General features: G+C 44.0%; 1 protein-coding gene across 2 annotated transcripts; it reads right to left on the reverse strand.

The window, feature by feature from the left end:
- Positions 1–2,247: 2,247 nt before the first annotated feature.
- LOC147466192 (ubiquitin carboxyl-terminal hydrolase 7-like) lies at positions 2,248–60,055 on the reverse strand. Of its 2 annotated transcripts, XM_086524575.1 has the most exons (19): positions 59,908–60,055; positions 59,688–59,833; positions 43,287–43,322; positions 43,099–43,209; positions 41,453–41,553; positions 24,373–24,496; positions 24,225–24,287; positions 24,086–24,156; positions 5,074–5,124; positions 4,737–4,845; positions 4,553–4,641; positions 3,801–3,870; positions 3,644–3,724; positions 3,512–3,559; positions 3,355–3,406; positions 3,119–3,241; positions 2,945–3,019; positions 2,828–2,862; positions 2,248–2,696 (listed from the first exon to the last, which is right to left on the reverse strand). In XM_086524575.1, the coding sequence occupies exons 1-19, from the start codon at positions 60,044–60,046 to the stop codon at positions 2,634–2,636; spliced, it is 1,587 nt and encodes a 528-aa protein (XP_086380701.1). In that variant the 5' UTR covers positions 60,047–60,055; the 3' UTR covers positions 2,248–2,633. The 2 variants fall into 2 exon arrangements, 1 of the variants encoding a protein (XP_086380701.1); XR_015189755.1 differs by lacking the exons at positions 2,248–2,696; positions 2,828–2,862 and having other exon boundaries at positions 3,119–3,261.
- Between the last annotated feature and the right edge of the window lie 12,034 nt (positions 60,056–72,089).

Below are 72,089 nucleotides of genomic sequence, written 5' to 3' on the forward strand. Positions count from 1 at the left end.
TGGATTAGGCAATACAATGATACAATTGGATGACAAGAGTCTCTCTTAAGAGCTCCTAAGTGTGTAATGCTCAAACTAAGAGTCTAAGAGACCAAGTGTCATAAGATGTGTAAGTGTTCCAAAATGAGATTAAAGGGTCCTATTTATATGTGACGTGAAGGTTAAGCAAAGAACACATTTTCATGAGGTAAAATAGGATTTAAAGGTGTATAAAATAGGCCTCAAGAAAAATGGTTACAATGGAGTTAAAAGAGGGAAGAGGGGGGGGGGGGGGGGGGGGGGGGGGGCTTGTATCAAGTGTAAGGGAACCATTATGAGAGAGAGAGAGAGAGAGAGAGAGAGAGAGAGAGAGAGAGAGAGAGTTCATTATCATCCTCAAACGTTAAATATGACCTCTGGAACCAAAAGAAATGTATAGTGTACAGTGTGTGGGAAGTTTGGGACAAGTGGTATCCATAAAGGGCATGAGAGGGCTATCATCCTTGAAGAAGACTTTAATATGAAGATCTCTAGCTAGCTTAGCATGTGCTTTAAATATTCTAGAGGGGGAGGGGTTGTCAGGCAAGGGAACAAAGGCCGGGCCTTAGGCATTTCCATTCAAGGGAGGAGAGGCGTCAAGATGAAAGGTTTAAAGGTTCTAAATTAAAGAGTTTTGAAACTTTATTGTCAGAGCAGAGGGCTAGTTGCTTACCAAAACCATAAAGTTTGTATTCATGTGAAGGGAAGTGAGGGTCAAGCCAGCACAAGGAAGAGATTTCTTCAAAAGCAAAGAGAAGAGGTGATAAGTATCTATGAGGAGGTGGTTTTCCAACGATTAGGGAGAAAGGGGGCCTTTGTGAGAAGGTTATGTATTCAAGTGTAGGGGTGAAATAGCCCTAATCCCGAATAGGTCTAGAGTAGTGACATCCTTGGGGGTGGCAAAGGTTGCGACGGAGATGCTTGCATTCTTGGTGAACTTGGCTTTCTTCAAGATCGAGAGTGTGTTTGGGGGTCAGGAAGTGTTTCATGGTTGAGGGTTCTATATGATGGTTAGATTCCAACGAAGGTGGTTGGCTGAAGAAGGCCTACACATCTCAAAGAGTATAAAAACCTTTTAGAGCCGGAGCCCAAATTATGTTATATTTAATTTAAATGAAGCGAGGCAATGGTTGGTGTCATAGGTGGATCCAAGTGGAAGAAACATTTCCTACATGAAGAACTAGAGTAGGGAGTGGACTTGAAGAAAGAGAAATTCAGCCCTCAATGATAGAGGAACTCAAAGTCATCAAAGAACAAGTACGGAAGATCAAAGAATAAGAGAAGCAACACGAGGAGAAGACATCCTCATGGGTAAACACAAAAGAAGGTAGATGAGGCCGAGAAATGGATAGAAGTCGCCTAGAAAGGGAAAGGGAAAGAACCAACGACCATCACCATTCCCACAATCATCAACATGACCTTAGAGGAAGAGCAAAGAGGGAAGGCTAGAGCTTTACATGTAAGAGTGACCAGTCTTAAAGACCTTGATCATGTGGAGGGGGAAGTCAAAGAACTTCTACTTATGATGGGTAGTGAGGCCACTCACAAAAAGGCATGGAGAGTGGAGAAGAAGAGAGAAGGAAATGGGGAGGAGAGAGCATTGATCCTTCGCTACCTAGATTATCACAAGATGTGGAGCATAGTGAGTATGGATGGCACTTGATAAACACGGGGACTGCACATGGATTGGCCACTTTGAATGGCCTACAAAGATTTCTCGTTGCGAGAGGTTTTACATGCTTTCCACACAGTTATGGAGCCAACACAATGGATTATGTCATGGCACAACCAAGCTTTATCTCTAGCATTCAGGACCTCACAACTGGACCCGAACCTATTGGTGTGGCAGCTTGGTTTTGGAGTTTTGACAGCTTCAAAAAACCTACTTTAGCCATTTCTCCCCCCTTTTGCCTGGCACGCAATACTTTAGCAAGACTTGAATCAAAAAGAAAAATTACATGGTTCACCATATGCAGTAAAGTTGTTAATGAAAATAATTTTTAGATGGGGCATTCAGCATGATGGAAAACTGTAAAAGGCTCAGAGCTTGGACCTATATTTCATAAGCCTGAAAAGGCTGGAAGTATAGTCAAATTCGAATGGGCACTAGGCACGTTGACGGATATGGAAGGTGAAATTGTGGAGCCATTTCATGTTTACACTACGAACGTATAAAAGCCTCAGCATTAATCATATTCCAATGGCCTTCCATCACTGCATTCACATCGCTCCATTATAACCTTGCATTTTATTCATGATTGTTGAATGTCACGGACAGGACATGAACCGGGATCGGCAGTATGAAGCATGAGAACCACATTTTGCTGATAAATACTTACTTGTCCTTAATCTCTCTAGTACCTAAATTTCTTCATATCCAAGCACCTGGTTGCCAAGTTGCAAGAGGAATAGCTGTCCAGTATCAGAGTCATATCATCAACATAGAAAACAACATTGGGGAAGCTCTAATAGAGCCATGTAAACCCTAACTACAACTATACCATCGGTTCTCCAGCTCATCTGTTTATGAACTCAGACCTTTGGAAAGTAATTGGCTCCTAACAGCAATGAAATTTATCCAAACGTTTTGAATAAAAGACCGTTCACAATCTGCCTTATCGATTACCGCAGCTGATCCAGATCAATGATCCAGTTTGCTGCAGTTCAAATATATAATCCTGAAAATTACACTTGAGAATAGGGAAGATCGAGAGCCGTTACAATGACACAAACTTCTCATATTTCTAGGTCCGTTGCATTCAGAATTGCTTCTTAGAGATAAATTATATTAGCATGATACGACTCTTGCCTTGTATAGCAATATGTATGCCATATGCCAATCACCTGCAAGGTTCAAGCAAACACACACAACTCTGAGCTCAGGCAGGAGTAGCCTATAGGAAGCAGGAGAATATGCAAAACTTGCCTCCACCAGAAAGTCTGGTAATGTCCTCTTCTTTCTGTGGAATAGGCTGATGGTCATCAAATTGAATCCATTTACCTGCTAGACACGTTTCATGCAGCTTAAAGGCAGGCCGTACCTTTACAGCAAATGGTAGCTACAGATAGACAACAAAGTAACCTTAACAATAAATCATACCACTCTCTTGTTTCACCCACGCAACATAATGCCCAGAGTCTGCACTTCGGCCTTTGTGAGTCAGCACGGCAACTAGGTCGTAATATCCTGTGACCTTCTGATGAGCAGGGGTCTGACCGCTTCCTGAATGCCAAACCAATCATCTCCAATGTCCAAACTCCATTTTTAACACTCCAATCTGAAAGAAATTAGGATGCAGACAATAAAAAGGTGAAGACAATAAAGAGGTGTTGCACCTGTAGAGTCTCCTGCAGCAGAAGAGGCTCCTGGCCCATCAACGTCCATTTCCTGACAAATGCATTATGAAAATTGACAGTCATAGATCTACAGTCAGAAAAGCCGAAAATCACTAAATTTCTCATAACAGCCACAAATATGTGTGGCCCATTTTACCTTCGATTTACGAAGGCAAGCTTTTGCATCATCCTCTGCTCTTAGAATCTGAGATGCAGGTTTCGATTCACCAAAATCATATGAAGCAGTTGTAAGATATGTTTCAAAACATCCAAAACCAAGGAACTTTACCTGTCGTGGCACTTTAAGCGTTTCCTTCAATTCCTCGGTGCACAAATCAAAAACATCCAACAGCAACGGATATTCTACTTTCTGTATAGCAATTATTTCCTTATTTAGCTCACGAAGCAGCTGACTGAACCCAGTTGCAAACCACGATCAGCATTACCCTCAGAATCTTTGCTTTTTGATTAGACTCCCTTTTCCAAAAAAACCTCACAAACTGAACTGTCATATACCTGCATGAGACCTGTTAGGACTCCATAGAACCAAATAATCTATTCTACATAACATAGCTTTTGACACGGCCAGCTCTCCTTATCAAATTCAAAGCTCAAAGGCACCTATTCATTTGTCGAATTTATTACACGGTTCGGCAAACTAAGTTGTAATAACCTTGCCACTCAAACAAACTGTCAAGCACGTGCTTCATGACTTGGAAAAATACTGGACGCTAAAGTGTAAAGATAGGTCTTAAAGCGACATTGATGCCAAAGCCAAGGGCCATTTTCTTCAACCAAACCTTTCTGTAGCCAAAGAAGAGAAGTAGAAACACTAGCCAAAGAAGCTCATACTTACATCCAGCAGGCAATCTCCCCCCCACCCCCAAGATCTCCATTAAGACAGTTAAGAAGGAGCCATCCCAACAATCTACTCATTGTCAGAAATCAGCAAGTCTATGTCAAACAAAGACATTGAATTACGTGTGACCCTGGTTTTCAGGCACTTCTAGTCCCAACGATATGCGAGAAGGCAGACTCTTAGATTATTACTTATGAAATGGATAGTAATCATAGTCAAAAGAAACAACCATGTGACTTTACCTTGGTATAGCACAGAATTATCAATGCCTTATCACACAGCCGTCATCAATCTAGTTTCAGACATCCACAAACAACCAGATGAGATAAAATGGCTCACAATGGTAGATCACTAATCTGTGTCTGCTTTATGTAAACACAACTCCTTTGAAGTGCAGGAGATACTTTTTCAAGTTCGGATTTCATTGCCTGTGATGTGCAACAATATGATAGATATTAGTCGAGCGCACCATTTCCTGATGTTTTCGTTCGTGATGTAATACTGCCACTGAAATTAATCTTACCAGCTTCAATCCATCAAGCAAATGATTGACATCATGTGAGATGTGACATTTGAGAGAATATACTCGCTCTTTCTCTGTTGCCTCTTCTCCACTTTCAGAACATGAAATCCTGAAACACCATCATTTGACCCCTACATAAGGATTTCAACTTGGCAAATTCTATTGATTTACTTTCAGCATGAACGTTTTAAGTAACAATATTTTGAGGTAACAAGAATCAGAATAAAGATGGAACAGAAACCCAATATTTCAAACTGAACTTTGAATCTTTGCTTCTGTTCGAAAGACATAACTAGATCTAAACCACAAAACAAATACAGGGTCCATTATTTTATACCTGCTTGCCAACTCCAGGCTGAATAACTCCTTCAGAGTTGGAGCAGATGTCCTGCATTACATTTTACACTCATGAAATCTAAATCATAAATAAGCAGCAAAGAAAGTCTAAATGTTGATAATGACATGAATTCAAGTAACATTTGTAGAAAAGATACATGTAATGGATAGTAAATACATTATTGAATGTCATTCACTGTTGAAAGAACAAAGTGAGGAAGTAATGGCATCATTGAGCCCAACACCCACTCTTTACATATAAGGCAAGTGGGGGAGTTTAACTAAGGCTTGTACTTCTATTGGGAGCTGTATGAAACCCATTTCTTATCATGCTTACCAAAAGTTTGTGAAATTAACATTTGTTTTAAACATCGAAAATCATTCACTAGAGGTTTGTACGATCCTATTGCAACAAACTCCATGTGCATTTGGCATATATACTATAGCTATGCATTGTCTTTGCGTCGAGCATTTGATGGCTCATTGGATGAGAGTTCGGTGGATCCGACTCTTACTTCTATATGGAGGTTTATGTAGGCAATGGCCTGGTCTATCAATATGTCGGTGTTATGAACGTTGAAAGTGTGGTCACATTCATCATACTCATTGAACTTATTCATGTGCATAATTGTTGGTTTTGAAGCCTTTTGAGAAGAATTTCAAAGTGGTATAATAAATATCCTCGCATATATGATTCTTCTTACCGTGCGAGAGGTACATCAGGCTAAAAAGCCAAAAACTTGCACCTCACCTTCTTCTCCCAATATCATAAATGATAAATTGGAGGAAGAGAAGATTAGGAAAATGCGAGCTTTAAATGTACAAGTTGTGGGATGGAAAGAGGACAAGAGTCCAAAGAGGATGCATTGGCTTTATGCATAGAAATGGGGGACAAAAGAGAAAACTTGCCCATAGATGCATGGAGAGAAGGGAAGGACGCCTCAAAGGCAAGACCACTTGTAATGAGGTTTTCTGACTTGGAGAAGAAGAAAAATTCCATCCCGTATAAATGTGCATAGAAGGGCAAGTATTTTTGGAAGAAGATGTCCCTCATGCTCAGATCCTCATGGAGAAACAGAGTGCATGGCGGTGCCCAACCTCTAGGAACAAGCTAAGGCTTGCAATATGGAATAGTAACGGACCACTTTGATTAGACGTAGGTATTTTTTAAGGAGACTTTTGAAGGACGAAAGATTGTTCTATATCCTATTATACAGGTAGTACAGAGGCATGAGCATGCCCACTATTTGTGGATCACACTTCAGACCGAGGACTGTCCTCCTCTATACATTGCCAACTTCACGCCTTCTACCCATAGTCGCAGGGAATGGCCATTTTTAGGGGTTACCTTTTACCGTTTGTTGGGCAGAGAGAGGGTGAGTCCAAGCATGGGGACTGGCTGTATTCAAGAAATGATTCCCTGCGCTTGATCATATATATACACTTCGAGCTTCGAGCTATCATTTAGGAGGTCGTATTTATTGCTGCTTTGTGCATTATCCCAAGCTTTTGATACAGTACCTAGAGTGAGATGTAACAGACTTGGACACTCCAAGTCAAGAATCAATCACGATAGCACCAAATAACCACTTCAAAACAATTCACAAATCACAATAGATTTGCACTGGCCCGGTGGAGTTCCGTGCCTAGAGATATTGGCCCCAAAGATTGGCGCCCCTTTCGGTATTTCTTTATGTATTAATCAATGTCAAAGTATAAGAGAGCGGTTAGGGTTTCACTCTCAAACTCTGCGTCCAGATGCTCTACAAAGTGAGAACCCTCTCCGCTTATTTAAAGTTTACAAAGGGATGCCAAAAGCAGACCCCAAAAGCTTCCAAATCAAAAGCAAAGTCTTCTTTCTCTATCTCACACAAGCTCTCTCTTGAATAAAGCAATCCAATTCTCTATATCTCTCATGCTCATTTGCGTAGCTAAAATAAAGCAAAACTGCTACCAAAAGCTTCACAAAAAGCTGCCGCAATTTCAGCCTAAAATTCCGCTTTTTTACGTACGGTGCCACGTCAGCATGCCAGCACATTATCTAGAAATCATATGCTGCTTTTAGGGTCAGGGTTAGGGTTAGGGTTTAGGACAAGTTTTAGGCAGATTTTAGGGTATGCAGGTTTTAGGGTTGGGGTTTGCAGAATTAGGGTTTTCAACACCAATCAGGGCTAGGATTTCTCGCATCCTCTCGGACAGACACGTCATCACTTTGTGACATACCCTCCTCTTGAAAACATTGTAATCGCCCTCAATTACACCTGCAAAACAGATAGAAGCCACAAACCGTGAAACCAGCCCGTGGGGCGGTAGGCGTTGGCTTTCACCTGAAATTCTTTACTTTAGACACACACACAAAGCACTTTGCAAAGGTAACTTGCAACGGGGATTAATGTCACAAGGCGGGCACCACGTGCCAATAGAAAAGAGCAGACTGAACAGACTTTTAGCACTTCAATAACAACTGAACTAAAAGAGAGACAACACGCGACACAGAGCGGCGATATTCCACCCCAGAGAGTATTGGCCCCAAACCTTGGCGCCCCTTTCGGTATTTCTTTATATTGCATCATCAAAGTACAAGCCGGTACTCCTTACTCTGCACCTTCTCGAGGAAGCATGCCAGAGAATGAGCCCTAACCTCATATATAAAGGCCCTTGGGATAAACAACAGTTACAGTAAAAAGCTTTTAAAACTCAAAAGCTTCTGGTCCAAAAGCTACCAGCTTTTTGTAACTCGCACTGGTGTCCATACAGTAGGCCACGTGTCAGTCCGCCACGTGAGCAAATCAGGGTTAGGGTTAGGGTTTCGGGCAAAAATTAGGGTTTGCAAGTTTTGGGGTTAGGGTTGCCAGAATTAGGGTTTCAGCAGTTAGGGTTTTTGGCAAAAATTAGGGTTAACGTTTCTGCTCTCGGGTAACCACGCCATCACTTTGTGACACTTCTTCTGTTACTTGCTCTTCTTAGGTTTTAAACCCCTCGGCCGGTAGCTCCGTTCTTCAGTAGGTCGACACGTCAACAGTTTGTTACAATTAACACTTGAAAACACACACAGCTCAATAGCTAGAATGCCCCGAACAGACGCCAACAACCTATAGGTCCCAAAATTGGCGCCCCTTTCGGTATTTCTTTATTTTTTGAGAGGGTAAATTACAAAGTAAGGTCATGGGAGTCCTTTAACTGTATCACACTAGATACTACCTCATTTGGCCAAATTTCGGTAGCATAACAGCCCCAAAACTTGCGCGAAAGCAATTCCCTTGCTAAAACTCACTTCCACTGGCATATATCCTCTGATTCTAGCCCAAAAACAGTAAATTCAGATAGCTGTATTTACAGGTTTTTGCCATATTTTCAGCCCTAAACAGTCCCCAAACTGTTCTCTGCCAGTGGGGCACGATTCCCAAAGGTTCTGGCGTCCGTATGGCTGGAAAACAATCAATTTTCTGCGCATACACAGCGCTGAATTTGCACGTGTACGGTGAGGTTGTGACCCTCACCGATGCCTGCTTTGGATTAGCAGCTAGCTACCCCTGTTTCTGCTCAAGGAGGCTCTTGCCTCGGCACAACAGCATGAACCCACACAGCTATACATCAGTCAAATGAAGAGCCCTCTTGTGGGGCATCACATAACTGCACGTAGGGGAGAGAGAGCAGTGTGTAGCGTGCAGGGCATCACTCCTAGCACCACACTGTACATGGGAGGGAAAGAAAACACTCCATAGCTCTTAACCTGTGACAAGCTCTCAATGAAGTATCCCCCCAGCATAAATCGAGCGCCCCCTCTATTGCCCTTGACCTGTAATGCATCTGTGAACAAAAAGATGCAAAAAGGGGAAGATTTCCATGGCTGCCAAAACCTGTGTATCGCTGAAAACGCAGCAAAACAGCCCTGTAAACACGCATCTGATGCCTTCCAATGTTGAAAATGAGCTTCTTCGTCCAAGGTAAAGTCATGGGAAGCTCAAAAATGGATAGAAATGACTGAAAATCAGAGATATCAACCTCCAAAACTGCTCCAAAAAGTTAGTTACGAGTTCTGTTCTCCCATACTTGGTAAATTGACCAAAAAGTGCCACTTGGCACTCATACATGCAATTTCCTCACATTGGGCTTCTTGCTTAAAAATCTCTTAACTGGTGCATCGGTTGACTTTGCAACAGAGTAATAAAATGTTCCCTTGGTCATACCGAAGGTAATGACGCGAACACATTTCACGGCCCAAAATAGCAGTTCCCTAATTTTTAGGAAATGATTCCGTTGGGCTCTCACTAGTGTTCTGACCATCTATCCTCATTGGGACCGCATCCAAAAGTGCAATGTGGCCCAACTGTTGGATACTTTCTGTTGGTGATCCCACCTTGACTTTATGCCTTTATTGAGTTCACTTCCTAGTATCCACCAACTTGCTAAGTGCAATGGGGATACCTACATGATCTTGAACTGAGCCTAGACATCTTTTACTTTACGAGTTCCAATGCCGACCAACTTTCCGTCTGCGGGTGAAACTACCGTTCACATTGGCCATACAATGTCCGACCATTTGCAACTTCAAAAAGAGAGTCTCAAAAATTAAACAAAAATCATTGGAAAGAAACAAACAACTAAGGTTAGCAGTTGCCACGTCCTCGTGACATACCCCCCTCGTGAAATCGCAAACGTCCTCGATTGCATACCATAAATACATGCCACTGATGATCTTGTGTTGTTAGCACTCCTTTATCATCGCATGTATCCGCAAGAAAGACTGTCAAAACATGTGTACAAATGACTTAATGAGACCTTCATACTTTTCTCAAACTGTACACTGCTATTGCACTGAATCTATGAGTACATTTGATGTGCTAGCTCTATCATTACCCCTCCTTTGCAGACATTGGGTTGGGGCATACGTAGGCTGTAACCCAAAGGCCTCAAGGTGAAGCTGCAATACATTTGGTGACTCTGACAGTTCATGCTCTTCCATCCACTTTGCATCCATAGGTGGATAGTTCTTGAACTTCACCACATAGCATCTTGCAACCTGTCCCTTAACTTTTACATGTGCAAAAGGCTCTTGCCTCTGCAAACCAGCATAATTCCACAATACTGTGACGTACCACCCACGACCAAGTAACCTCAAATTTCAAGATGATTACCGATGCATCAAAGAATCCAAGCAATCGCCTCAGAAAATCGACAAGCAGCGTGTCACCTGGCAGACCCACATCACTCCCGCAGAAGATCAAGTGGCCAATCTACCACCGTGAGACCTCTCCCTATCTCATCTTGGTTCATACTTGCAAACCCTAAAAACGCAGCAGAAAATCAGCCCTAATTTGATCACTTTTTGGCAGGGCAAATATGCGGAATTTCCTGCCTGTCCTGTGAACAGGAACCCTCTTCCATAATATCCTTCCCTTTGTCGGCCATAGTATAATCCCGCGTTCTTGTACTTTGTGTCTTTACCCAAAACAACGGAGGCTCACTCTTTGAGGAAAAAGTGATTGATATATCCCGACAATGGAACCTTGAAACCAGCTCGTGGGGCGCTAGGCGTTGGCTTTCACCCGAAATTCTTTACTTTAGACACACACACAAAGCACTTTGCAAAGGTAAACTGCAACGGGAATTAACACTTGAATACACACACGGCTCGGAAGCTAGAATGCCCCGAGCAGACGCCGACAAACCCTAAAAACGCAACAGAAAATCAGCCCTAATTTGATCACTTTTTGGCAGGGCAAATATGCAAAATTTCTTGCGTGTCCTGTGAAGAGGAACCCTCTTCCATAATATCCTTCCCTTTGTCGGCCATAGTATAATCCCGCGTTCTTGTACTCTGTGTCTTTACCCAAAACAACGGAGGCTCACTCTTTGAGGAAAAAGTGATTGATATATTCCGGCAATGGAACCTTGAAACTGGCTCGTGGGGGCGGTAGGCGTTGGCTTTCACCCGAAATTCTTTACTTTAGACACACACACACAGCACTTTGCAAAGGTAACCTGCAACGGGGATTAACACTTCAATACACACACGGCTCGGAAGCTAGAATGCCCCGAGTAGACACCGACAACCTATAGGTCCCACAATTGGTACCCCTCTCGATATTTCTTTCTTTTTTGAGAGGGTAAATTACAAAGTAAGGTCGTGGGAATCCTTTACCTGTATCACACTAAATACTACCTGATTTGGCCAAATTTCGGTAGCATAACAGCCCCAAAACTTGCACGAAATCAATTCCCCTGCTAAAACTCACTTCCACTGGTGTATACCCTTTGATTCCAGCCCAAAAACAATAAATTCGGCTCGCTGTATTTACTGGTTTTTGCCCTGTTTTCAGCTAAACAGTCCCCGAACTCTTCTCTGCCAATGAGGCACGATTCCCAAAGGTTCTCGTCCGTATGGCTGAAAAACAGTCAATTTTCTACACATACACAGCGCTGAATTTGCACCTGTACGGTGACGTTATGACCCTCATTGGTGCCTGCTTTGGAGTAGTAGCTAGCTACCCCTGTTTCTGCTCAAGGAGGCTCTTGCGTCATCACAAAAGCATGAACCTACACAACTATACATCAGTCAACTAAAGAGCCCTCTTGTGGGGAGAGAGAGAGAGAGAGCAGTGTGTAGCGTGCACGGCATCACTCCTAGCACCACACAGTACATGGGAGGGAAAGAAAGCACTCCATAGCTCTTAACCTCAGGCTCTCAATGAAGCATCCCCCCCGCATAAATCGAGCACCCCCTCTGCTGCCCTTCACCTATAATGCATCTGTGAACAAATAGATGTAAAAAGGGAAAGATTTCCATGGCTGCCAAAACCTACGTATCGCTAAAAACGCAGCAAAATAGCCCTGTAAGCACGCATTTGATGCCTTCCAATGCTGAAAATTAGCTTCTTGGTCCAAGGTAAAGTCATTGGAAGCTCAAAAATGGAGAGAAATGATTGAAAATCAGAGTTATCAACCTCCAAAACTGCTCCTAAAAGTCATTTCCGAGTTCTGTTCTCCCAGACTTGGTAAATTGACCAAAAAGTGCCACGTGGCACTCATACAAGCAATTTCCTCGCATTGGGCTTCTTGCTTAAAAATCTCTTAACTCGTCCATCAGTTGACTTTGCAGCAGAGTAAGAAAATGTTCCCTTGGTCATACCGAAGGTAATGACGCGAACACATTTCACGGCCCAAAATAGCAGTTCCCTAATTTTTAGGAAATGATTCCGTTGGGCTCTCACTAGTCTTCTGACCATCTATCCTCATTGGGACCGCATCCAAAAGTGCAATGTGGCCCAACTGTTGGATACTTTCTGTTGGTGATCCCACCTTGACTTTATGCCTTTATTGAGTTCACTTCCTAGTATCCACCAACTTGCTAAATGCAATGGGGATACCTACATGATCTTGAACTGAGCCTAGACATCTTTTACTTTACGAGTTCCAATGCCGACCAACTTTCCGTCTGCGGGTGAAACTACCGTTCACATTGGCCATACAATGTCCGACCATTTGCAACTTCAAAAAGAGAGTCTCAAAAATTAAACAAAAATCATTGGAAAGAAACAAACAACTAAGGTTAGCAGTTGCCACGTCCTCGTGACATACCCCCCTCGTGAAATCGCAAACGTCCTCGATTGCATACCATAAATACATGCCACTGATGATCTTGTGTTGTTAGCACTCCTTTATCATCGCATGTATCCGCAAGAAAGACTGTCAAAACATGTGTACAAATGACTTAATGAGACCTTCATACTTTTCTCAAACTGTACACTGCTATTGCACTGAATCTATGAGTACATTTGATGTGCTAGCTCTATCATTACCCCTCCTTTGCAGACATTGGGTTGGGGCATACGTAGGCTGTAACCCAAAGGCCTCAAGGTGAAGCTGCAATACATTTGGTGACTCTGACAGTTCATGCTCTTCCATCCACTTTGCATCCATAGGTGGATAGTTCTTGAACTTCACCACATAGCATCTTGCAACCTGTCCCTTAACTTTTACATGTGCAAAAGGCTCTTGCCTCTGCAAACCAGCATAATTCCACAATACTGTGACGTACCACCCACGACCAAGTAACCTCAAATTTCAAGATGATTACCGATGCATCAAAGAATCCAAGCAATCGCCTCAGAAAATCGACAAGCAGCGTGTCACCTGGCAGACCCACATCACTCCCGCAGAAGATCAAGTGGCCAATCTACCACCGTGAGACCTCTCCCTATCTCATCTTGGTTCATACTTGCAAACCCTAAAAACGCAGCAGAAAATCAGCCCTAATTTGATCACTTTTTGGCAGGGCAAATATGCGGAATTTCCTGCCTGTCCTGTGAACAGGAACCCTCTTCCATAATATCCTTCCCTTTGTCGGCCATAGTATAATCCCGCGTTCTTGTACTTTGTGTCTTTACCCAAAACAACGGAGGCTCACTCTTTGAGGAAAAAGTGATTGATATATCCCGGCAATGGAACCTTGAAACCAGCTCGTGGGGCGCTAGGCGTTGGCTTTCACCCGAAATTCTTTACTTTAGACACACACACAAAGCACTTTGCAAAGGTAAACTGCAACGGGGATTAACACTTGAATACACACACGGCTCGGAAGCTAGAATGCCCCGAGCAGACGCCGACAAACCCTAAAAACGCAACAGAAAATCAGCCCTAATTTGATCACTTTTTGGCAGGGCAAATATGCAAAATTTCTTGCGTGTCCTGTGAAGAGGAACCCTCTTCCATAATATCCTTCCCTTTGTCGGCCATAGTATAATCCCGCGTTCTTGTACTCTGTGTCTTTACCCAAAACAACGGAGGCTCACTCTTTGAGAAAAAAGTGATTGATATATTCCGGCAATGGAACCTTGAAACTGGCTCGTGGGGGCGGTAGGCGTTGGCTTTCACCCGAAATTCTTTACTTTAGACACACACACACAGCACTTTGCAAAGGTAACCTGCAACGGGGATTAACACTTCAATACACACACGGCTCGGAAGCTAGAATGCCCCGAGTAGACACCGACAACCTATAGGTCCCACAATTGGTACCCCTCTCGATATTTCTTTCTTTTTTGAGAGGGTAAATTACAAAGTAAGGTCGTGGGAATCCTTTACCTGTATCACACTAAATACTACCTGATTTGGCCAAATTTCGGTAGCATAACAGCCCCAAAACTTGCACGAAATCAATTCCCCTGCTAAAACTCACTTCCACTGGTGTATACCCTTTGATTCCAGCCCAAAAACAATAAATTCGGCTCGCTGTATTTACTGGTTTTTGCCCTGTTTTCAGCTAAACAGTCCCCGAACTCTTCTCTGCCAATGAGGCACGATTCCAAACGTTCTCGTCCGTATGGCTGAAAAACAGTCAATTTTCTACACATACACAGCGCTGAATTTGCACCTGTACGGTGACGTTATGACCCTCATTGGTGCCTGCTTTGGAGTAGTAGCTAGCTACCCCTGTTTCTGCTCAAGGAGGCTCTTGCGTCATCACAAAAGCATGAACCTACACAACTATACATCAGTCAACTAAAGAGCCCTCTTGTGGGGAGAGAGAGAGAGAGAGCAGTGTGTAGCGTGCACGGCATCACTCCTAGCACCACACAGTACATGGGAGGGAAAGAAAGCACTCCATAGCTCTTAACCTCAGGCTCTCAATGAAGCATCCCCCCCGCATAAATCGAGCACCCCCTCTGCTGCCCTTCACCTGGAATGCATCTGTGAACAAATAGATGTAAAAAGGGAAAGATTTCCATGGTTGCCAAAACCTACGTATCGCTAAAAACGCAGCAAAATAGCCCTGTAAGCACGCATTTGATGCCTTCCAATGCTGAAAATTAGCTTCTTGGTCCAAGGTAAAGTCATTGGAAGCTCAAAAATGGAGAGAAATGATTGAAAATCAGAGTTATCAACCTCCAAAACTGCTCCTAAAAGTCATTTCCGAGTTCTGTTCTCCCAGACTTGGTAAATTGACCAAAAAGTGCCACGTGGCACTCATACAAGCAATTTCCTCGCATTGGGCTTCTTGCTTAAAAATCTCTTAACTCGTCCATCAGTTGACTTTGCAGCAGAGTAAGAAAATGTTCCCTTGGTCATACCGAAGGTAATGACGCGAACACATTTCACGGCCCAAAATAGCAATTCCCTAATTTTTAGGAAATGATTCCGTTGGGCTCTCACTAGTCTTCTGACCATCTATCCTCATTGGGACCGCATCCAAAAGTGCAATGTGGCCCAACTGTTGGATACTTTCTGTTGGTGATCCCACCTTGACTTTATGCCTTTATTGAGTTCACTTCCTAGTATCCACCAACTTGCTAAGTGCAATGGGGATACCTACATGATCTTGAACTGAGCCTAGACATCTTTTACTTTACGAGTTCCAATGCCGACCAACTTTCCGTCTGCGGGTGAAACTACCGTTCACATTGGCCATACAATGTCCGACCATTTGCAACTTCAAAAAGAGAGTCTCGAAAATTAAACAAAAATCATTGGAAAGAAACAAACAACTAAGGTTAGCAGTTGCCACGTCCTCGTGACATACCCCCCTCGTGAAATCGCAAACGTCCTCGATTGCATACCATAAATACATGCCACTGATGATCTTGTGTTGTTAGCACTCCTTTATCATCGCATGTATCCGCAAGAAAGACTGTCAAAACATGTGTACAAATGACTTAATGAGACCTTCATACTTTTCTCAAACTGTACACTGCTATTGCACTGAATCTATGAGTACATTTGATGTGCTAGCTCTATCATTACCCCTCCTTTGCAGACATTGGGTTGGGGCATACGTAGGCTGTAACCCAAAGGCCTCAAGGTGAAGCTACAATACATTTGGTGACTCTGACAGTTCATGCTCTTCCATCCACTTTGCATCCATAGGTGGATAGTTCTTGAACTTCACCACATAGCATCTTGCAACCTGTCCCTTAACTTTTACATGTGCAAAAGGCTCTTGCCTCTGCAAACCAGCATAATTCCACAATACTGTGACGTACCACCCACGACCAAGTAACCTCAAATTTCAAGATGATTACCGATGCATCAAAGAATCCAAGCAATCGCCTCAGAAAATCGACAAGCAGCGTGTCACCTGGCAGACCCACATCACTCCCGCAGAAGATCAAGTGGCCAATCTACCACCGTGAGACCTCTCCCTATCTCATCTTGGTTCATAGTTGCAAACCCTAAAAACGCAGCAGAAAATCAGCCCTACTTTGATCACTTTTTGGCAGGGCAAATATGCGGAATTTCCTGCCTGTCCTGTGAACAGGAACCCTCTTCCATAATATCCTTCCCTTTGTCGGCCATAGTATAATTCCGCGTTATTGTACTCGGTGTCTTTACCCAAAACAACCGAGGCTCACTCTTTTGAGGAAAAAGTGATTGATATCCCGGCAATGGAACGTTGAAACCGGCCCGTGGGGCGGTAGGCGTTGGCTTTCACCCGAAATTCTTTACTTTAGACACACACATAGAGCACTTTGCAAAGGTAACCTACGACGGGGATTAACACTTGAATACACAAACGGCTCGGAAGCCAGAATGCCCGGAGCAGGCGCCGAGAACCTGTATTTTGGCACCCCTTTCGGAATTTCTTTATTTTTTGAGAGGATAAATTACAAAGTAAGGTCCTGGGAATCCTTTACCTGTATCACGCTAGATACTACCTGATTTGGCCAAATTTCGGCAGCATTACAACCCCAAAACTTGCGCTAAATCAATCCCCTAGTACAACTCACTTCCACTGGCGTATACCCTCTGATTCCAACGCAAAAAGAGTAAATTCAGCTCGCTGTATTTACTGGTTTTTTCCCTGTTTTCAGCCCTAAACAGTCCCCGAACTGTTCTCTGCCAGTGGGGCACGATTCCCAAAGGTTCTGGAGTAGCAGCTAGCTACCCTTGTTCCTGCTCAAGGAGGCTCTTGCCTCAGCACAAAAGCATGAACCCACACAGCTATACATCAATCAAATGAAGAGCCCTCTTGTGGGGCATCACATAACTGCACGTAGGGGAGAGAGAGCAGTGTGTAGCGTGCAGGGCATCACTCCTAGCACCACACAGTACATGGGAGGGAAAGAAAGCACTCCATAGCTCTTAATCTTGACAAGCTCTCAATGAAGCATCCCCCCAGCATAAATCGAGCGCCCCCTCTGTTGCCCTTGACCTGTAATGCATCTGTGAACAGATAGATGCAAAAAGGGGAAGATTTCCATGGCTGCCAAAACCTACGTATCGCTGAAAACGCAGCAAAACAACCCTGTAAACACGCATCTGATGCCTTCCAATGCTGAAAATGAGCTTCTTGGTCCAAGGTAAAGTCATGGGAAGCTCAAAAATGGAGAGAAATGGCTGAAAATCAGAGTTGTCAACCTCCAAAACTGCTCCAAAAAGTCAGTTACGAGTTCTGTTCTCCCAAACTTGGTAAATTGACCAAAAAGTGCCACTTGGCACTCATACATGCAATTTCCCCGCATTGGGCTTCTTGCTTAAAATTCTCTTAACTGGTGTATCGGTTGACTTTGCAGCAGAGTAATAAAATGTTCCGCTGATCAAACCGAAGGTAATGACACGAACACCTTTCACGGCCCAAAATAGCAGTTCCCTAATTTTTAGGAAATGATTCCGTTGGGCTCTCACTAGCCTTTTTCAGTCGTTCTTGAGACTTCTGAAAAGTCTCGTGAACCTTGACAAAAGCCGTATCTAAGTCTCGTGTATATTCATCCGCTTCAAAAATCTTATCTTTCGTGCTTAGGAAGGGTGGAACCTTCGCAGCACCTTCAACAATCTCAAATGGCGCCTTCCCCGTCGAAGAGTGCATCGTGTTATTGTAGGCAAATTCAACCAAAGGTAAGTACTTTTCCCATTGAGTCTTCTAATCTGAGACATAAGACATCAATAAATCCAGAACCACTGAATTTGCAATCTCAGATTGCCGATCAGTCTGCGGGTGGAACGATGACGAGAACTGCAACCGCGTGCCAATGTTCTCCTAAATTGCCTTCCAAAACAAACTCATAAATTGCCTTCCAAAACAAACTCAGGCATGCCATGTAATCTGAAGATCTGGGCCACAAACAGTCTCGCTAAATGATCCCGCTTGACTGTTTTCTTCACTGGAATGAAATGAGTCTGTTTGCTAAATCTGTCAATAACAGTCCAGATACCATCGTGACCACTCTGTGTTCTCAAGAGATCAAAAATGAAATCCATTGCAATACTTTCCCAGGGGCGGGTAGGTATGGGTAAAGGCTCTAACAATCCCTGTGCTTTATGCCTGTCAAAATTGACCTTCTAGCATACTAAGCAACTGCGCACAAACTCTTCCACATCCTTTTTGAGTCTCGGCCAAAAGAAGTATCTCTCTATCCCTTTCATGGTGGTAGCAATGCCGCGGTGACCCGTAAAAGGTGGACAGTGGCATTCAGTCATAACCTTTTCCCTCAACGGCTGTGTAACGCACAACATGGTTTTTCTTATCAAGTAGCCATCCCGAATGGAATATCCCACTATTGTCTCCCCATCCCGTATCCGTGTGAAAACGTATGTAAAATCCGTATCTGTGGCATACTGGTCGACCATATCCTCGAAGCTCCTATGATGTAGCGCGGCAATAGCCAGAACCAACAGCTTCCGAGATAAAGCATCTGCCACCACATTCTTCTGTCCCTGCACATGGACAATCTGGAAGTGAAACTGTGACAAGATGTTCGCCCACCGCATGTGCTTTTCCAAAAGCTGCTTCTGTGACGAGAAGTAGCGCAAACTCTGATGGTCTGTAAAGACAGTAAAATCCGCTTCGAGTAGGTAATGCCGCCACTAAGTAAGAGCATGGATAACGGCCAAAAGCTCTTTCTTATAAATCTGTGTTGTCATCTCTGGCCTTGAGAACAATCGGCTCTCATAAGCAATGACATGGCCTTCTTGCATTAAGAGCGCACCCAGACTACGACCACAAGCATCACAATATACTTCAAATGGCTTCTGCAAGTCCGACAAAGTCAAAACTGGTCCCATAGTCAATTTCTCTTCCAATGTCTGAAAGGCGGTCACCTCTGTGGGTCCGCACAAGAAAGGGACTCCTTTCTGTGTCAAGATATGCAAAGGGGAAGCAACCTCTACAAACTTTTGAATGAACCGCCTGTAGTACGAACACAGTCCCAAGAAGCTTCTAACTTCATGGATATTCTTCAAATCGGGCCAATCACGAATAGTCTCTATCTTGGCCAGACCCATTTGCACTCCTGCTGTTGAGACAATGTGTCCCAAAAAGTGTATCTCTGGTAGGAAAAATACACTTTTCTTTGCATTAATCACTAACTTGTGATCTCGTAATGCCTGAAAGACCTGAAGCAGATGATCTCTATGTTCTGCCTCATTCTTGGAGAAAACAATGATATCGTCAAAGAAAGTGCCAACAAATAGCCTGTACTCTCGAAAATCTTGTCCATCATCCGATTAAATGTCGCAGGAGCATTGGTTAAGCCAAAAGCCATCACCAAAACTCAAATAACCCAAAAGTCGTCCGAAAAGCTGTCTTGTAGACGTCTCCCGACGCGATCTTGATCTGATGATATCCACTATTCAAATCAATCCTGCTAAAGCACGAGGATCCCTGTACTCTGTCGAGTATATCATCGATCCTAGGAATCGGAAATCTGTTCTTGATGGTGATTTTGTTGAGAACTCTATAATCGATGCACATTCTCCAAGATCTGTCTTTCTTCAAAACCAACAACACTGGAGAGCAACACGGTGAAGTACTAGGCTGGACAAGTCCCTTCTCCAAGAGGTCTTTCACTTGGTTCATAATCTCTTCATTCTCTGCTCGGCTCACACGGTAAGGTGGCCGGTTCGGTGGTGTGCTCCCAGGTATCAGATCAATTGTATGATCTTCAGGACGAGCAGGTGGTAACTCACCTGGTAGGCCTTCTGAGAAGCAATCGACGTGAGAGTGGAGAAAATTTTGGCGTTCTTTATCAAGTTTAGACATATTTGTCCTATCCTTATCGCTCAATTCTTTCATAAAGATCGAGTAAACAAACAGACTGGATTTAATTAATTTAGAAATGGCCGAAGCCGATATAATAGGGACAGACTCGCCCTTCAGTTTAATATCAAGTACAATGGTTCTGCCCTTCTCTGTAGTCAATGTCGCTTTCCTTGCCCGATAATCGACCACGGCGTTGTTCTTGTGGTACCAAGGAATCCCTAAGAGAACATCACAACCCTCCAAAGGCATTATGAAAAAGTCCTCATGTCCCAAATACCCCTAACAATGCAACCGAAGTTTACCAATGATAGGTGTAATGGCTACGTCCCTGCCGGGTGCCGCTAGAACTGCCTCTGCAAGTGGTCCCATCCCATTGGGAGTGATCTCGAGCCGCGCCGCCAATTCGGGTGAAATGAAGTTGGCCTTGGCTCCTCCATCAAAGAAGATCAGGGCCTCTTGGTCTTTCACTTTGCCCCAAGCTCGGCAAAGTTCTGTACTCTCGTCCATGGTGTTGGGATCGGTACCCACACAATCTAGAACCAGTCCTGTTTTCATCTTGCCTTTTCGTCCACGTTCCTCAGCTGCTCTCGAACTCCCAAGCCTGTCGTCATCCTTATCATTTTGTTCTTTCTGTGCCTTTTTAGGGCACTTCACGGAGATAAGTCCATGTTCCCCGCATCCAACGCACTTCCCCTCCTTGATGAAGCGAGCTCGCTCCTAAGGAGTAAGCTTGGGTCGTGCATCCTTCTTCTCTAGGTTGCTCTTTCTCTTTCTACTTTCATTCCCAGAAGTCTGTTCGGCTCATTGTGTCATGGCCTCATCTGTGGGGTGGGTCAGACTGCCAGAGTGAATGGCAAAGCCCCGCTTCGCATGACTCATCAACTCCTAATAGAAGCTGACTTCTGTTCCAAGCAGTGATCTCGGATCTCTGTAGGTAGACCCAAGGTGAACCACTCAATCTGTTCTCTGAACGAGATCTTCTTGAATGAAGAGGCGGGTAGAAAAGAGCTCCAAAATCTCACGGTAAGCATTTATTGTATCTCTCTTGGTCATCCGAAGATGGTTCCAAGCAGCTCGTATATCGCGTTCATATTCTTGCGTCAACCAAGAAGAAATAAAAAGCTTCTTAAATTTCAGCCATTTAACTGGCACAGTCTTGTTTAAAAGAAGCGTGGACCACCAAGTCTTCATCTCTCTTTGCTCCGCCTGAGTAGACTGAGACGGGCCATACTCTTTGCCAGAATCTTCGTTGTGATCTCTGCCCGCATCTCCAGATGCAGAGGGAGTTGACTGATCCTTGCATGAAGCCATAGGTGCAGCGGGAAAAAAAAATTGGAGATCGGATTTCCTGTAGAAGAGAAATCGGTCGTGCTCTGATACCACTGTAACAGACTTGGACACTCCAAATCAAGAATCAATCACGACAGCACCAAATAACTACTTCAAAACAATTCACAGATCACAATAGAGTTGCACTGGCTCGGCGGAGTTCCGTGCCTAGAGATATGGGCCCAAAGACTGGCGCCCCTTTCGGTATTTCTTTATGTATTAATCAATGTCAAAGTACAAGAGAGCGGTTAGGGTTTCACTCTCAGACTCTGCGTCCAGATGCTCTGCAGAGTGAGAACCCTCTCTGCTTATTTAAAGTTTACAAGGGATGCCAAAAGCAGAGCCCCAAAAGCTGCCAAATCAAAGTCTTCTTTCTCTATCTCACACAAGCTCTCTCTTGAATAAAGCAATCCAATTCTCTATATCTCTCATGCTCAATTGCGTAGCTAAAATAAAGCAAAACTGCCGCCAAAAGCTTCAGAAAAAGCTGCCGCAATTTCAGCCTAAAATTCCACTTTTTTTCGTGCGGTGCCACGTCAGCATGCCAGTGCATTATCCGGAAGTCATCTGCTGACTTTTAGGGTTAGGGTTAGGGTTTAGGACAGGTTTTAGGGTTAGGGTTGTGGTTTAGGACAGGTTTTAGGGTTAGGGTTAGGGTTACGATTTCTGGCAGATTTTAGGGTTTGCAGGTTTTAGGGTTAGGGTTTGCAGAATTAGGGTTTTCAGCAGCAGTCAGCGCTAGGGTTTCCCGCATGCTCTCGGGCAGACACATCATCGCTTTGTGACACGAGATTGATCGATAGATTGTTTGATTTCTGTGTTCTGAATAAGATTACATAGGGTATCTTGATACTTCATTAAGAAGGGTTGTATATATTGCTGCTTTGTGGATTATCCCAAGTTTTTGAAGTACCTAGAGCGAGATTGATGCATATATTGTTTTGATTTAGGTGTTCTAAGTGAGATTACATACGGTATCTTGGCACTTTATAAGACAGTGACCGGTAGAGTGCATGCAACATAGAGCCTATCAGAGTTAGTTCACTACACCCTTGGAGAGAAGCAAGGATGGCCATTCTCTCCTACACTTTCTGATATTTGTATTGATGAGCCATCAGAGGAGACACAGCACTTCAATCCCTTGTTGCTTCACGCCTACCATCTTGTTCCCATTGCAGAATCGCTAGAGGGGCTACAGAGACACTTGGATGCACTACGAGCTATGCACAAGATAGAGATTTCTATGTGAACCTGGCAAGAACAAAGTGATGATATTGAACACCACAGTGCAGTGGGTTGAGGCATCAGCACCAGTATTTACATATGCTCAAAAAGTGATTGAGTACATAGATTCCTACACATATCTAGGCGTCTTTTTTAAAGGACCCTCGGGTCTCCTTTCCTGTGAGATAGGCAACAGCTTCGAGACCGACATGAGGATATGCTGCCCTTGCGCAACTGGAGTAAATGTGCTCATTGGTTCAGCTTCAGAGGCTCTTTTTTGAGTCCTCCATTGTTGCCAACTTGGTCCACTTTATCAGCTGCTGTCCAAGGGCTCAGAGGAAACTTGGCACCTTTTCTGGCTCAAGGGTTGAGCTTCTCCACAAGCTCAAAGGTTCATTTTCTGGCTCACGGGTTGAACTTGTCCACCTTTTTACTGGCTCAGAGCTTCAACTTCGCTCTTCTTAGTGACTCAGAGGTTGGGAACCTGTTATCAACACAAACTCGAGGACAGAAGGCTGCAAACACTGCTGTATAGAGAATTCCAGCAAGGACCCGTCATTGGACACGACCGGAACTTTGCTCTTTAACTTGCAGTGGGTGTCCGCCCTGAATACCAGGCGAAAACAGGATACCATGTGTGCCACCCACTGTCATATCAAGGGGAAAGGGTGAAGGCATGAAGGAGCACGCCCAACTGCACAACTGGCTGCTCCAAATCAGAACTGAGATGGATGCTAGGGCAAGGAGATCAGGGCAACGATACCATGAGAGACCGGTACAATGTGGAAACAGAGTGTGGGTGAGGCAAGAGAGAAAGGACAATCTCAACCAAGTGATTACAGATTAGGGGCTATCTGGAAGAACGGAGGTAAACGCAAAAGGGAATTGCCAATGCCCACTACAACCAAGACAAGTGATAGGGGCAGCCCGCATGTGGGGTTTCCACATCAGAAAGCATCATATCACCTCAAAGGTTTAGTACCAATCAGACTTCCAAAGGGCTGCTCATAAAAAGACATCCATAGTCAAGCGTAAAAACTCGCACCCCCTACAATTGGCATGACCAACAAACCCATACCAAATGCCTGAGGTGGGAGGGAGCCAGGAATAAGGTGGGAAGAGGTGTTAAACCTCCTAAAGACCATCCAAACCCTAAATTTCATGCAAATAGGTAGCCAGCCCAGACCATCACTAGCCACGCAAGACTGCCAAAATGTGAATTGTCGAGAGGTCATCTGTAGCACGAGGACCCTAGCCATTAGGCTCATAAGCTCAGTACTTCACATGCAGGCAGCAGAGGAGGTCGGGGCAGCAGCAAGAAACTAATTTTCTGAACTCAAACCAAGGGAGAATCAGTCCTAATGTATCAACTTCTCTTTCACAAATGATAAGGCACTGTATTCAGTACCATGAAGCTCCCCCCCTGTAGGCATATATCCTGTAGATCACCATGGCTGTATGACACAAACAAACGCTGCTTTACCTATCATCATCAGTAACCCCTAGCCGTTGCGACAAAGTGTACAATAACTGAGTCCAACATTCTTCAGCATCCTGCATTCAAATTACCCACAATAAGCACAAGCTTTTCTCTCTTTTTCAAACTTCACAAGCCCACTGACCTGTTGCATGTACATCCCTGTATTGGTTTGCTGTGCAAACTGAGGATACTTGCCTCTTAGCACCTGCAAAGTTGGAAGCCCAAAACACCCAGTAAATATGAAAATTTTGAGATTGCCACATAAAAGATACCCTAAAAGATATAACAACCGTCCAAAATCGAACTGGAGCAACAGCTCGATGGCTTGTATCCAGCTCGCTGAACAATTCGCGTGTAGCCAAAGTCAAAAGATGTGATGACGTGTCTAATTCATTTGCTCCTCCTCCAGAATACCTGTTGACCAAATAACAATGTTAATAAAAAGAGCTGAGCCACTGAACCTTGGTACACAGCATGGAGATGTCTTCTAAAACAGTTCCTCTGACGTTAGTTCATTATAGCTCTAGAGTGTTTCAAAAAATGCAAAGGTAGTACTGAGATCTGAGACACCGGAGTCTTGTAGAGCCAAGGCACTTTAAAATTATATGGGGACTCGGGAGATGTACAAACAACAATTCAGAAAAGCCTTTGACAAGTAGTGCCACGTGTCACCCCCAGCACAAATCGCGGAAATCGGCCCCAGACTTCAAGCTTTGATAATTTAGGGTTCAAGCCCCTCTGTCGGTGCTCCATAAGTTCTTTAAGTTGGTGGGTTAGGTTTTTAACTCAAACCCTTGTCCTCTCGGCTAGTCCTTTGGATTGGTCATGCCACATCATCACTTTGTGAGATGCTCACCACCATTTGGCTTGACATTACCCCCACTCTTTGGAGTCAGTGGTGTATGTCCAAAGGTTCTTCCAGGGCATCCGGGGAGCGGCAGCATGCTTTTCTTCGACGTTGGTGTCAACAAGCTCTGGTTTTACTTTTTACAATGGACAGATACACTAGCCTATGCTCCGCCTCAGTGGTTCCCTTTACATTCATCACATGAGCCCCATTTGACATATAACTTGATTGTGGCCTAGGCCTTATACTATTTTCTATGTCAATGTTTATAGTTTCGTGCACCCCACGAGACAGCTTCTTTTGGCATCTCTGGGATTCCTGTACACATTAATATAGAGATGGCTTTTTCTCACAATGAGAGAGAAATGAAATGAAATGAAATGTTATATTAAACGTCTTCAAAAGGCCAAAATGACCTATGAGACCAAACTGATACAATCCTGGTGGATCTAATACAATGTATGGGTACAAAATAAAAATGATATACCTAGATGAATCCAGGATATACCCAGATTCACCCTTGAAGGAAAGTGCAAGGTATAGACTCATGGTAGTCACCCACGAGACAATATAACCATCAGCTACATCATGCATAGTATTGACTAAATACCACGACATCCCCACTAACGTCGTCATTGCCCAATAGTGGGTGTAGAACTAGGTACAAACATATGCTCCCAAACACAACACACACCACACGCACACACACATGAGCATACATCAACACAAAGTTCAACGTGCTGAGTTTCTGTCATGACTCCGGAGATCAAGGGCAGACTCAGCCATAATGAAGCCTAGCACTAAGAGAAGCGTTAAATTGGAAAAATTAGCACAAAAGAAAAGGTAGTTGATAGGGCATATGCACCACAAAAGATAGAAAGAATTAGCATATGCACCACAAAATAAAAATGAAGTGAAGTAAAACTAAAAAACTAAAATCTTCATTATCAATGTCCGAGGACGCCCGGCATTGAGCGCTCTCCGAGAATGTATTGCATCGGTCGCTGAAGAACCTCGTCAATGTCCGCCTCTATAAATAGTTGTATTGGACGTCTCCCATGTCGTGCTAGAATAGTCCTGATCCTCTAATGGAGCCTCATTGATGTCGCGGCCGCCCTCGTAGACGTGGGCGTCTAGCTCTCCCAAGCTCAATGGCTCTGTCAACTTATATACCTCTGGTATAGGTGGGCTCTGAAGTCTATTGTGAAGCTTGCTCATCCGACGGTCAAGTCTCTGCTCTAAAGAAGTCAGTGATCTCCCTCTGTGAATGTCTCCCATTGCCTGATATCCTCAAGAGGCTCTCTCTATGTCTGAGCAACTCTAGTCAAAACAACCCGAGGCATCTCTGATCCTGATATCTCATGACTCTAGCCAGACACACAGGGACAGGAAATGAAATGAAATGAAATGTTATATTAACGTCTTCAAGAGGCCAAAGTGACCTATGAGACCAAAAGTTACAATTGGTTATATATATATATATAGAGAGAGAGAGAGCGAGAGAGAGAGAGAGAGAGAAATGAAATGAAATGTTATATTAAACGTCTTCAAAAGGCCAAAATGACCTATGAGACCAAACCAGTACAATCCTATGAATCTGATACAATGTCAGGGTACAAAATATAGTGAATCTGATACTATGGAATCCTAAAGCTGCTAGAGGTGAAACCAAGCAACTAGCCGGGCTAGCTAAATCACAGCAGATCGAACATCGGCCGTTGGCGGATCTCATCAATCTCCTCCATGGTCAGTATTCTGAACGGGAGTCGTGCATGTCGGGCCAAAGTGATCCGAACCCTCTCATGTAACCTCCGTCGATATTGTGTAGTCCTCCGTAGTCGTGGGCGTCTGGATCTCCCCAGCTCAGTCGCTCGATCGATCGGCGTGCCTATGGTGCGAGGTAAGTGTGGGCTCTGTTGCGGTGGTGGCTCCTTCGGGTGTCCAGTGTTTGCTCTAAAGAAGTCTGTGATCTGTCTCTGAGACTGGCTAGCCTCTCCTCTCATCAGGCTCTCTCTATGTCTGTGCAGCTCGAGCAAAAACAAACCTAGGCATCTTTGGTCCTCCTACCCAATGATTCTAGAGAGTGGTCCAAAACCCTCTTTGAACAAGCAATAAAAGCGGCCTCGTATCTCATAGTAGATTGGGCATTGGCATGTGTAGTGCAACTCTGTCTCACGCTCTATGTGACAAGGGGCATATCCTGGCCTTTGCTGGTACTCCGCTGTATCTCCCAATCTCGACCCGCAGCTGGTGTGAAGATGTGTGTATCTGGCCAATAGTACATCGTATCCCATGAGACAAGTGGGTATCCATGTATATGGGTCTCGTCACAAAACCATCCTCCGTAAGCTGGAGAAGATGTTCTCTGTAGAAGACCATCTTCGTGCCCATCTCTTGTGTTGGTTGTATCTATGTCCTCATGATGTCTAGCTGAGTCAAGTCCTGGTGGATGAGCTTGGTGATCTCGGACTGTGTAAGTCAGTGAGGGTGCATCCAGTGAGTACTGGAAGGGGAACAAAATGTCTATGTTGAACCCATGCGCCTGAAACCATGATGTCATCTCCCCATACCGGCATGTTGTGTTTCCCTGCATGGCTATGTCACAAGACGAGCACCACATGCCAATAGAAGAGAACAAACTGAACAGACTTTAAGCACTTCAATAACAACTGAACTGAAAGAGAGAGACCACACGGGACACAGAGTGGCGGAATTCCACCCCAGAGAGTTTGGCCCCAAACCTTGGCGCCCCTTTCGGTATTTATTTATATTGCATCAACACGGTACAAGCCGGTACTCCAGACTCTGCACCTTCTCCAGGAAGCATGCCAAAGAATGAGCCCATGGCCTCATATTTAAAGACCCTAGGCCCAAAAGCAACTTACATGAAAAGCCTTCAAACTCAAAAGCATCTGGTCCAAAAGCGATGCCCAAAAGCTCCCAGCGTAAATCACGGAAATCTGTACAGCCACGTCAGCAATCGACGCAAAACGCGAAAATCCGTACAGTCTACCATGTCATCATGTCAACGCAAATTGCGGAGATCCGTACAGTTCTGCCACGTCAGCAGTCAGCGGAAAATCCGGGTTGTGTGTGTGCGGGTCCTGCTTTATTTATATGCCTTTATGTCACTTGAGCCCCATCGAACGGGGTCCCATAAGTTGGTAGGACTTCTTCTTCTTCTGTTGCTTGTTCTTCTTAGGGTTTGGGCCCATCGGCCGTGATCTGAAGGTTGGCTCTGTTCTTCAGTGACTTGACACGTCAGCAGTTTGTGACAGCCGAATTGTCGCGAGGACTCAAGTGCAAGGTGAGCATATCTGTCCCTGGGAAGTTCCCATATGCGGTGTATGAAGGAGACTGATCTGATGAGCGCCTCAGCCACTAGTGGGGGGCAGCTGGCTCTACTCATATAATGTCATGTGGTACTAAATCCTGTCATGTGGTACTAAATCCTTGGCTCTAATGAGCCGCGAGATCATAGATATCAGAGGCTTCTCCATGTCCCCCCCCATCCATCAGTGCGACCCGACCTCCCGTGATGATCCAATGAAGGCCCCCCTATCTCAGCTTCATAGAGCAATGCAGAAGCCACCGGAGTGTCAAAGAGCCAAAGCTTCGTCTGAGGCTCCTGAAATTGAACCTGTGAACACATCCTCTCCAATCTACCCAATGTTGCATGGGCTCTAGTCAGTCTAGTCTCTGCTGCTCTCCAAAGGAAAATGCTGGTCCACGAAAGACCACTCCAAGGTAAGTGTAAGCATATGTATATTCGATTGTCTCCTCGTCGTATGTGAATGCGGGTGCTGACCTCCTGATCCACTATGGGGTGGTATTAAACATCATGACCTTGGTTTTACCAAGGTAACAGACAAACCACTTTCATGGGCAAACCTATGCAAAGCATCCAAGTGATGTTGCATCCCCTCCGGAGAGTCGGAGATCAACACAATATCATCAGCATATAACAATAGTGGAATCCATGTCCCTGCCAGTTGTGCACCTCTATCACCATCTCTCTCAACATAGTCAGAAACCTCATCCACATACATACCAAATAGAGTAGGAGAGAGCGGACATCCCTACTTCACTTCAATAGTCGAGTGAACCGGTGTGGATAGACCCTCTAAGGTGCGTACATGCCCCACTTCTAACCTGTATAATGCCATGATCCCCCAAATAAGCTTTGTGGGTACTCCCATCTCCTGTAGTCTGCCCATCAATCTAGCTCTGCGTATTGTGTCAAATGCTTTGCGAAAGTCCACAAAGCTACAATAGATCCATCTCCCGTGTGATCTGCCCTCCTCAATAATGGCTCTGAGTGTCAGGATATGGTCAAGAGTAGAAAAAACTGTCCTGAACCCTGCCTGCCCGGCTGCGCGTATCCTCTCCCTTTATGCCCATCTACTCAATTGCTGCCCAAGAATGGATGCGTAAAGTCGTGCCAATGTGTGTCCAATCATGATAGTGCAATAATTCCCAGGCTCCATAGGGTCTCCCGACTTGAAGATAGGTACAATAGTAGATAGGCCCCAAGTATCAAGCAGGCCCTCACACATGGCCCAATTGAACATAATTGCTAGAAGCTCTGCTAGTAGATCTCTGGCATGCAAAAAATGCTCAGCCACTAGGCCATCATGATTATATGCTCTCCCAGTCCTCATCCTGTCAATGGCCTTCTTCACCATCTCAACGGTGAACAAAGCACAATTGTGTGGACATGGATCGAGGGGGTCAGTAAGGGGCAGCTGTCCATGAACTGTGTACAAAGATGATGCGTACTAGCCCCAGGCCTCCGTGGAGGTAATGGCAGGGGGGAGAGTGCTCATGCAAGAGCTGCCATGCCTCGCGTAAGTCCTGACTCAAGAATAGCTCGTATAGATCTTGCTCTAGTCGAGCCAAAAAAACCCTCTTCTTCCGCCACACTCGGCGTCGGAAGTCAATCTGTGACTGACTATGGGTTATGTCCCCTAAAAGCACCTCCCTTAGAAGTCTATGGCTCTAGTCTCGCAGCATTCCTCATCATACCAACTGTTCTGGGGGATGCTCCCAGAACGGCGTATCTGCTCAGGCTGGGTGTACGGATATGCATCTACTGCTGCATCATGTAATGTCCGTGCCAGTATAGCAGTAAGCTCCTAGCTTCTCAATGCACAAGCGCCTATAAATCCTATCTATGTATACACAGTCCGTCTCCCTCGTGAAGGTGTAGCGAGTAGGGGCTACTCATTGACACAAGGGCATGGTCCACTGCCACACAAACAAGTCTGGGCCCAACCGTGAGATCCTGGATTCTAGAGATGAAGCTCGGTTGTGCCATGACATTGTCCATTGTGCTAGCTCCACGTCTGTGTGGAAAGCATGTCAAACCTCTCGCATCGGGAAATCTCTGTAGGCCATTCAAGATGGCCAATTCGTGTACAGTTCCCATGTCTATAAAGTGTCGTCCATATTCAATATGTTCCACATCCTGCGATAGTCTGGACAAGCCCATCTCTACAACATCCATCTCTCTCGGCATCTCCTCTGAATGTCACGTGACACATACAACCCTATCCGTGGACAAGCTACAGCATGATCAGGGTTCAGTCAGTCCAGTCAAGTCTAGATTAGAAGTGATCTGGCACTTCTGTGAGTCTATTCGTAGACCGTGCATGACCAATCACTTAGTGTAGATGCATATCCTCTCGTTGCACACAGCATGATCATCAATATTCCCATCAGAATCCATTAGATTCCATCAAGGGAATTTTCCAGTGCATTTAGCCTATTTTCACTTATTATTTTTAAGTGACTTCCCAACAAAAGTAGGTAGGGCAATTTTGTGAAGTTTGTATATAAGCAAACCCAAGTTAGCACTAAATGGCAGAAGAGGCAGCAGGAGCACATGCTCAACAGGAACCTTCTCAGCAGAACCCCGCAAGAACCCCTTGGCGTTTTGATCTCCCCATCCTCGCCACACCCACAAGCACCTAGCGTTTTCTGTCCTAGCAGTTTCCCGCATCAGCAGTACTCGAGTCCCCTTGGCGTTTCCAGTCCCTGCATCATCGCCATATTCAGCACCCTGGCGTTTTTCTCCCATGATCGCCAGCCCCCCAGATAGTCATCAGATTTTACTAACGCTAGCAAGGGCCAATAGCGTTTTTGGTTTTCAGCCAACCCTCAGCGGAAGCAGATCAGCGTTTTGGTTTTCAGCCAATGCCGCATCAGAACAACAGCATTTCAGCCCTATGGAACAGCAGTAGAATCAGCCCAAGTTGGTTGCAGAAGACTCCCATTTTCAGCCCATAAAAACGCAGCCAAAACAGTCATTTTCAGCCACCGAAACAGTCTCGAAATTCAGCAATTAGAAGACCACAGATTTCAGCCCTACCGTTGTCGTCGTCGTCACCGTCACCGTCACAGGTTGCATCAGTCCATTGCATCGTCATTGTACCACTTTGTGCAATCAAAAGTAGACCACTCTCGCCAACGAGAGTGGGGCCTTTGGAGGAGGGTTTTACAACGTCTCTGGTGTCGTATCTCTCTTCTCTCTCTATCTCTCAGTCTCATACACTTGCACGCACATTGTCCATTCACTTTGTTCGTGATTATAGCACTTTCCATGAAGAACGGAAGGCTCTCCCTTCCATAAGAACTAAAAGGAACCCTTGAGCACAGTTCGGAGCACTCATCTTGAGCAAAGCGCAAACAATCATTCCGCTGCACCTAACATTGGTATCAAAGCTTTGGCAGTGTTCTGTATCACTCAAGGAAAGAACCACAAGAATTTTTTTTGCTTGTTGCGATCGCACGAACCCAAGTTTGCTTGAGCGTGTCGTGTTTTGTTGAAGAGTGACAGGAATCCCAAAAAAGAAGGGCTTGTCCAGCCTCCCCTTGTGTCTCTTTTCACTCATTGAGAGCGGACCGTGCACTTAGCGGCCGGCCAATCGACGTGAGGTGGGAAAAAGCAACCTTGGTGTGAGCGCAAGGCCGCCAAGGGGTGCGCCTGCAGAAAGGAGTAGAACTCGGGTGAAGAGAAGATCCTTCTCAAACACAGATTGCAAGCGAAAGAAAACCTCAAGAACCAAGACCCGCAAGAACCCAAGTTCCTCGTTAACTTAAGAACCAAGACCCCCAAGAACCCAAGTTCCTCGTGAACTTAAGAACCCAAGACCACAAGAACCCACGATTTCAGAATGGTCATCACTCGAAGCGGAATGGATATTTCGCTTGGAAGTGATAAGCATGAGAGAGGCGAAGAAGAATTTTCCCCACCAGGAGGTTTTTCCGACCCTTCCCCATCTACAACAAGGATTGCACTAACTCCTATGGAGGCTTTCGAAAAGAGGATGATGGACAAGATGTTAGAAGACAAAGCAAGAGATGCCGAACGAGAAGCAGAAAGAAAAGCCTACGAAGAAGACATGGCAGCCATCGAGCGCCAGTACCAAGAAAGAATGGCAGCCATAGCGCGTGAGAGCGAGCAAGCACGCTTGGAAGCCAAAGCAAGAGAAGCAGAATTTGATCGAGAGAACAAAGCAAGACAAGCAGAATTTGATCGTGAGAACAAAGCCCTCAAAGAAGAGAGCGACCAACATAACAAAGAGTTTTGGCCACTCTATTCTCAAGTTCAAGCACAGATGCAAGAAATTTGGGGAAAGGAGACTCACTCAGTCTCTTCTTCTCCAAAGCATGATACACAGGATTTGCATGATTGTGTGAAGCATGATCATTTGGATGGCAATGATAAGCCTGATGATTTGAATGCCAATGAAAAGCATGATGATTTGAAAAGCATGATGATTTGGATGCCAATGATTTGCATAATGATTTGGATGCCAATGATTTGCATAATGATTTGGATGACATTGACAAGCATGATGATTTGCATGATCAAGATATGATTTCTCACAAGCATGATGAGTTGCATGAAGATGATGTGATTGTTCACCAAGATGATGTGTTAGTGGAGGCTTTTTCTAGCGAAGCTAACCTCGTTGTAGATTCAATCAATCACGAAGAACCAATCTTGGCTTTCGAGTTGAGGTCCAAAGAACCCCCACAGGACAATTCGATCATTCAGGAAGAAGCGATCTTGGCTCTCGAGCCTAGGTCCAAAGAACCCTCACAGGAAGTATTTTGTGTTCGCATGATTAATACGCACGCATTGTTCGAATGTTTGATTCGTGATCATTTCCTATATTTTAGTCAACATCGTTATGTATCCCTTTTCCTAGGCATGACATATTGTACGTTGAGCACGTTTCACTCATGAATGAGCACGAATGTATGCGGATTTTTCATGAAAAGCTGAAAAGTATGTATGTCAGGAAGTCACATTCCATGTCTCTTGAAACCGGCCTGTTCGATCCAAAAAGGGCGGTAGACTTTACTTTAAACCTTGATTTAGCTTTCACCCATTATTAGTCGTCTATTTTACCTGTACTTTCAAGACACAACAAAGGGGAGAGGGATACAGGCTGCTAGATTGCACCTGTATGAGTAGACCGACACCAGATTGGCCCCTAACTTAGGCGCCCCTTTTGGTATTTCTTTATTGTTCAGAAGAGGGAATAAACGCTGTGGTTCCCTACAAGCTGCCCCGCACAAACTCGACTGAATTTCCACTGTTCCGGCTCGATTTCGGCAACATAACTATACTAGAACCCTTCACAGTCAGTATTCCCACGCATTGACTGACTTTCCCGACGCATACGGGCACTTTGCAAAACCTGGCGAGAATCTGCAGCACGCTGAATTCTCTGTTTTCAGCCCTGAAAATGCGCCAGATCACCTGTACAGCGGTCCCCTTGCGTCCCCGAACCTCTTGGGGGTATTAGGGTCCGTTTAGGGCCAAAACCCTAAACCTGCAAAAATACACAGCAGGCTGTAATTTGCTGTTTCGGGCTCCGTTTCGCGTGCCGGTCGCATCCGTAACAAGTCCTCGAGCTCCCGCACCTGTAGGGCTACTTGCCCTTTGAATCGGACGAGATTTCTGGCGTGAAACCTCTCCGAATTCACCTGTACCTGCGGGGGGATTAGCCGCTAGCTAATCCAGTACCTGTACAAGAGGCTCTTGCCTCGGCAATCGCGCATGAACCCACACAACTGTACATTGGTCAAATGAAGAGCCCACTAGAGGGGCATAACATACTGCCAAAGGGGAGAGAGAGAGCAGTGCGTAGCGTGCAGGGCATCACTCCTGGCACCGCACTGTACATAGGAGGGAAAGCAAGCACTCCATAGCTCTTAACCTGTGACAAATCTGAAAATGAGGCTCTCCCAGCTTAAAATTCAGCGCCACTTCTTGTTGCATGAGGCAAGTGCACCAGAACGTGCCACTTGGCACATTTATAAGCATTTTCCCGTTTCGGGGTTGCCGTCTAAAAATATCCCAACCGGTTGCCCAGTTGACTTCACGACAGAGCAAGAAAATGTTCCCCTTGTCATTCCGGAGGTAATGACGTCAACACATTTTCAGGTCCCAAAATAGCAGTTCCCTAAATTTTAGGAGATGCTGCCATTGTATCTTTCTAGGTCATCCGACCCTCTTTGTACACTGCGGCCACATCCAGAACTGAAATGTAGCCTCTGTAGCAAAGGATTCCACTTTGGCTAGTCAATGACCCCACTTGGCTAACCATAGTCCTTGTCCAACCTTAGTGCTCTCTTGCCCTCAGGCCTGGACTCCCTCTGGACAGTTCCACACTAGCTATGCAATGCAGGGCACTTAGATTTCCCGAGGGGTGTTTCCAAAAAGTGAAAGTAAATAGATAATAAGAAAGAAATCAACAAAAAGGATAGATAGTAGTCACACGCTGGTGACATCTCTTCCTTGGCATGGCACAGTTTCCGAACAAGCACATGAAAGTATGAGCACGAAGCATGGGCATTTCCGTTGTGAATTGCCACAGTGGATTGCTTTAGATCAAAAGAGAAAGATTCGATCTCATTGTTTGTATGTGTTTGATGAACGGATTGTCACTCCGTATCTTTGTTCATCTACATTGCATGCACAGTCTTTGAGGAAGACAAGATTTTTTCCACTCACTTTACATGGAATGGGTATGTTCATGTTTTTGTGTTGGAAGTGGTTTCAGGAATTTTCAGCCATGGAGATTCTTGAAGATGAAAGAAGCACGACTCTAGACGAAGTTGAAGCATTGAAGGAGGCACTGAAGACTGTGTCGCTTTCGGCGTGGCCCAAAGAAGCAAGCGTTGCAGACCTTTATGAAGTTCAAGTACCGCACGACCCACACATCAGAGTGGGCCGGCGAAGAGTCCCTTCAGGATTCCGGATGCTATTGGCGATCTCCCTCGACGCCATACAGTTCGGTACCAGTACCTCACTTTGAAAAGGAGGGGATGTCACGTGACACATCCAACCGTATGTGTCCGTGGACAAGCTACAGTATGATCAGGGTTCAGTCAATCCAGTCAAGTCTATATTAGAAGTGATCTAGCACTTTTGTGAGTCTATTCGTAGACCGTGCATGACCAATCACTTAGTGTAGATGCATATCCTCTAGTTGCACTCATCAGTATTCCCATCAGAATCCATCAGATTCCATCAGGGGAATTTTCCAGTGCATTTAGCCTATTTTCCCTATTTTTGGTATTTTCACTTAATATTTTTAAGTGACTTCCCAACAAAAGCTAAGTTTGTATATAAGCAAACCCAAGTTAGCACTAAATGGCAGAAGAGGCAGCAGGAGCACATGCTCAACAGGCACCTTCTCAGCAGAACCCCTTGGCGTTTTGATCTCCCCATCCTCGCCACACCCACAAGCACCTAGCATTTTCTGTCCTAGCAGTTTCCCGCATCAGCAGTACTCGATTCCCCTTGGCATTTCCAGTCCTTGCATCATCGCCATATTCAGCACCCTGGCGTTTTTCTCCCATGATCGCCAGCCCCCCAGATAGTCATCAGATTTTACTAACGCTAGCAAGGGCCAGTAGCGTTTTTGGTTTTCAGCCAACCCTCAGCAGAAGCAGATCAGCATTTTGGTTTTCAACCAATGCCGCATCAGAACAACAGCGTTTCAGCCCTATGGAACAGCAGTAGAATCAGCCCAAGTTGGTTGCAAAAGACCCCCATTTTCAGCCCATAAAAACGCAGCCAAAACAGTCATTTTCAGCCACCGAAACAGTCCCGAAATTCAGCAATTAGAAGACCACAGATTTCAGCCCTAAAGTCGTCATCGTCATCACCGTTGTCGTCATCGGCATAGTCCCAGGTTGCATCAGTCCATTGCGTCGTCATTGTACCACTTTGTGCAATCAAAAGTAGACCACTCTCGCCGATGAGAGTGGGGCCTTCAGAGGAGGGTTTTACAACGTCGTATCTCTCTTCTCTCTCTATCTCTCAGTCTCATACACTTGCACGCACATTGTCCATTCACTTTGTTCATGATTATAGCACTTTCCATGAAGAACGGAAGGCTCTCCCTTCCATAAGAACTAAAAGGAACCCTTGAGCACAGTTCGGAGCACTCATCTTGAGCAAAGCGCAAAAAATCATTCCGCTGCACCTAACACTGAAGTATCATAAAAAATTAACTGATGATGGGCATTAAAGTCCCCTATAATGATAATGTGACCATCTCTAGAGAACTCCCATATGTCATCATCCAAAACAGAAAAGGGAGACTGTCCTCTGGGTGGTGCATATACTCATGTACTCGAGGGGAAGTAGCAAATAGCAATGTAAAGATATCTGCATGTCTCTGCTCTCAATCTCACCCACATGTACCTAGCCTGCTCATCCCTGCGGGCTATATGTATCAACGGTTGCAGCTCTTGCCTGAATAACACTACCACTCCCCCTGAGCCCCGCCTTTTGTGCTCTGACCGTGTCTCTTGTCTGCAAGCTGTCTCCCATCTGTATCCACTAATGTGAGGCATAGATTGTCCAAGGGCCTGATGTGTCTCAGTGTAGAAGATGATGTCTGAAACCCGCCCGTAGGGCGGTAGACTTAGGCTTTCACCCGAATTACTTTACTTTAGACACACACACAGAGCACTTTGGAAAAGTAACCTACGACGGGAATTAACACTTAAGCACACACATAGCTCGGAAGCTAGAATGCCCTGAGCAGACGCCGACAACCTGTAGGCCCCAAAATTGGCGCCCCTTTCGGTATTTCTTTATACTTTAAGAGGGTAAGTTACAAGAAGAGTCCTGGCAGTTCTTCACCTGTATCCAGCTAGATACCACCTGTTCTGGTAAAATTTCGACAACATAACAACCCCAAAACTTGCCCGAAACCAATTCCCTTGCTGGAACTCGCTTCCGCTAACATAAACCCTCTGATTTCAGCCCAAAAACAGCAAATTCATCACGCTGTATTTATTGGTTTTTTCCTTTTTTTCAGCCCTAAACAGTCCCTGAATTGTCCTCTAACAGTGGGGCACTGTTCCCATTGGTTTTGGCATCCGTATGGCTGAAAAACAGTCCAAATTCAACGCATAACCGGCGCTGAATACGCACCTGTACGGTGAGGGTATCACCCTCACCAGAGCCTGCTTTTGGAGCAGTAGTTAGCTACTCCTGTTCCTGCTCAGAGAGGCTTTTGCCTCAGCAAAAACACATATAACCACACAACTGTACATGAATCAAATGAAGAGCCCTCTTGTGGGGCATCACATTACTGCACGTAGGGGAGAGGGAGCAGTGTGAAGTGTGCAGGACATGACTTCTTGCACCACACTGTACATGAGAAGGAAAGCTTGCAGTCAATAGCTCTTATCCTGTGACAGCTTGCAAATGAGGCCCCTCTCAGCTAGCAATCAAGCGCCCCTTGTTCTGCATGAGGAAAATGCACCAAAAGGTGCCACTTGGCACATTTACAAGCATTTTCCCATTTTGGGCTTCCCGCTTAAAAATCTCCCAACTGGTTGCCCAATTGACTTTCCAACAGAGTTCTAAAATGTTCCCCTTGTCATTCCGGAGGTAATGACGCGAACAGATTTCAGACACGAACAAATTTCATGGCCCAAAATAGTAGTTCCCTAAATTTTAGGGGATGCTTTCCTTGGACTCCCACTGGTCATCTAACCATCTATCCCCACTGGGACCGCATCCAAAAATGTAATGTGGCCCAGCTATCGGGTACTTTCCCTCTATGACCCCGCCTTGGCACTATGCCTTTATTGAGTTCACTTCCTAGTATCCACCAACTTGCCAAGTGCGACAGGGGACCTACATGATCTCGAACTAAGCCTAGACATCCTCGTACTATACAAATTCCAGTGCCGACCAACTTCCCATCTGCAGGTGAAACTACCGTTCACATTGGCTATACAATGTCCGACCATTTGCAACTTCAAAAACAAGGTCTCAAAAATTAAACAAAAAACATTGGAAAGAAACCAGCAACTAAAGTTAGCAGTTGCCACGTCCTCGTGACATAGTTAACAGTTGTCACGTCCTCGTGACATAGTTAACAGTTGCCACATCCTCGTGACATACCCCCCTCTTGAAATTGCAAACGTCCTCGATTGCATACCATAAATACACGCCACTAATGATTTTGTGTTGTTAGCACTCTTTTATCATCGCATGTATTCGCAAGAAAGGTCGTAAGACATAGATACAACTTAATGAGACCTTCATACTTTAGTCATTTCCATCTATTACACTGAATTCATATGTACATTTGATGTGCTAGCTCTATCATTACCCCTCGTTTGCACACATTGGGTTGGGGCATAAGTAGGCTGTAACCCAAAGGCTTCAAGATAAAGCTGCAATACATTTGGTGACTCTGACAGTTCATGCCCTTCCATCCACTTTGCATCCATAGGTGGATAGTTCTTGAACTTCACCAAGTAGCGTCTTGCAACCTGTCCTTTAACTTTTATGTCCTTATGTGCCAAAATTTGCTCAGGTACTAGGATCTCATCAAGTTCCTCAACTTCTTGCTGATCCTCATCTGGCATATCTTCTGGCACATCACCCACAAAGGGTCTTAGAAGACTCACGTGAAACGCATTATGAATCTTCCATGCATTAGGCAATTTCAGCCTGTAAGCCACATTGTTGATCTTATCAAGCACTTGAAAAGACCCATAGTAGCGCATACTGAGCTTAGGAAAGAGCCGTTCCTTGCCCTTCATCTTCTTTAACCTTGCCTTTTCAAACCTTAATAGAACCCAATCACCAGGTGACAACAATGATTCACGATGGTGATGATCAGCAGCCTTTTTCTGCTTTGCCTGAGTCTTCTCCAAGGCAACTTTAATTTTCTTGTACATTCCATCCATGTTCTCAACATATCGATCTGCCTCAAAGATCTTGTCCTTTGTATGCAAAATGGGAGGAACCTTTTTGCTGCCTTCAACAATCTCAAAAGGTGCCTTGCCAATCAAGGAATGCACTGTATTGTTGTACGCATACTCAAGCATAGGTAAATATTGTTCCCACTTGCCCTTATTATCTGACACATAGCATTTCAGTAAATCCAAGACAGTAGAATTAGCCTCTTCTGACTGTCCATCAGTTTGTGGATGAAACGAAGATGAGAATTTGAGTGTAGTGCCCATGTTCTCAAACAATCCTGTTGGAGCATTTTTCTTGGATCTCAAGTGTTATAGAGTTTCATCCCCTGTTCCTTCATGGTTCTTGGCATTTTTGTATAGCAAGTGGTTTTCTCGGGCTAGCCACTCACTGCATTGCATGTAGGATGCATGGTCGGGAACTTTTGGTTTGGTCTGACAGGTCAATTTAAGTCCAGATTTGGGGCTTCTTTACCGATTTTTATGGGTTTCTAAATTTTCAAAATATCTGGTTTCTTGGGTGTTTGCCCTACCCACACCTACTTCACTACTCATGTGCCTAGGGTTAATAGTCATTGATCATGGTTTTGAGTTGCAGAGTTTGGACTGCAGGAGGCTCTATACAAGTCAGTGGTGTGGCATGTACACACTCCAGAGGGGATTTCTGTTTTGGCCCACTTCACTATCGGGGTGAAACAAGGCAGCCCTCTATCTACACTATTTGGCATGTATGTGAATGAGGTTTTTGACTACATTGAGAGGGATGGTCAAAGACCCCTGGAGGCCTCAACGCGTCAGCACCCTAGCTTATGGTTGTAGGTGCCGGACCTCACAGCTATAACAGCCCCACCCACTCTCTTTCTTGTTCGCGAGCCATCCCATCCTTTGCTGATCGTTCTCCAACACAGCCAGCCTAGAACCCCCTACAGGGAGAGTGGGTAACCCTAGAGGGGGAGGGAATGCAAGCATACCCACAACGCTGCAGACCCATCATACATGGAAAGAACGAAGACCTTCACAGCAGCGTTATCATCAAGGGCACAGGCACTATTTAGTATGAAGTTACAAACAGAATTAGCAACTATTATAGACGGCTTTATCACTAAGGATGAAAGATTTACAGCATTAGAACCCCAGCTTAAAGTCATACAGATGCAACAACCACCTACAAGAAAGAACATCGAGGTAGCATATACAACCTTCAAGGATAATACAACCATTGCATAGGTAAAAAATGATTTGGTTACAGAAGTACTTTCAACAATTAGGTGATTTGCCTGATGACTACACCCGAGCCACAATGGCAGAGGATGAATACAAGACAAAGACAGAGACAGCTATATGGAAAGAAAAGCTAGATAAAGTAGTTCCTTTTGTGGATCTAGGATATCCAGTATACATTGTTATTAAAGCCAAACAAGCCACAGTTGACTATTGCACATTAAAGCAGAAGAAGGCAATAATGAAGCAGACCAAGTCTCTCAAAGGCACTAAAGTATGGATATCAGACGAGCTCACTCCCTTACAACTAAGGAATAGAGCAAGTGAGCTATCAAAAGTCAGAGCGACAAGAAAAGAAGGAAAATGGGCAGTCTACAAAGAAGAAAAGGCCATCATCCATGAGTTCAAGAATTCTATACCCAAGGAAGATAATTGAAACAACTATTTCTTCTCAGGACACCAGGAGAACAATGGATTACCACCATTTTGTAAACTGAAAGGACTACTATCTACAAAGATGCTTTTTCATTGAACGTGTCAAACGATGAAGAGCTTTAATAGAAGCACTTGTGTAATAGGTGCTAACTAAGACATTCTTGAAGCAAGCCCATCAAGTAGGACCATCACCAAAATCATACAAGTTCTTCAAATTAGACCCAGTTAAAAACTTAAACATTTCTTTATAGAGATTATGGCTCTTTCTAGTTAATAAAAAAAAAGGAAGAGATGGAGAAGCATTGCTATCATTCGATTCATTTATCCATGATCCACCACATCCATTGTTGTTGTTGCTATTGTTATTTTTGCACTTTCATGATGTTCAAAGGACAAAGACATTTATACCGGTAGGCCAGATTTTTCAACAGCAAGCTACAGTAGATGGTGATAGAATCTTTGCTTGTTTCTTTCTCCAAAGAAACATACACACATAGCCATAACTTCAAAATTTAACCAAGTTATATAATGCTAAGCATTTAAGCATGCATGTATGTTATGACTACACAAAAAAGTCCCCAGAAATCAAAGAATGCATAAAACATTCTTACTTTTTCAAGGCGTTCTTCAGCTCTGGGACAGTATGCAGACACTGAACAGTTGAATTCATGTAGCAAGTGTTCCCTAAATTCAATAATCCTGCTGTATGACCCTGAAAAAAGAAAAACCAATCAAGCAGTGATGTATAGATGTCTAACCATAGGCTTCATAGGTCATAAAATGATAATAGGCAATTGCCTTGTTTATAAGCTTCTGAGTGTATGGTAGAACAGTACAAAAGGAATATGCCAAATTCCCTAACCGTCACCATGTAAAAGAAAATCAAAGAAGAGGTTTCACAGGTTCTAAATGAAAATATGCAAATGCCTTGTTTATACACTTTTGAGTGTATTATGGGAAAGTACAAAAGGAATGTGCCAAATTTTCTGGCCATCACCACGTAAAAATCTTCAAAGAAGAGGTGGTATACACACAGATGATATCTGAATAAAGTATACAGTGCAAAGTAAAAGCAACACACTACACTAGAGTTACAGGAGTCCAACGCTATTTTTCTTGCTAAATGGAAAACAGCTTCATGCAGTGGCACTTTTAGAAGTTCCCATATGTTTTCTATGCCCATATGCATATGACATGGAAGGATGAAAAAAGTATGATTGGCTGACCCATACATGTCTTTGGTTTAATTCCTACTCTTTTGGCAGTAAGTCATCAAAAAATTTAATAGCATGTCCTGCATCAAGCGTTTCAACTACAATGTATGAACATGCTCAATGGCAGCCTAGTACATTAGGGAAGAGTTATGTCACTTTTAATGAAAACTACGAGTCCCAACTTTCAAGCATCAACGGAAAAAAGACTAGAGCCTAGGGAAAATACTAAATAGACATAAGGCAAACATGCTGTGGAACTTGCAGAAATCTGCTTATATGGTGCCTTCCTTCCCTTTATTCCTCTTCCTCATCCACTAAAAAGCGGCAATCGTTATCATCATCAATGGTGAGTTGTAGTTCCTGCTTGGTGGGTAAGTGGGTAAGGAAAGATATCCATAGCTTACTCCTTTGTTCCCCTTTGAAGTTACGATCCTGTGCGCCGTCTTGCCAACCTCCCACTTTTCAAGTCAGCATGCCAGGTGGCTTGCAAACAGTAGACTCTTCAGACGTTTGGCCTAAAGTTTCACAGAATGTTTAAAAGGATGAACCTGTGCGCCCTCTTTCCAGCCATTTATTGCTCAATCTTTTCCTAGTTTGGTTCTCTCTTCAGCCAATTTCTCTTAATACCGATATGTTGTTTTCTCATAGGCCATATAAAGCCTTTGAAAGGTTTTAAAAAGATCGTTCTGTCTGTAAATGATCTGTTCTTTCTTTTAATAATGTTTTGAAGTTTCTCACATAAGCTTTCTGTACATATATGTTGTATTGATTACATAATAAACTGCAATAAAGAGAGGATTCTTTCTCCAAATGAAAGCTCATGAAAATATTAAATGGACGATAACTCTCAAAAATGACAGTTTATGAGCCTCATAAATTCCTGAAAAGGAACTGCTGTATATATGTTGAAAATTATCAAAAAAAGAACTGTCAACTCTGAAGAAGCAAAATTAGTCAGCAAAGCAGCCTGTATGGGACCTGCATTTTTCCTAAACAAAAACAGGATTACAAAAATCGTCAATCATCACAGCTACAGCACAAACCAGTGCAGCATGCTCTTGTTCTTCTTCAGGGAGGTCCTCCACAAAGACAGGCCCCTTCTCTGGCGCTTGAGGTATCTCCCCAGAACTACCCATCATCAAAAGTCGTTGACCCTGGCAAAAGTAACTGAGCTTATAGACAGCAACTATCACACGTCTGCAAACTTTTTTGTGCATGCACTAGCGATTACCTCTTTAATACCTAGCTTGCTCCAATCCCCATCATCCTGCAGTATAAAATAGACACACAACAACCCACTTTAGAAACACAAAAACTTGAGTATTAAAAGTAAATAACCTTACATAGAAATGATTCGGGCGGCTTACCCACAACCTTTTTTATAACTCTCTTTCCCAACAACCTTGCAATGCTACTATGAAGCCCCTAACCCTAGACAACATGGGTAAAGAGCAGCATGAGTGATATGATTGCAATCTAGACATAAATTGCAATCAAGGAATGGTCTTGCATTGAGAAAAAAAGGACTCACGCCAATTTTACTATTGAAGTATCTTGGCCACCTTGAGGGAAGCCATCCTAGCACGAGGTCAAGAAGGGTTAACAAGGGGAACATTATAGAACTCTGCTGCAAAGTCAACTGGGCAACCCGTTGGGAGATTTTTGCGGGAAGCCCAAAGCAGGAAATTGCTTGTAAATGTGTCAAGTGGCACATTTTGGTGAACTTTCCTCATGCAGCAAGAGGCAGCGCTGAATATCTAGCTAAGAGAGCTCATTTCCAAGTTTTTGTCACAGGTTAAGAGCTATTGATTGCAAGCCTTCCCTCTCATATACCGTGTAGTGCAAGAAGTTAGTCCTACACACCTTACACTGCTCTCTCTCCCCCCTATGTACAGTAATGTGATGCCCCACAAGAGGGCTCTTCATTTGACTCATGTACAGCTGTGTGGTCATATGCGTTTTTGCTAAGGCAAGAGCCTCTCTGAGCAGGAACGGGGGTAGCTAACTGCTGCTGGATTTAAAGTGATTCTGGGCATTGCTGTGTATAGTGGATCATTGGGTTGCTTTTGGGGGCCAAGTGCCTATAATTAAGAGGCCAAAGTGCCCAGTATGCCCAGATTATGTGAGTGGGCTCACTTGAACAGTTGTAACTGTGGTAATCCATCAAATAAAAAAGAAATACTACAAGGGGCACTTGCGGAAGGGCCAATCTCTTTGAATGGGAAACTCCACCCCACTCGTTCTTGACTCAAAGTGTTTTCTTTCAATTCAATTTGTTGTTTTCCCGTTAGTTGTAGTATTGTTGTATCGTTTTGTTGCCTTATCAGATCTGGTTTTAGTGGATCATTTGACTTTTCTCCTAGGAATAGTTCGATCCAAATATGCTATGGAAACACCTTTTGTAATTGGGAGGGCACCACATGCCAACGGAAAAAAACATACTAAACAACTTTAAGCACTTTTAATAAGAACTAAGTAGAAAGAGATGCATGGCACGAGACGGGGAGTGGCGGAGTTCCACCCCAAGAGAGCACTGGCCCCAAACCTTGGGGCCCCTTTTGGTATTACTTTATATTGCTTCCACTCTGTACAGACCGGTACTCCACGCTCTGCACCTTCACCTGGAAGCGTGCCAGAGAATGAGCCCACGGCACATATTTTAAAGGCCCTTGGCCTATGAAAAGCCTATTGTTGCTGCTAATTTGGTTGCCAATTAGCAGCAACAATAGATGCAACAAATGAAACACATGCAGTAGATGCAACGATAGATGCACCCTAGCCGGGTTTTTTGGGTAGGAATCCAATGTGCTTAGATATGGCGACCAAAATCATTTTGGTATGCCTCCAAGGGAATTTGGTCCCTTTGGAGGCTCGATACCTTCTCAGCCTTCAAGGCCTCGAGATAATAAGAAGGTGCTTGCTTTCATCTAGTAGTTTCATGCCACCTTTTTGTGAGGCAACTTTATTGAAAGCCTCCAAAGTCAAAAAAGCATCTTTCTTTCTCAAAAGGAATGCTCTAGAGTAGTGGTTGGCCCTTTTGCCTCATGGACAGGCATCAAAGACTTTGGTGGGATTCAAACAATTGTTTGCACAATACGAGAGAGTCAGAGAGAAGGTAGGCAAGAGCGAGGTGAAGGGGATTGAGTTAAAGTTTATGCATCTCAAGTGAATGCCCAATGCAATTTTGTTTATTTATTTTGTCATTTTAGGTATTTATTTTACTTAATTCACGAGTGTGGATCAAGCAATTTATGTGAAGGGTACTTAAGGTGTCACGTGCACATCTAACCTTATCTGCATGTGGACAAACTGTGCTTACTTCTAGGGTTTAGGTCAGCCTAGGAAGTGTTATGGCACCTTTGTGAGCCTGTACGCAGGATGTGCATGTCCAGACACTTAGAGTAGCTGCATACCCTTTGATTGCACAACCCATTAGCCTTGCCGAACTTGCAGGATTATGAAACCGGCATGTTCAATCCAAAAAGGGCGGTAGACTTTACTTTAAACCTTGATTTAGCTTTCACCCATTATTAGTCGTCTATTTTACCTATACTTTCAAGACACAACAAAGGGGAGAGGGATACAGGCTGCTAGATTGCACCTGTATGAGTAGACCGACAACAGATTGGCCCCTAACTTAGGCGCCCCTTTTGGTATTTCTTTATTGTTCAAAAGAGGGAATAAACGTTGTGGTTCCCTACAAGCTGCCCCGCACAAACTCGGCTGAATTTCCACTGTTCCAGCCTGATTTCGGCAACATAACTGTACTAGGACACTTCACAGTCAGTATTCCCACGCATTGACTGACTTTCCCGACGCATGCGGGCACTTTGCAAAACCTGGCGAGAATCTGCAGCACGCTGAATTCTCTGTTTTCAACCCTGAAAATTCGCCAGATCGCCTGTACAATGGTCCCCTTGCGTCCCCGAACCTCCTGGGGGTATTAGGGTCCGTTTAGGGCCAAAACCCTAGACCTGCAAAAATACACAGCAGGCTGTAATTTACTGTTTCGGGCTCCGTTTCGCGTGCCGGTCGCATCCGTAGCAAGTCCTCGAGCTCCCGCACCTGTAGGGCTACTTGCCCTTTGAATCGGACAAGATTTCTGGCGTGAAACCTCTCCGAATTCACCTGTACCTATGGGGGATTAGCCGCTAGCTAATCCAGTACCTGTGCAAGAGGCTCTTGCCTCGGCAATCGCGCATGAACCCACACAACTGTACATTGGTCAAATGAAGAGCCCACTAGTGGGGCATAACATACTGCCATAGGGGAGAGAGAGGGCAGTGCGTAGCGTGCAGGGCATCACTCCTGGCACCGCACTGTGCATAAGAGGGAAAGCAAGCACTCCATAGCTCTTAACCTGTGACAAATTCTGAAAATGAGCCTCTCCCAGCTTAAAATTCAGCGCCCCCTTCTCTTGCATGAGGAAAGTGCACCAGAAGGTGCCACTTGGCACATTTATAAGCATTTTCCCGTTTCGGGGTTGCCGCCTAAAAATCTTCCAACCGGTTGCCCAGTTGACTTCACGGCACAGTAAGAAAATGTTCCCCTTGTCATTCCGGAGGTAATGATGCAAACACATTTTCAAGTCCCAAAATAGCAGTTCCCTAAATTTTAGGAGATGCTGCCATTGTATCTTTCTAGGTCATCTGACCCTCTTTGTACACTGTGGCCACATCCAGAACTAAAATGTAGCCTCTGTAGCAAAGGATTCCACTTTGGCTAGTCAATGACCCCACTTGGCTAACCATAGTCCTTGTCCAACTTTAGTGCTCTCTTGCCCTCAGGCCTGGACTCCCTCTGGACAGTTCCACACTAGCTATGCAATGCAAGGCAGTTAGATTTCCCGAGGGGTGTTTCCAAAAAGTGAAAGTAAATAGATAATAAGAAAGAAATCAACAAAAAGGATAAATAGTAGTCACACGCTGGTGACATACCCCCCTCTTGAAATCTCAAACGTCCTCGTTTGCATCTATGTCGTACATGCTCATAGTCAACACTGATGTATTCAACACCTGTCGACACATATACGACACATACATGCTCATTGTCAACCCTGGTGTATTCAACACCTCGTCGACTCATGTATTGCCTGCGTGTGAACCCTGTCCCAATGACATAGTGGTAGCTTTGCACTGTGCAATTGCTTTGAGTCACTAACTTTCCAATGACAAAATGGTAGCCACACATTTTGCCGCTGTCTTATAGTACACGTTGGATCCCGTAACACTTTCGAGCATACCCAAACCGACAGTTTAAGAATGCAGTTACACATGTACTCTTTAATAGAAGCAATTACTGTATCCTTGACAAACTGACAAGAAATACTCACTTCTATAGCACTAACCAAACTTTTGGACATTCCATAAGAGCAATTGCCAAACTTACAATCTGTACAGCTCTAACATTCATGTAATAGGTATTTCATTTGAGCTCACCTTAAATACCATGTACATCATTTGTTTCAGAAGCCATTGTCACACTGACAATCCATGTAGCTTTGAAACTCAAGGGGTCAAGGTAGGTTGCAAACCGAAGGCTTCAAGGTAAAGTGATAACACAGTTGGTGACTCTGCAAGTTCACCTTCTTCCATCCACTTAGCATCCATTGGTGGATAGTTTCTGAACTTTACTAAGTAACGCCTAGCAACCTTGCCTTTCACTTTCCTTTCTTTGTGTGCCAAAATCTGTTCAGGGACCAAGATCTCGTCAAGTTCCTCGACTTCCGGCTGATCTTCAACTGGCATATCTTCTGGAACATCACCCACATAGGGTCTGAGAAGACTAACATGAAACGCATTGTGAATCTTCCAACTGTCAGGCAATTTCAGCCTATATGCAACATCACTGATTATGTCGCATACTTGAAAAGGCCCATAGTAACGCATGTTGAGCTTTGGAAACAGTCTTTCCTTGCCCTTCATTTTCTTTAACCTTGCCTTTTCAAAGCGTAAAAGCACCCAATCACCAAGTGAATATACCACTTCACGACGGTGACGATCAGCTGCTTTCTTTTGCTTTGCATGAGTCTTCTCTAAGGCCACTTTGACCTTCTTGTACATTTCATCCATGTCCTGAACATACTTATCTGCTTCAAATATCTTGTCCTTTGTACGCAGTATGGGAGGAAGTTTCTTGCCACCTTCAACTATCTCAAAGGGTGCCTTGCCAGTTGATGAATGCACTGTATTATTGTATGCATACTCCACCAATGGCAAATACTGCTCCCACTTTCCTTTATGCTCTGACACATAGCACTTCAGCAGATCTAGGACAGTAGAATTTGCCTCTTCTGACTGCCCATCTGTTTGAGGATGAAATGAAGAAGAGAATTTGAGCATGGTGCCCATATTCTCAAACAAGCCTCTCCAAAACAAACTTGTCATGCATGGATCACGGTCGCTAACAATCGACTGTGGCATGCCATGATACTTGAAAATATTGCTCATAAACAAGCGTGCCATCTGATCTGGCTTTATCTTCTTCCTGACAAGAATAAAATGAGCCTGTTTGCTGAATCTGCAAATAATGGTCCAAATACCATCCTTTCCTGTCTGCGTTCTCGGAAGATCAAAGATAAAATCCATAGCAATACTTTCCCATGGTTTGTCTGGAATAGGTAGTGGTTGCAATAACCCAAGTGCCTTTTGCCTGTCAAACTTGACCTTCTGGCAAATTAGGCATTCTCGCACAAAGGCACCCACATCCCTTCTCAATGTAGGCCAATAGAAGAATGTCTCAACCGCTTTAACTGTAGCATCGATACCACGATGCCCTGCATACGGTGGGACATGACTCTCTTCCATAACTTTGCGTCGCAATGGCTTTGTGACACACAATCTGCCATGCATCATCATGAACCGATCTTTGAGAAGATAGTGTTCATGACGTTGTCCATGCATTAGCTGCTCAAAGACTCTTGCAAAATCTTCGTCATTTTCATATTGTTCCCTCATATCATCAAGTGCATGATGATAAGGAATCGACACAGCTGAAATTTGTGGCTTCCTTGACAAGGCATTAGCCACAACGTTCTTCTTGCCTTCCACATGCACAATCTGAAAATGGAACATGGACAAGATATTTGCCCATCGCATATGCTTCTCAGATAACTTTGTCTGTGTCAAGAAGTATCGCAAGGTCTGATGGTCCGTTTGGACAACGAAATCTACACCTAGCAGGTAGTGTTAACAACTTAAGAGCGCATGAATCACAGCCAGTGACTCTTTCTCATAGACCTGCATGGTCATCTCTGGCCCTTGCAAAATTCTGCTCTCATAGGCTACTACCCTGCCATCTTGCATTAGCACTGCACCAATGCTACTACCACAAGCGTCACACTGGACCACAAATGACTTCCTAAGATCTGGCAACACAATGACTGGATCTGAAGTCATCTTTTCCTTTAAGAGATTGAAAGCTGAAATCTCTTTCTGTGTCCATCTAAAGGTGACTGCCTTCTTTTGAAGAGCATGTAAAGGTGAAGCAATCTCAGCGAAATTTCGGATAAACCTTCTGTAATAGGAGCATAGTCCCAAAAAGCTTCGGACATCATGCACCGTCTTCAAATTTGGCCATGACTTGATCGCTTCAACTTTTGCAGGATCCATTCTGACACCATCCTTTGAGACAATGTGTCCCAGAAAGTGGATCTCTTCCAGGAAAAATTCACTTTTCTTTGCATTGATGAGCAACCTATGACTGCGTAGCTCTTTGAACACAATGGCCAAGTGATGCCTATGCTCCTCTTCATTCTTTGAGTAGACTATCATGTCATCAAAGAATGTACCAACAAACTGCTGGTGTGGACGGAAAATTCTGTCCATCATCCTATTGAACGTAGCAGGAGCATTTGTGAGACCAAAGGGCATCACTAAAAATTCGTAAAGGCCAAACGTCGTTCTAAAAGCAATCTTGTGCACATCCTCTGATCTAATGCGGATCTGATGGTACCCACTCTTTAGATCTGTCCTGCTAAACATAGCTGCTCCTTCTAATTTGTCCATAATATCATCAATTCTAGATATACGGAACCTATTTTTGATGGTATTCTTGTTCAGTGCACGGTAGTCGATGCACATACGCCATGAGCCATCCTTTTTCTATACCAACAACACTGGAGAACAGAATGGAGATGAACTGGGCTGACCCCTTTTCTAACAACTCCTATACTTGGCCCATTATCTCTTTCTGTTGAGCCGCACTAACCCTGTACGGAGGCTTATTTGGTGGGCTATTGCCTGGCACCAAATCTATCGCATGGTCCTCGGGTCTCTCTGGCGGTAATTGAGACGGTAATGAATCGGAAAACCAGTCACTATACTGTTAACATTGACCTTTCTTTATCTAGCACAAATAAATTTGATTCATCACAATCTGACACTTCACGTGCAAAAACCAAGTACGCAGAAAGATGCTTTTTCATTACAGAAGTAATAGCAGAAGCTGATACAGTGGGAATAGACTCCCCTTTAAGCTTTACATCCAGAATGTGAGTCTTTCCCCTGCTCTGTACAGTGATCTTTTTGTTGTAGGCATCCATGATTCCCTGTAAACGAAACAACCAAGGAATACCTAACAACACATCACATCCGTCCAGTGGCATGATGTAAAATTCTTCAGCATCTACATAGGACTGGATATGTAGGCGCAACTTTCCAATGATGGGTGTCACAGCCTCTGTATGGCCAGGACATGCCAAACCTGCCTCTGCTGTATACTCCATCTCTTCAGGTCTGATTCCCAACTTTGAAACCAATTCTGGGGAAATGAAGTTGGCTTTGGCACCTGGATCAAAGAAGATAAGCATTGTTTGATCCCTGACCTTTCCCCATGCTCTGCAAAGCTCACTTGCATCTGAATTTGGCTTGTCGCCCACCATATCTGGCACTAGACCAGCCATGGGCTTCTTTCCTTTCTTGTCTTCCTTGTCATCAAAATCAGCTTGCCTTTTCTTTGTAGGACAATTGTAAGCAATGTGGCCAGGCTTCTCACATATAAAGCATTTGTTCTCTGTCCTCAGGACCTTCTTTTGCTCTTCTGACTTGCGAGGAAAACGTCTTTTCCATTTCTTTGCTAGTCCCTTTTCTGATTCAGCCGTAGCTTTGCCTTTCCCTGCGTTGGTTGGCTCCTGAGTCACTTTCAGAGCCTCCTTGGGAACATACTTCTTCGCTGAATTTTTCTTGGCTGATCTTTCCTTGACGCCAGTATTGAATTAAATCCATGTGGACAGAGCTTGCCCTTGCGGCAATAAAGTTGTCCACCATTGTCCCGCATTCCCTGTCAAGAAAGTGGCTGCCTTGCGGACCTTTGAAGCCTCTGTAAAGTTTCCCCCTGCATAGGCCTTGTCAAATTGCTGGAGGAATGAGAGAGTCTTCTTCCTGTCATCAAACCCTGTAAAGGTCGTGAAAGTTACACCTTTGCCACCACCTTTGTACGGAGTTGGCCTCTCCAGCGGCGTTAAATTGTCATATGGAAGTGACTGAAACATGGGAACACTGTTAGGGTTCATCTGTGTTCCTTGGCCGCTATTAACTTGACCTGGAAATGCCATATTTGGCTGCTGATTTGTAATTCCAGCCATACCAAAATTTGCCTGTGGCATCCCAAATTGGCCCTGAGTGCTCTAAAACCCTGGTAGCATGCCCGCGACACCATACATGGGGTTAGGCATCATCGTTTGAGCACCCCCAAACACTGTTCCTGGCGTGTAAAACTGATTCCAGGTGCATGACCAGCCATGCTCTGGAATACCGATCCACCTCCAAAATAGCAAGGGTGTACTGAAGGTGGTGGGAAGACCTGGTGCATAGCCTGTAGGTTGCTTCCCTGCCCATTAGAACCAGCTATAGGCTGCTGAAAGGTGGCTGGCTGAACTAGTACAGCTTGAAATACTGGCATCTCAGCCACCTGTTCTTGCACCTTAGGCACAGGTTGTGGAGATTGCATGTTCTCCGTCAAGTGTACAGGTGTTTCCATTGACTGTGCAGTATGAATCACCTGTGCTCGAGCCTTAACAGGCTTTTGAATATGATCCAGTGACCCAACTTGCTGAGACGGAACAGGAGGTTGCAGAAAGGCTAAAAACCTCGGATTCTGCATTACTTGTGTGAACATAGCCACAGCAGTAGCCAATTGGGTCCCGAATATATCATCATCCGTCTGTGGTGGTCTTGAAGACTCACCCACTTCATGTGTCTGTTGACCCTGTGAAGAGGAAACCTCTTCAGTCACATCAACTGGTCTGTCAGCCATAATTACAATTCCCTGTGTGTTCTATGATCCCCTGTGTCTTCAAGCCCAATCTGACCAAGGCTCACTTCTATGGGAAAAAGTGATTTAATCCCGGCAATGGAACCATGAAACCGGCCTGTTCAATCCAAAAAGGGCGGTAGACTTTACTTTAAACCTTGATTTAGCTTTCACCCATTATTAGTCGTCTATTTTACCTATACTTTCAAGACACAACAAAGGGGAGAGGGATACAGGCTGCTAGATTGCACCTGTATGAGTAGACCGACACCAGATTGGCCCCTAACTTAGGCGCCCCTTTTGTATTTCTTTATTGTTCAAAAGAGGGAATAAACGTTGTGGTTCCCTACAAAGCTGCCCCGCACAAACTCGGCTGAATTTCCACTGTTCCGGCCTGATTTCGGAAGCATAACTGTACTAGGACACTTCACAGTCAGTATTCCCACGCATTGAATGACTTTCCCGACGCATACGGGCACTTTGCAAAACCTGGCGAGAATCTGCAGCACGCTGAATTCTCTGTTTTCAGCCCTGAAAATGCGCCAGATCGCCTGTACAGCGGTCCCCTTGCGTCCCCGAACTTCCTGGGGGTATTAGGGTCCGTTTAGGGCCAAAACCCTAAACCTGCAAAAATACACAGCAGGCTGTAATTTACTGTTTCGGGCTCCGTTTCGCGTGCCGGTCGCATCCGTAGCAAGTCCTCGAGCTCCCGCACCTGTAGGGCTACTTGCCCTTTGAATCGGATAAGATTTCTGGCGTGAAACCTCTCCGAATTCACCTGTACCTATGGGGGATTAGCCGCTAGCTAATCCAGTACCTGTGCAAGAGGCTCTTGCCTAGGCAATCGCGCATGAACCCACACAACTGTACATTGGTCAAATGAAGAGCCCACTAGTGGGGCATAACATACTGCCATAGGGGAGAGAGAGGGCAGTGCGTAGCGTGCAGGGCATCACTCCTGGCACCGCACTGTGCATAAGAGGGAAAGCAAGCACTCCATAGCTCTTAACCTGTGACAAATTCTGAAAATGAGCCTCTCCCAGCTTAAAATTCAGCGCCCCCTTCTCTTGCATGAGGAAAGTGCACCAGAAGGTGCCACTTGGCACATTTATAAGCATTTTCCCGTTTCGGGGTTGCCGCCTAAAAATCTCCCAACTGGTTGCCCAGTTGACTTCACGGCAGAATAAGAAAATGTTCCCCTTGTCATTCCGGAGGTAATGACACAAACACATTTTTAGGTCCCAAAATAGCAGTTCCCTAAATTTTAGGAGATGCTGCCATTGTATCTTTCTAGGTCATCCGACCCTCTTTGTACACTGTGGCCACATCCAGAACTAAAATGTAGCCTCTGTAGCAAAGGATTCCACTTTGGCTAGTCAATGACCCCACTTGGCTAACCATAGTCCTTGTCCAACTTTAGTGCTCTCTTGCCCTCAGGCCTGGACTCCCTCTGGACAGTTCCACACTAGCTATGCAATGCAGGGCAGTTAGATTTCCCGAGGGGTGTTTCCAAAAAGTGAAAGTAAATAGATAATAAGAAAGAAATCAACAAAAAGGATAAATAGTAGTCACACGCTGGTGACAGATTCCATCAGCACCACTCCTCTCTCTATTGCCATAGAGATATTTGCTTTAGATTGCACAAAGTCTGGTACAATGGTTCTAAATGTTGTGATTCTTGACGACGACCATGTCGACATCGATGACGATGTCGACGACGCGGACGATGTCGAGGCTAATGGGCTGAAATTTGAAAACGCTGGTTTGGGACCCCATTAGGTGTTGTCTCTTCTCTCTCTCTCTCTCTCTCTCTCTCTCTCTCTCTCTCTCTCTCTCTCTCTCTCTCTCTCTCTCGCTGCACTTTCTCTCACAGTTTCCACTCTCTTGTTTTGGTCATTGCACAATCTCTCATTAAGTCGAGAAAGGCTCTCCCTTCCCTTCAGTAAAAGGAACCTTGCGCACCCATTGATAACTCAACCGGAGCATACACCATCATTCACTTCCACTGCACATTACATTGGTATCACAGCTCTTTGACAATGGAACCACTTTTTTTTTTTTGCTCATTGTGATCTCACGTAACCCAAGACTACTTGGGCGTGTCCATCCCTACTTCATGTTTTTGAAGAGTGGTAGGTAACCCAGAAAAGACGGGCATGTCCGGCCTCCCCTCGTTCCTCTTTCCACTCATTGAGCGCGGACCTTGCACTTAGCGGCAAGCCAATCGACGTGAGGTGGGAAAAAGCAACCTTGGTGTGAGTGCAAGGCCGCCAAGGGGTGCACCCGCACGAAGGAGTTGAGCTTGGGTTCAGTAAGTATGATGGTAAGATGGATACTTCTGCGATTCATTCTTGGTTGCATCAATTTAATGCTTGCTTTTTGCGACTAACAAGAAAACCAACAACAATAAGGTTTTGACTGCTGTCATGTATCTAGCGGGTGATGCCATCAATTGGTATCAAGTTTGAAGGGAGTCACAGTTGGCCGAGCATCTCGAGCATGGCGAGGATGGCGTATCCCCCCCTCTCTCTCTCTCTCAAATGGTCGACTTACAAGACAAGCTCAAGGCTCGCTTTATGCCATCGCAGTACCTTGATTGGTTAAAAGAAGATTGGCGTGGTCTTAAGCAAAATGGCACTCCCGTTATGTCTTTTTCTAACCGTATTATTGAGATTGGCGTTCAATTGCACAAATCGGATGAAAAACGAAAGGAGGCTTGTTGTTTTGGGTTGGATGAGTACATCAAGTTCGATGTGCAAGTCTTCAACCCTACTGACTATAATGACGCTGTTAGAATCGCTCTAGCACAAGAAATGAAGCACAAAGAGAAGCGTGGACCACCAAGTACGAGCATTCCCCTTAAAATAAGAGGCAGCTCTCCGAATCTTGGAGTGCTCTGAATAGCGTCCTCCCGCGAAAGCGATGTCAAACTGCTGTATAAAAGACAGCCTTCGAAGCATCGGAGTATCCCGAAAAAGTTAAGTGCTTGGCCACCTTCCTTAAACTCTCGAACTTTCTTGCTTTTATCTTCGAGAAAGTCATATTGGTTGGCTTGTAAAAATTCTTCTTGTTCGCATAAAAGTTTCCGTTGTCAAGGTCTGAACTGTCCGTAGACAAGTCCTCTGTAGAAGTGTCACTCACTAGGCGAGACTTAGACTTCCTTGCCTTTTTCTTGCCCTTTCCGAAGCGTTGTTTCTTGCTTCGCTTTTTGCTTTTCCCGTCTTCTTCGCTCGAGTCTGAAGAGCTAGAAGAACTGTCAGAAGAAGAAGAAGAAGAACTGGGTAGCCCTTCAAACTTGACACGCTTCTTCAGTTTCTTTGCTTTATCAAATGTCGACTGACGACCCAAATATCCCGGGAAGTCAATACCTTTCTTCTGCTTTTTGCCGTGCTTTTTGCCTTTCTTTTGCACGTCGAAAAGCTGAGCAATCCGTGCATCAACCACGTTCTCCAGTTCCTTCTCCATATATTTCTTCGAGGCAGAAGGTTTCTTGAGAGCAGGTTTTGGGAGTGGTGTTGTGGTTCTTTGCCACTCCATCTGTACCTCTTCCAAAGAGGTCTGGTTCATATATTTTGCCATCTTCGGGTCCTTGGCAAAATTGAGCATCATCTTTGTTGCATCATCAATCAATTTCCAATGCTCCATCTCTTGCTACTCCGCTGGAGTAGGCCTAGGCTGGCCATACTCCGTGCCGGAATCTTCGTTGTGATCCCTGCCCGCATCTCCAGATGCAAAGGGAGTCGACTGATCATTGCCTGAAGCCATAGGTGCCGCGGGAAAAAAAATTCGGGGATCGGATTTCCCGTAGAAGAGAAATCAGTCGTGCTCTGATACCACTGTAACAGACTTGGACACTCCAAGTCAAGAATCAACCGCGACAGCACCAAATAACCACTTCAAAACAATTCACAGATCACAATAGATTTGCACTGGCCCGGCGGAGTTCCGTGCCTAGAGATATTGGCCCCACAGACTGGTGCCCCTTTCGGTATTTCTTTTTATATTAATCAATTCAAAGTACAAGAGAGTGGATCGGGATTCACTCTCAGACTCTGCGTCCAGATGCCCTGAGAAGTGAAGCCCTCACCACGTATTTAAAGGTACAAGGGATGCCCAAGAGAAGAGCCCCAAAAACTTTTAAAATAAAAAGCATTAGTTCTCTCTCCACCTTAGAGAGTCTTTTTTTTTTTTTTTAAGCAAGTTCTATCTCTTTCTCATGGCATGGAGAAAAAGCAAGATTCGCGTCACTCATCATTAAAAAAAATAATAATAATAATAATAATAATTTTAAAAAGCCTCCGTGATTTCCGAAAATTAGGGTTTTTGGCAAAAATTAGGGTTTTTGATGTCCGCCACGTCATCACTTTGTGACACATACCATTTTCAGCCCTAGCGTTTTTGCATCTGCCAGGCATTTCAGCGTTTTGCAGATCTACCGCGACAGAACCAACACAAACATCAGCGTTTTCAATTTTCAGCAGTTAGCACCCGCAATAGAACCCCCGAACCTCGCAGATCTCACCTTCCCGCAGCAACTCCTCACCGCACGGTCAGATCCCGCCTAGCTTGCAGATTCAGCCCGGAAAACGCCGATTTCAGCATCTGCATTTTCGGCACGTTGTCGTTGCATCGTCGTCATCGACATCATCACCGACATAGAGTCAGAATTCAACAGATAAAGATTTGCCGATTTCAGCCCTTAGCATTTTCAAATTTCAGCCCGTCTCGTCGTCATCCTCATCGTCGGCAAGTCCAAGCATTGTAGAGATTTGTGCAATCATAAGTAGACCGCTCTCGTCATAGAGAGTGGGGCCTTCGGAGGAGGGTTTGACAACGTTCTGGTGTCGTATTCTCTTCTCTCTCTATCTCTTAGTCTCAGCACCTTCATTCACAGTGTTCATCACTTTGTTTGTGTCCATTGCACTCCCTCACTAAAGGAACGGAAGGCTATCCCTTCCGTAAGTAAAAGGAACCCTTGAGCACAGTTCGAAGCACTCATCTTGAGCAAAGTTCAACATTCACTTCCGTTGCACCTTACATTTTGGAGGCTGATAACTCTGATTTTCATCCACTTCTCTACATTTTTGAGCTTCCCGAGACTTTACCTAGGACCAAGGAGCTCATGTTCAACATTGGAATTAGATGCGTGTTTACAGGGCCGTTTTGCTGCGTTTTCAACGATACGCAGGTTTTGGCAGCCATGAAACTCTTCCCCTTTTGCATCTATTTGTTCACAGATGCATTACACGTCAAGCGTAGAAGAGGGGGCACTCGATTTATGCTGGGGGAATGCTTCATTGAGAACGAACCTGTATAACAGGTTAAGAGTGTGCAAGCTTTCCCTCTCATGTACAGTGTAGTGCAAGAAGTGATATCCTACACACTCTACACTGCTCTCTCTCCCCTACGTGCAGTAACGTGATGCCCCACAAGAGGGCTCTTCATTTGCAGTCTTAATGCAAGAAGGTCATGTGATTGCCTATGAAAGCTGATTGTTTTCAAGGCCAGAATTGACAGCACAGATTATGAGAAAGAGCTATTGGCACTGATCCATGCTCTTGCTCAATGGCGACATTACCTACTCGGAGCTGATTTCACAGTCTTTACTGACCATCAAAGTTTACGCTACTTCTTGTCACAGAAGCAGCTTTTGGAAAAGCAGATGCGGTGGGCTAACATCTTGTCACAGTTTCACTTCCAAATTGTCCATGTTCAGGGACAGAGAACTTGGTGACAGATGCATTGTCTCAGAAGCCCCTAGTCTTGGCTATTTCTGCGGTTCATCATAGAAGCTTAGAGGACGTGGTTGATCAGTACGCCACAGATCCGGATTTTCTGATGTATTCACTCGAATACATCATGGGGAGGTAATAGCGGGATATTCCATACGAGATGGCTACTTGATGAAGAAAACGATGTTGTGCGTCACACAGCCGTTGAGGAAAAAGGTTTTGACTGAGTGCCATTGTCCACCTTCTATGGGTCACCGCAACATCAACACCACCTTGAATGGTGTGAAGCGTTACTTCTTTTGGCCGAGACTCAAGAAAGATGTGGAGGACTTTGTTCGCAATTGTTTAGTATGCCACAAGGTCAAGTTTGACAGGCATAAGGCACAGGGATTACGACTCCACCTTCCTTAAACTCTCGGACTTTCTTGCTTTTATCTTCCAGAAAGTCATATTGGTTGGCTTTATAAAAATTATTCTTCTTTACATAAAAGCTGTTGTCGTCACTATCCGAAGACGAGTCCTCTAGAGAACTATCAACAATTGGGCGAGATTTAGGCTTCTTTGCCTTTTTCTTGCCCTTTCCGAAGCTTTGCCTTTTGCTTCGCTTTTTGGCTTTTCTGTCTTCTTCGTTCGAGTCAAAGGAGCTAGAAGAACTCTCAAAAGAAGAAGAAGAAGAAGAACTTGGTACTCCTTCAAATCAAACACTTCTTCTGCTTTCTTGCCGATGCAAATGTAGACTGACGACCCAAATAACCTGGGAAGTCAATTCCTTTCTTCTGCTTTTTGTAGTGCTTTTCTGCTTTGTTCTGCGCGTCAAAAAGCTGAGCAATCCGTGCATCAACCACCTCTTCTAATTGCATCTTTTACCAAAATAATTGGTAACCCAGAAGCACCCTCGGTGTAAAAATTGCCACGTCAGTAAATATGTACGTTGCTACGACACCGTCAGTCCATACAATCTGGGGGTTCGCACCCTAATTCCCGCAAATCCTGAGACTATACAGACTGATTCCCATGAAGAGCGCCAATATTCCCACGATGCAGTTTCGGCCAAACCGAGGCTCTCAGGTTCTGCTTCTAGAGGGCTCTTCTTTGCTCCAGTGGGGTACAGTCCTGCCATGTCCTCATTTGTGACACGTTCCCTTTTATTGAAGGCTGTTATTCCCATTCCAAAGAGTCCCCTGTTCCTCAAAACCTTCTCACTCCCTTGTGACTAGGAACCGACATTCTAGCTGCTACATAAGCATAAGCGCACAACTCTAGGAGACTATGATGTCACGGTTTAAGCATAAGCGCACAACTGTAGGAGACTATGATGTCACGGTTTTAACAAAACGAGTGTTCCCCCCCCAATACATCCATTGCTCGAAGCATGTATTATATTTGCAGATACCAGTAACTGTTAAGGTTTCATTTTCAGCTGTCTTCGTCCATATGATGTTCAAAAGGATTGACTACGTCTCTGGCTAAAATGCTTCTAAAACTTTCGTGCTTTTAATGAGAACCAATAAGTTGAGTTACTGATGCACCTTCCCCAGGAGGGTTGTGCATGCATTACTATTTTTTTAGATTCACACACACACACACACACACACACACACACACACGCACGCACACGCACACGCACAAGAATAGTACAATAGAAGCACCTTAAGGATGCCGCCTTTCAGCATTATCTTCTGCCGTTCAGGGGGCACTCCAGTAAGATCAAAGAGCTGACACTTGAATACATAAGGGGGCTGCGTCGTGTCTATCTCAACGGAGGAAAACACTTCCTTCTGCCATTTCACGCTTACTGCAAATCGCCAGGACCAATTCTTCAACTCTCAGAAAGCCTTCCAAACGAGATAGAAAAAGTGAGCGACGTACCTTTCAACATGCTGTGCGAGGAGCTTTTGCTTACAGAAGCTTCTGCAAACAGCGTGGCGATGTCGCGAAGTGAAACACACGTAACAGGGAGCGAGCTGTAATATGTATGCTTCAGTAATTTTGGTTCGCGCGTATTCATATACGAAGTTCGAACCCTCTTCCACTAACTCTAACCCTCACGCCCTCTATGCTACGTGTCAAATAACTAGCATGCGGATCGTAGGGAGGGGAGATGAGTGAGAGAGAGGAAGGATCGAAATAATCACGACTTTAAAGTTTCAAATGATGAATGTGGCAGATTAGTAAATGAAATCACGTCATCTAAATTAAATAGCGACGTTTCAAAAAATAATATTTCTTTGTGAGGCCTGGGTGTCCTTGTGGAGTGTTGTATCTACGCGCGCCTGAAATATTGTGTTGTAGAATGTGGTTGATTTCTAGTGTGTGTGCTTTGTAGATACTAGTCTTGTTGTCGAGGATTTCTTTCATCACCAACCTTGAGGAAGGTAGACTATGCATGTGAAAGACCTATAGTTGTGACAGTAGATACAAGTTGTATAGGGATTGGATGGTCAATTGGACAAGATGACGAAAAAAAGGAAACAAGTATGTGGTGAGATTTGGGCTAAGGTTCTAAGTTCTCGCCAACGAGACTATGCACAGGTAAAAATAGAATTTTAAGGAGTAGTCACAGCATTGAGATACGACAAGAAGTACTTGATAAGGGTATCTATGGTAGTAGAAATCGATTGCTTACCTCTTCTTGGAATGATTACAAATTTCTCAACTCCTGACATTGTAATGCATTTCGGGATAGCTTACATCAAGTCCTTGAATTGAAGGTTCAAACATATAGCAAAGAAGGATAATCCAATGGTGAATATGCTATCTAGAGCAAGGTATGAAGATTAAGAGAACATAATCATGGAGGGAGATGATGTAGGTACAAAGTTTTACACCATGCACATACAAGAAGTGATGATCTATGCCTAGCAAATGCACTTGAGTCTTTTTCAAGAGAGATCTATGAAGGTAACTGGCTACTTATTGGATGGTATTAGAGCACTTTGGAAAGGCAAGAAGATCGTTGTGAACAAGAAAAGAATACGAAGGCTGGAGACCGAGGTGTATGGGCCACCTTTGTCAAATTGAAAGAAAGGTATTGGTGGAAAGGCATGTATAAAGATGTATTCCGCTTTGTGCAAACTCGTGTTACTTGTCAAATGTAAGGCATCGTACCCATTGGCTATGCATTACAAATGGGTGGTAGATCTTGTTACTATGCCTTTGGGTATGTGGTAAATGTGTCACATTGTGCTTGCAAGAGAGGACTTATCCAACCAATTTGTGGAAACTTGTGTTACTTGTCAAATGTATTCAAATGTAAGGCATCGTGATGGGTTGCACCCTACCTACACAATGGCTTTGCATTACAAATGGGTAGTAGATCTTGTTACTATGCCTTTGGGTATGTGGCAAATGCATTACATTATGCTTGCAAAAGAAGACTTGTCCAACCAAGTAGAAGGTCGTGTTTTGAAAACAAAGAGCAATGAAGGGGTATACAAGTTTCTCTTGGAAGACGTGATTTGCTGATATGGATGCGTTACTATTCCTTTGGGTATGTGGCAAATGTGCTACATTGTGCTTGCAAGAGAGGACTTGTCCAACCAAGTAGAAGGTTGTGCTTTGAAAACGAAGAGCACTGAAGGGGTGTGCAAGTTTCTCTTTGAAGATGTGATTTGTTTCTATGGATGTGTTGGAAAAATAGTTGTTGACAGGGAAGAACTGGATGATGATGGAGCGAGAGAGTTCTTTCTTCTCAAGGATGGATATCGAGCTTGCTCTTACCATTGCTTATAATCTTGAATGTGGTGGTAATGTTGAAAGAGGACATCCTCCTGTCATTAAAGCTTTGGCTAAGGCATGCAAGGGAAAATTCATGAATGGCTAAGATTGTTACCTTATGCCTTATGGGCTCACTGTACTACGCATAGCTCATTCATTAGTTACATGCCTAGTGAAATGATGTATGGTCAAAAGCTTGTAATGCCATCTAAGGATGTGATTCCAACATGGAATGTACTGCCTTGGGAGAATGGATTGATTAGGGAAGATCTTCTTGCTTTGCAAAAAAAACAATTAGAAAGAAGGCTCGAGGATGTTGAGCTTGCAATTGCTAGACTGAAAGATGCAAGGTTGAGGTAGCACTTAGGAGAAAGCTAAGGAGCAACCATAACCATCATATTGGGATGAAACATTCAGAGCAAAAACTGTAAAAAATCATGTTTTGGTAAGTTAGACCATAAGTCTAAAATTTTGGAAATTTGATGGTCAAAGTCTAAAAGCTGATCAAAACCTAAAAATTTATGGAAAAAAGGGATAACCAAATCCAAGAGAAGCAGTCTGGAAAGTTCCATCTAGTTTGGTGGAGAAACATGGATCATGATCCATGTACCTTTGTGTGACTGTTTGAGTAGAAATTGTTGCCAGTGGGTCAAGGGTGGTTCCTAGTCAATCAATACACAATTTTGGAGTGAATTGATATTGAAATACATTCAAAATCAAGAAATTTCGCACAAAAGCCTTGGAATTTGACCAAAACTTGGAGCTTTTCAACTTTTAGAGATCCAAATCCAAAAAGGGATGCAAATTGGCCTCTACAGAGCATAAGCATTATGTCAACCAAGTTTCATGCCGAAATGTCGTCAAACATGGATCGCGATTTATGTACCTTTTGACCATTTGAAGCTAAGATTTGAGCAGTGGATAGCTGAAAACATTTGAAACAACTTTCTTAAGGGGCATCACAGCAAAAATTGCGAAAAAGTTGGGCAAATCATCAAAGGACCAATACATAGCCAAAAATCGCAAGACAGACACAAGTTTTTTCTTTTGATTAACAAAAATTTTTTCAAATCCAAAACTAAGTGGTGGAGTAGACTACATAAACTACAAGTAATACTCAGGCCAAAGACTTGTAGCACAGACCATTACAAACAAAACTTCCAAAATCAAAGTAGCCAAAAAAGTACACGAAGTGGGTCAAAAGAGAGCAAAAACACTTCAAGACCAAAACCGCCAAGCAGACCTAGGGTTTGACTTTTGGGTGACCTAAACTAATCCAAATCACATAAAAATCCAAGTTTTATCAAGATCTTATACAAAGGTACATGGGTCGTGATCCATGTTCCTTTGTCACATATTGAGCCCAGACTTATACCATGGCTAGCACTAATCTCTAGGAGCATATTGGTCTTTTCAAAATTGAATTTGGAGTTGATTTGTGGGTTTTTCAAGCAAAATAAGAATTTTGGTCAAAAGTGCAATAAGTTTTTGTTGGTTTCAAATTTTGACTAACAGAGCAACTGTAAATTCATAGCCACCAAGTGTTTTTTGTATAGATTGAAAGAGCTAGAGTGTGCAGCTTAAAGTGCTATCAATTAGGGAATTTGGATCTGCATCAAATCAGGTAACAGGTCAGGGTTTTACAAGAGTATTTTCTTAACGTATTTGCGATTGGGTAAAATACACCAGAATAGAAACCCTACTATATCTCTACATAAGAGAGTATCAATCAAGGATTGTTGCTGATCTTAGAGAAAATCTTACACCTATATGGCTGACGGATTCAAGAGTGTGAGCTTCAAGAAGATAGCAACCATGTGAACATGACCATCCTAACCAGCACCAACCATGAAACTTCTACACTTGAAATCTTAACTTGAAAATGAACAAGGTGCTAAAATTTACAAAGATGATATGGATCGCTATTGTGTGAAACTAAAAGAGAGCCTTATTGAGTTCAAGGACATAGTTCTTGTGGACTATATCATCGATCAATACTTTAATGATGAGGGAACTGTGTATTTAGTTGTGCAAAACTCCTCTATTGTGAACAAATGGAGACTAACATGCACCAAAGATAAGGTTGATGTCAAGCCTGAGGAAAAGCCTCAAAGCTGGACGTTCCTAATGAGAAGCTTAGGTGAGTGAATATGACAACTCGAGTCAACATAGACAACACACATGTGGGTTTGTACAAATATGACAATGAAGAGAAAATGCTCTACTATAAGTGTGACGAGCCCTGCATTCCGGAATTATCAAAGCAGAAATGCTTATAAGTATTCACGTACGAGGAAGGTAGGAATACCCAAGTGATAATGTTTGATAAGCATGGATGATGATACTCTCCCGTAGGCTGCAAGGAGCTAGAGAGATATATGTACTTTGGAGGACCTCTTCATCAGTACTATGTCACTCCTAGCGCTCATAGACCGGTTGTCTCTGAAACGAGGTCAGAAATCGCAAGAGCGAATCTGATGAGAACTAGAGTGGAAGACTCGTTCAATCAACAATATCTATTAGTACCTAGACCGATGGGATCCTTAAGTTTGAGGGTTCCAATGACCACGTATCAAGGCAATGAGACTCCAAACATGATTCACCCTACAAGAGTTCCAAGCACCGGGATGGAAGTGAGAGACATAAGATTTGATGAGAGAGTGAGTGATCAAACTCCCACTAGGGCACCTATCAGTGGAGATGAGGCAAGAGATGTTGTGTTAGGGGAGCCTAGAGTCATGAGAGTGGTAACAAAAACACAAAGAATGCGACCATGTCAAGTGGCCAACTGTGTTTCCAAGAAGTACAATGGGTCATGGGATCCATACGCACATGTTTCACTCTTTAAGAAAATCTTAAGAGAAAAACAAGTCGCGGATTTTGACACTCAGTACAAGGGATTAGAATTGACCTTGAAAGGAACATCATTGAATTGGTTCCAACCATTGAATAACAAATATTTCCTAAACATTGATCAACTACTATGAGAGTTTGCAGAGGAATTCTCCAAAAGAGGGATCAAGCACAATACGGTTTCCCAAATTTATATCTTTAAACAAAAGGAGAATGAAAATGTGAAGGAAGCTTCGCTTTGCTTCAAACAATATATTGAGAGATGTCATGTATGAGGGTTATCTCAAGAAGAATGACTATCAGTTATCTTCATAGAGGGCTTGAGAAACAAAACTCTCAAAAAGGATTTGCACTTAAAGATGTGCACCACATTTGTGTAAGTCACTAGAGAGCGTTGTATATAGTTGACCGTTGCAAGACCTATGGAGAGGTGTCAAAGGATACAGAAACAACTACCAATAGTGCCTCTTCCACCATTAGCGAGTCATCTACAAAACGTAGTGCTCCTACTTCAATCACACAAAATGTTGATCAAGTAGTTGAGGAAGTGATTGAAAGGATGAACCAAGCTTATAGACAAAATCCCAATTTGTGACAACAACAGCCACATGCAACAAATGTACCAAGAGAATTAAAGCGGTGTGTCATAAATTTTTTATACACAAATCACGACATGAATGAGTGCTTTTAAAACCGCAATTACGTGAGGAAAGGGCCATATGGTCCTCCGGTGGTGCAACATTTGCCACCATCTCCTAGGTACCAGATTGGACCCAACAATGCAACGCAAGGGGGAGACAAACCACAACCTATGTTGGTGTTGAGATGTCAAGCTCAACATGTACGACTCCTAGATGACTACCACCAATAGTGATCATCATCGGTGCACTATCAGAGTGCATGGTTCTCCAGGGTTGAGTAGGAAAGTGTCGTGCTTCTAGCTGTAGATGAGAAATTGACGTAGGCGCAAACCAAGGGAGATGAGCGCAGTTAGGGGTGATTTTAGTGTTAATAAGAGTGTATGATGAAGATCAATGATTAATAACAAGAATAGCCGAGGATTAAAGTCAAACTTATAGCTAATAGCAATAGAAAATAAGAACGCGGTGCAGATTTTGATGCTTGCAAATAACAAAGATTCCAAATTTATGATCTTTGATAACCTTGTTACAACTCGATTGCATACTCCATTGTTGGTATGCACCTTAATCCGAAACCCCTAATAAAAAAATCCTCGATTGTTACCATATACATGTGATAGTGATGTGTGTGAACACACTAGGACCGCCGGGGCATTTTTTCCCTGTTTAGGAGGTTTTTTCCCCCGTGCATTGTATATACGCCCATTACTCTAGGGCTATCTATCTTTCCATTGCACACTAAGTAACACACTCTCTATTGTGTGCCTTGAGCTTCCTTCGTCTTCTCCAAGCTATGTGTGTTTCTCTGCAACCCTAATTCCAACAATTGGTATCAGAGCAGGTCACGCCCTCCCGGGCTTAGTCGCCAGCTGCTCCAGCACACGCCTGCTCACTTTCTCCGATTTCAGTGAGCATTGGCGAGCGATCGTAGGTCGACAAAAATTTTGGCAAGCTCGAAGAGCTTGGTCTGCTCAGAATTTTGATTTGGGCTCATTTCGGCCTCCGTTTCCACTACAGGCAGTACTGCACAGGCTATTTTGTCATTTTGTGCAGAATTTCTGTCAGTGTCGTTTTCTGCATAACAGGTGCCTTATAGTCTTCTACGGTTTGTGCTATATAGCACAAGTTGTTCCCGCTCCTTATCTCCTATTTTCGAGCAGTTTTCACATCAGGTGCAGCATTTACCATGGCTGACAACAACAACACAGATGTGTTCAAGATGTTTGCTGCTGAGGACAGGTTGGATGGGGACAACTACCCTATGTGGTCTTATATGATGCAACATGTTCTTGTGTCAAAGGGTGTCTGGAACATTGTGCAGGGCATTGATGTACATCCTGGTACTGAGGATGTAGGCGATGTTGAGGATGTTGCAGGTCTTGCTGCAAGGATTGCAGCTGTTAGAGTTGTTTTGCCTACGACAGAACAAGCTCATTGGGATGTTAAGGATGCGCAGGCTCATGCATTGATTGCGTTGTCTGTGAAGCGCACCATTGTTCCTCACATCCGTTCAGCAAAATCTGCAAAACAGGCTTGGGATATTCTAGCAGGTCTTTATGCAAGCCGCAATGAGGCTAAAATTGCTTTGCTGCGTAAAGAGCTGGAGTCGAAGATTATGCATGAGGACGATGATATGGACACTTTCCTTGCTAGTGTCAAGGATATCAATGAGCAGCTTATTTCTGCACGTGAAGTCATTTCAGACAGTTCCCTTGTGCTGACTGTTCTTGATGCCTTACCAGATTCTTACCAGACTTTTGCTAGTACTTGGAGACTTATGACCCAAGGAAATCCTGAAGTTGTCAAGTTTGATGCATTATGCACATTGCTGTTGCAAGAGTCACTTTCCAAAAAAAACAGGACTAGACAGCGTGTAGTTGAACAGGCTTTTATTGCTTCTCAAAGAAAGGGTGCTAACAGTAATGCAGCCACTTCTTATGGTTCTGCTGCGAGTGGCAAAAATTTTGTTCCTAATGCTTCTGTTGGCAACACTTCGTCTGGCAATTCTGGTGATAAGGGCAAAAAGAAGATGCGTTGCCATTATTGTAAAGCCAATGATCACTTGATCAAGTCGTGTCCTAAGTTCAAGGCCAAAGAGGCTAAGAAGAAAGAGGGTGGTTCCACTACAAATGCAGCCATTGTTGAGTCTTTTGTGAAAGGAGACTGCAATGCTGATGTTGATGCAGAATGGGCTTTTAGCGCAGAGTGCACTTACAATCCTGCTGTCCATGATGCATGCTTGTCAGTTGCTGCAGATTCACATGTGTGGTATTTTGACAGTGGTGCTACAAAGCACATTACCTCACATCGTGAATTGTTTACCTCTCTTGAGTTTGTCCCTCATGGGAATTCAGTCACTTGTGCCAACAACGCCTCTTATCCAGTTCAGGGAGTTGGAAAGATTGTGCTTACTGCTGCTAATGGTAGTTCCTTCACACTTGTTGATGCACTTTATGTTCCTGGGATCAAGAAGAATCTCTTGTCTGTATCCGCACTTGCTAGATTTGGACTTGTAGTCAAATTTGTGGATGACTGAAAATGTCTCGTAATGTACTATGTGCTTCAAACAATTTCTGGCTATGGCTGAAAATGTCTCAAAATGTACTATGGGCACCCTCCGTTCTGATCGAGGGGGGGAGTATATGCCTCATGAATTTAATGCATTTCTGGCTAGTCGTGGGATAAAACACCAATGTACAGTGCCTTATACACCTCAGCAAAATGGTGTTGCTGAGAGGAAAAATAGGTCACTGACGGAAATGGCACGATGTATGGTCAAAAGTCCAGCTTTACCGCATTCTTTTTGGCTTGAGGCCATCATGTGTGCCACTTATATACTTAACAGGTGTCCTACGAAAGCTTTGCAGTCTATTACTCCATATGAAGCATGGCATGATAGAAAGCCTTCTATTGAGCACATGCGTGTTTTTGGCTGTTTGGCATATGCTTTGGTGCCACAAGTGCAACGCAGAAAATTGGATGATAAGGCTGTCAAATGTATTTTTGTTGGTTATAGTGCTGAAAGCAAAGGTTACAAGTTGTATCATCCGCAAAAAAAAACGTATTCTGGTTTCACGGGATGTAGTGTTTGTGGAAAATTCTGTTCAGCCCTTGTTGTCATGTACTAGAGACAGTAATGTAAGCTCACAGGACATTTATGACACTTTGTTGCCTCTTTTCAGTGGTGGAAATACGAATGTAAGTTCCAATGAGGCAAATGTACAGCCTATGGGGGTTTCTGAAAATGTTTTAGATCAGCCTATTACTGATGCAGATGTACATGATGTACTTGATGAGGAAAGGGCTGAAAATGAGCAAGCTAGAGGTATGCCAAAATGGTTGGTGCACACTTTGCGTGATAGTAAATTGGATGCACCTTTGTCTAGTCGTACTCGTTCAGGCTCTCGCCATGCATCTTATGCATCAGATTGTTATGCTTTGGTTGTGTCTAGCTTACATGATGTTGAGGAGCCTCTGACTTTTTATGAAGCACAAAATTCAGAAAATTGGATGGTTGCCATGCAATCAGAATATGATGCACTTATAGAAAATGACACATTTATGTGATTTGCCTCCTGGCAAAAAGGCCATTGGTACGAAGTGGGTTTACAAGTTGAAACGCAAGCCGGATGGTGAGATCGATCGCCATAAACTTGTTGCAAAAGGTTATGCACAGCAAAAAGGCATAGACTATGAAGAGACTTTTGCTCCCACTTGTCGTATGAATACTGTACGTTTTCTATGTGCATTGGCAGCTCATTTTGGTTGGGATGTACATCAATCAGACATTGTTACTGCTTTCTTGAATGGTGACATATTTGAGGAAGTTTATGTAACGCAGCCTCGCGGTTTTGTCATAAAAGGACAAGAGGACAAAGTGTGCAAATGTAACAAGGCTTTGTATGGGTTGAAGCAATCTCCTTGTGCTTGGTATGAGAAAGCTGACACTCATTTGGTCAAACAAGGCTTTCGTAACAGTCCAACAGAAAGCACATTGTATGTAAAGCGTGAGGGTGATGTACTTCTCATTGTGGTTCTTTATGTTGATGATTTGTTGATCACTGGAACAAATGAGAGACATATTGCTTAATTTAAGGCTGATTTGAATGCTACTTTCAAGATGAAAGATTTGGGGCTGTTGCATCATTATTTGGGTATACAGTTTAAGCAGTGTGATGGTGGTATTGCCTTGTGTTAGAAAAGTTACATAGAGACATTGCTATGTAAGTTTGGACTTGAGGATTGCAAACCTATTGCCACTCCCATGGAAACAGGTTTGAAGTTGAGTCTACATGATGCTGGTGATCCTGCTGATGTCACTCTTTACCAAACTGCTGTTGGCTGCCTCATTTATGTATGCAACACGAGGCCGGATATTCAGTTTGCAGTCTCACAGGTCAGCAGATTTATGTATAGCCCAGGGTCTAAGCATTGGCAGGCTGTCAAGAGGATTTTCCGCTACCTTAGTGGCACTTTACATCTTGGCTTGTTTTATCCCAAGGGGGGATCATTGCCGCCAGACTTGCATGCTTTTTCAGACTCAGATTGGGCTGGTTGTTTTGACACACGAGTGTCCACAAGTGGTTTTTGTTTCATGCTTGGCATTTCATGTATATCATGGTTGAGCAAGAAGCAACCTACTGTGGCCACTTCGAGTTGTGAGGCTGAGTACATGGCAGTCTTCACAGCTACAGTTGAGTGTGTATGGCTTAGATGCCTTATGGCTGATTTGGGTGTTGGACAGGACACTGCCAACACTATCTACACTAACAATCAGAGCGCATTGGCAGTTGCGAGGAACCCAGTTTTTCATGCTCGCACAAAGCACATTGAGGTGCATTACCACTATGTCAGGGAGAGGCTCTCAGCAGGAGAGATCAGCTTGGCTTATGTGCCAACACAGGACAACCTTGCAGATCTTTTCACAAAGGCATTGTCTCGTGAGAAGCTTGAAGCTTTCCGCAAAGCTTTGGGCTTACTCCCCTTTGTGGACTGATCCTGTCCTCAGGGCATGGCACTTCCCTTTACTCATGTGCCAGCTCTCGGTCACCGCATCACTCCAGGGGGGATTTGTTACCATATACATGTGGTAGTGATGTGTGTGAACACACTAGGACCGCTGGGGCATTTTTTCCCTCTTTAGGAGGTTTTTTCCCCCGTGCATTGTATATACGCCCATTACTCTAGGGCTATCTATCTTTCCATTGCACACTAAATAACACACTCTCTATTGTGTGCCTTGAGCTTCCTTCGTCTTCTCCAAGCTGTGTGTGTTTCTCTGCAACCCTAATTCCAACATCGATTGTTTGAAGCAAACTGCAATTGCCAGGCACAATTCCCACCTTGTACGGTTCTCCTGCTCTTGATCTAGATTCCCATGAAAATGGCTATAAAACTTATCCTTTTATCTTCCTTAATCTTCCCCACTTCTTACAGTCTTGCTCATTAATCCCCTTTTGTTGCCCTTCATAATCTTCATTATTCTCTGTATCCTCCTATCCCGCTTCTTTGCGGTCAAGATGACTTTCCTCTTCTTGTTTTCAATGCCGTCAAGAAAGAGCTCGTGAGCCAGAGTCTTCAGTTTTCTCCTCCCTTTAAATTCTTCCAAAATTTCCCATCTTCTGCTCCTTACTCTCTCTCTCTCTCTCTCTCTCTTTGGTGTTAGCTCGAGAGAGAGTAAGAACACTAAACTCTTTAAGCATAGGGAAGATTTCCCTTGAGGGTGTGAGAGCAGCTAATTAAATATGGCTTATGATGCTCAAGCTAGGGAGCTTAAGGCTTGAGAACAAGAGAGAGATTGAGAATACATGTGATCAATAATAATGGCAAAAGAGAGATATAAGAGCTCTTAGTATAAGGGAGAGAGATATCTCCATGACTTGAGCACAAGGGAGAGAGATAGAGAGCTTTAAGCTCACGGTTATGGCTTTCAATTTCTCATCTTTGAGGGAGCCCTCGAGAAATGAACTTATCTCCTATCTATAAGCTTCCCCTCCCTTTTTCATGCATAATTATGTCAAAATTTCCCCCTCCTCTTCCTACCACTAGCGCTAGCACTAGTATTCACGTGGGCACAACCTCTGATGATGTGGCAAGCCGAGTTCAGACCAACACCAAAATTGTTGGGAGCGGTATTGAACAGGGGCGCCAGGCTGTTGCGAGCAACTTGCACTTCATCTACAAGCTCAATCGCTCACTCTACTGCCGAGTCCAAGTTCTTTCCCTCTCCTCTGCACTCTCTGCTCGCTGGATGCCATTAACCTCTTTGGTTTTTCTTTTCTCCTTCACATTGTGTGCCGTATTGGCTCAATGGGCGGACATCCCATGGGCGGTCCTTGTCCATTTTAGAGCTGGTGGCTCTCAAAGGGCACCACATTGGGCATACACATCAAGCAAGGCACCACATTTGGCATGCACATCGCCAAGGCATTTCCTAATAGCACATTTGACACACACACGGCTCATAAAAAATGCAATATGATTTTGTAAAAGCACCACATTTGGCATTCATATCAACTAAGGCATTGCCAAACACAACTTGTGCTTTGACAAATGCATCGCATTTGGCACACAAGTCAACCATGGCATTTCCAAGTACCGTATTTGGCCCAGATATCGACAATATTAGTGCCAAGCATAACTTTAGTTACATCCGCTTTAGTTTACCCTGATCATCACTGCCTGAAACTTAGGAGAGAACTGAACTAGCCATAAGTTGAGCACCGAATACCCGATTTGAGCACATTAAAACACGTGTTGTATCCCTTTCCGAGAACTAGCAATCAGACCCCCTATTAGACATGATTCAACTTTCCCAACACCCATCCCAAGATAGGTCCA

Source organism: Adiantum capillus-veneris, chromosome 1 (genome assembly GCF_014529385.1).
Source record: "Adiantum capillus-veneris isolate H3 chromosome 1, ASM1452938v2, whole genome shotgun sequence".
Lineage (NCBI taxonomy): Eukaryota > Viridiplantae > Streptophyta > Polypodiopsida > Polypodiales > Pteridaceae > Adiantum > Adiantum capillus-veneris.

Excerpts from the sequence above, each read along its gene's own strand:
- LOC147466192 (XM_086524575.1), bottom strand. The coding sequence starts at position 60,046 with ATGAATACGCGCGAACCAAAATTACTGAAGCATACATATTACAGCTCG. Across the intron at positions 43,323-59,687 it reads TGAAAGGCGGCATCCTTAAG|GATGATGGGGATTGGAGCAA; the intron begins GTGCTTCTATTG and ends TTTATACTGCAG. Across the intron at positions 24,157-24,224 it reads CAGGGATGTACATGCAACAG|GATGCTGAAGAATGTTGGAC; the intron begins GTCAGTGGGCTT and ends ATTTGAATGCAG.